This window comes from Rutilus rutilus, assembly GCF_951802725.1.
Source record: "Rutilus rutilus genome assembly, chromosome: 17".
In the NCBI taxonomy this organism is placed as follows: Eukaryota; Metazoa; Chordata; class Actinopteri; order Cypriniformes; family Leuciscidae; genus Rutilus; species Rutilus rutilus.
The window spans coordinates 544,501-596,716 of record NC_140230.1 but is presented as its reverse complement, the minus strand read 5'-3'; the positions used below and the strand labels follow the sequence as shown (position 1 = coordinate 596,716).

Genomic DNA, 52,216 nt, shown 5'->3' with positions numbered 1-52,216 from the left:
AGGAAATATAATATAAACTTTGCAGCAAAACTTAACTTAAAACCGAGACTTTCAATCGGAAAAGAAAGAATAACACAAAGAAAGAAAGAAAATGAGATACGGAAAATAGCTAGATGACTGGAAATGAATCTAACCCATCTGATCTTAATTTGGGTTGGTCTGCTCCTCAGTTACAGGGTTACGGTTCAGATCTTCATCTTTTTCTGCCCATCTCTCTTGAGAGTGATGGCAGAGCGTTTCTTGAGGGTGAACCCAGAGAGCGAGAGCACAGAGAGAAAGCTTCGAGAGCAGCGAGAGAGAGAACGATTTGTTTTTGGGTCTAAGGTTTTAAACTAAAATTTGTCCCCCCTTCTGAAGAGAGCGGGCCAATTAGACACTGGCTTTGTTTGTCTCATCGTAAATCATGCATTATCTGGGGTGTTGGTGTGTTCTCTAGCTCTTAAGCAGAGAGGACAGAGGCCACAGTTTAGACATGATTTCTAATTAAAAGAAGATCAAAACATATTACACCGATATCATTCAAGCCATCTTGCTAGTTGTGTTCGTAAGATAGCATTGATATGAAACAGTGAATTATATGGGATTAAAGCATATTAAATGGACACATATATCGTAGAAACACATAGACTGATGTATGATGTAAAGAGTCCATTGAAAATTGTTCTTGAATGAGTTTTACGTATACTGTAGTAAGAATCTCAGTTTTCTGGTTTAGAAGAGACAGAACTCTGTTTGTTTTGTTCAGAGGTCTTAAGGAGGAGGGGTTCAGGAATGTTGTGGTGCAATTTCTGAACCAATATGTCTTTTAACAACCCCACACATTGACAAGCTTTTCCGTTAGTTTGGTCATTAGAAGGGTCTTTTGCAGACTCTCTGGCACCAGGATGGGTGACTTATGGCTCTGGCCTTGGTGATTTGACTCTGGAATGTGCGGACACTGTCTTTATCTTAACCAGTCCGTAGTTGGCCACAAAGCTAGCCATTGACCAGTTATGTGTTAGTGCTGGGGGGAGGCTCTTTTAAATAGCCTGAATGATGACGATCATGAGACGTTCTGAACAAATCTTCTCTTTTGGTTCGGCCGGAAGTAGAGAGTTCGAATTAATTTTCTGGAAGAAAATTAGTCTGTGGTTGGTTTCTCCTCATTTTCGTTACAACATTGCAGATATGCTCACTGAATATAAACCCAACAGATCACTCATCACTAGGATCATATCAGCTAGAAATACCAAGGGTTCACTCTAAGCATGGCGAGTCCGCTTTTAGCTATTATGCTGGAACAGCTTCCAGAGGAGATCAGATGTGCTCCTACTGTAGTCACTTTCAAATCCAGACTCAAAACACTTCTGTTTAACTATGCATTTACTGAATGAGCACTGTGCCAATGTTCGTCCGACTGTTTGTACTGTACTGTACTGTATTTTATTTTTTATTTTTCTAAACTGTTTTAATTATTCTTATTTCTTTTTATTATTTTAATTTCTTCTATGTAAAGCACTTTGAATTGCCATTGTGTATGAAATGTGCTATATAAATAAACTTGCCTTGCCTTGCCTTGCCTAGGGTAAAGAAGATGAGTGGCCAGATGACAATCCTGAGGGAGAAACAAGAAGAGTCGGAGCGGTACAGTAGGAGAAGGAATCTTCGTCTTCTGAATCTTCCAGAAGCAGCAACGAGGATGTGAGGAATGAGGAGCTGGAGATTATTGCGGAGATCATTCCAGAGGAAAAGAGCAAGCTTGGATTCATGGTGGACATTGTGCACAGGGTCGGACGCCCGAGAGAGGATAAAATCATTCAGTTTACCATGCGCACCTTCAGATTCAAACTATGGAGAGCTTCCCTCAACGCTGAGGTCATGAAGAGAAGAAACCTCCGGATGACTGAGGATTTAACCCAACAGGAGAGACAGTGCAGAAATAAGCTGTGGCCTCTGTGAAGCAAGCGCGCGCTGACGGAAAGAAAACTAAACGGCAGGGTCCTGCTGTCATCATTAACAGTGTTTCATCCAGTGCTTTATAACATTTTCCTGCATGTTTAACTAGCCAACTAACTATTCAACTAAGTACTTAGGGCTTAATGTTTAATGCAGCTTTGATAATAACCAATTACTTAACTATGAATTACTTAACTAAGGCATTCCCAATAACGTTCAAAGAATATAACTCAGTTTTTAAATCTATACCTAATGGCATATTAGAACTAATGAAAAGTTATAAAAGACTAAATGAAGTTCCTGGTTTTAATTTTACTCTTTATATAAACGGTATGGATATTATGAGCAGCAATTGTACTAATAAGCATATCAGAAAATGCTTTCTAAATGTAAAGAAAATAACACCTCGTGGGAGATTTTTCTGGATTCTCATTTGGCTGAGATTAATTGGCAGGGGGCGTGGCTTGTTTCTTTTAGATTGTGTATCACGAACAAAGTTAGGGAGTTACACTTGAACATATTGCATAATATATATCCCACAAACTTGTTTATCTCAAAATTCACGCCTGTTGATAATTTTTGTAGTTTTTGTAAGTCAGAACAAGAATCGTTAACTCATCTCTTTTATGGTTGTTCATTTTGTATTACATTCTGGAAAAGTGTTGAAAATTATGTGGCATCCAAAACAAAACATACAATAACAATTGAAGGGAAACAGATTGTAAAGATAGAAATGTATGTAATATTGTAAACCTCTTTATTTTACTAGGTAAGTTCCATATTCATAAAGCAACATTTTCCAAGTCAAGACAATGTTTTAAATTATTCCAAATTGACACTGACATATATTTTGAGTCTCTTAAATTGGTAAAAAATAAGAAAGCTATGTTAATAACTGATATATACTCAAAACTTTTAAATAAAAAAGGGGAAAAAATCTTTTTATCCTTATAATTAATCAAGTTTGTAAGTCTGTTTTTTTTTTTTTTTTTTGTATTATTATTAATTTTATTAATTTAATTCCTGTTATTTGTATTTTGCTACTTGTAATTATTTGATGTATAATTTTTGTTTATGGACTGTGATGACCGAATATTTGTAAAGTGAAAAATAAAAATAAAATAAAAAAATAAACATCTTCTGACTGAAGGAGGAGATGGGAACCTCAAAACGGTTTATTCGGATCACGTGCCCCAATCGCTGTGCCCGAAATCTCCACCTCATTCACCGCAGAGACACGAAACTTTTCCAGAAACGATTCACTGTTTGGAAACACAACAGCTGGCGACATCTGCTGGTCACACTGGTGTATAACTGCAGCGGAAACTCAACACAAACACACCTTTACATTTGTTGCAAATGTTTTCAGTGGTGTTTGGTGTTTTATGCCCCCAACAGCGCCTTCCAGGCAGCGAGGAGATGGGTAGGTTTAAGGTTGAGGGTAGGGTTAGCTACCTCTAAGGAGCCATTGGGGGCTTAAAACACCATCGATCGTTTTGAGTGTAGGCTGATCTTTTAAATGTAATCTAGAACCTGTAAAATGTGTGTTCTTGTATTCATGTGTAGTGCATGTTTTGTGTGTTATTAGACTGGGCTTGGGAGACTTGACCAATCAGAAGTTAAATATCATTCTCATTTTTGTGTTCTATACAAAAATAAACTTGCATTAATAAAACTGACCCGAGATCAGGTAAATTATAAACTTACATTACAAAAACTGACCCAAGATCAGGTAAATAATAAACTTAGATTACAAAAACTGACCCGAGATCAGGTAATAAACTTACATTACAAAAACTGACCCGAGATCAACTTACATTACAAAAACTGACCCAAGATCAGGTATAAACTTACATTACAAAAACTGACCCGAGATCAAGTAAATAATAAACTTACATTACAAAAACTGACCTGAGATCAGGTAATAAACTTACATTACAAAAACTGACCCGAGATCAGGTAAATTACAAACTTACATTACAAAAACTGACCCGAGATCAGGTAATAACCTTACATTACAAAAACTGACCCGAGATCAGGTAAATTACAAACTTACATTACAAAAACTGACCCGAGATCAGGTAAATAATAAACTTAAATTACAAAAACTGACCCGAGATCAGGTAAATATTAACACCCTCTGGCGGTGAACCGTTAGGATTGTGAAATGTTCAGCAACAGTGTGACGTAGCGTAGGCGCGCGGCCCCGAGGGCTGAAATCACGTGACTTTACGAGTTTAGGCTCGTTTGAGATTCATGCAGTGAGATGAGAAGTGAGGATTAACTGTGCAGCAACAATAACTGTGGTCAATAAATGCGTTATTTTAAGCACCAAGTTTCTATCAATAGATGATTTCGATCGCTATCGTAGACATCAGTGTTCATATTTGAACTTTAAACTTTTATCCCAGTACTTCTATGATAATTATAACTATTGCATCACAGAAATAATGATTCTAAGAGGTTAAAAAGACTGTTTGTGAAGCTGTTTCATGACGACTCTCTCTGGGTCAGTGGCAGCGCCAACACAGCTATGAATGTTGCGATATGATTTAGTCAGAGGTTTAATAGACAGACGAATCTGAAGAAGATCGTGTGTGTGTTTGAATGGAGATCACAGTATTTTAAAGATGAATTGTGCAGCTCTACTGTCTTATCTCTCTCTCTCAGCATATGAGCAGCGCGAGGGTTTTCAGTGCTTTCAGTCTCACGTCTCTTCCACACGTCCACTTCAAATGGATATTACGACACTCAATACTCAAAGATAACGACACATTTCATTCTCTGTTGGAACGAAAGTCACGGTAAACCCGGCCCTGACACAAGCGGTTCTTACTTCTAGACCAGCAATGTATTGGTGCTGATTAAGAGCCACTTCTCCTAGTTCAGAGCTGGTGCTTTGGGTGTCGAAAGACACAGAACTGATTTGAAACTAGGCTCTGGCTCTGAACCAGCACTCAAACTGCCTTGGAGGAGAAGGGGTAATAGTGGCGCTCAGGGCGAATCAGTGGCGCTGCACAGCTCTCTGAACATGGCAGGACCACTTCAGCCCTCGTCCAGGAGGCGCAGGAGTCTGGCTTGAGAAAACTGTAGGGCCGTCGTGTTGTGAAGGCCTGAGCAGCCGAAGCTGAAGTCCTGCAGGGCTTGGATGGGGAGCGACCTTGGCCTTCCCTCCTGTCGCTGCACGGCCACGGCTTCGGCCAAGGGACGCATTTTCTCGTAGCCCTTTTGCTCAGCGCATCAATAGTGGTGAGCTTGTAGTGCGTAAGCGTGTCGAGGAGAGACCCGAGCCACGACCTGGTGAGTTTGGGTGCTTCTCAATTCTTATTTTTGCATCCTCGTTTCCTTTCCTCAGGTCTCTGTAGTCTCAGACCCCCTGTAGGCTGAAAGGCTGCGATGGAAGAAAATGAGGACGGAGGAATCGAATGAAAGCTTTTTTATACATTGGAATACTTGATCACTCGAGCGTCACTTCACAGCATCATCAGCAGCGCTCGAAGGATCTGCCCTTATGTTGTTCAAGTTTTTATTTTTTTTAGAAATTCACAATAAATAATAATAAAGCAAGACACCCTGTTGAAATATGAGATGTGTGGTTTATTTAAACTGCAAAGGTAAAGTATAAATTCAAATGATTGTGGCCGATGTGAAGGGGGAGATGAATTTATCCGTGACCCACGTTTAGTCGATAAAACACTTCCACACAAGATACACCTGTGTCTATGTCTAACCCGTGTATCCTCGCTCATGACTCCTCATGAAGCTCCTCACTCCTCGATCCTCACTCCTCGATCCTCACTCCTCATGAAGCTCCTCACTCCTCATGAAGCTCCTCACTCCTTGATCCTCGCCTCCTCCGGGTGCAATTAGAGAATTGAGATGTCCTTCAAGATGGCTGAGCTCGATCGGACTCCGGGTCATAGGATGAAGGACGGAGGACCGAGGAAACGAGGAGGATATTGAGAAGAACCCATAGTCGTGATGTTCCGGGAAGAACGGCGCTGCTCTCTGATGAGGGAACTAGTCGTCCAGGCGGCTGCGTGTGGGCTCCTCAGGAAAAGACCACTCAAACCCCAACGTGGATTAACTCGGCATCATCCCAGGCTGAGCTCACTCCAGCGGCACATGCGGCTGCGACATTTGAAACAACGCCGTGTGGAAATTTGCTCTTTTAGAGATCGCCGGAAAGATCAGTCAGTCTTGATCCGCTGCAAGGCTCTTCAACGAAACCAGTCGTCAGAAGCATTTCTTCTGTCTCAGAGTCCAGCGGAGATTATCTTCGTCGCTTGTGAGACAACAGATCTTTGCAGGCCCACTGTCTGGCGAAATTGGTAAGTATATAGTTAAGTATGTAAATGTTTCCAATATCCCATATATACACACATAAAATAATGAAATCAGGAACAAAATGCACACAAAGTATTTTTGAAATATTAAATTTGCTCAGAAATTTGCTCTTTTAGAGACCGCCGGAAAGATCAGTCAGTCTTGATCCGCTCAAGGCTCTTCAATGAAACCAGGCCAGTTGCATAAACTGTTAAGACTAGTCTTACAAGTTAGTCATCCAATTTAATTCTTTAAGACTGTTAATAACTTTTTAAAGTCAATAACATAAAAACGTAGATTGGTCTAATTTGACACCGAACAGTAAGACTGATTACTCCTAACTAACTTCTAGTTGATCATACTAGTTCTTAAGACACAGACTTAACATAATGGCTATGTTTATGCATAAAACATAAACGACGAAACCAGTCGTGAGAAGCATTTCTTCTGTCTCAGAGTCCATGAAGATTATCTTCGTCACTGAAGGAGAATTAATCTGAGATCCTGCGGTGATGTGCACTCTTATATAGACGGGTGGCTACCCCATTTCAGCAGGCTTCATCTCCATAGGTTCATGCAGTTTCAGGTTAGGTTAGATAGACTTTATTAATCCCACACCGTGGAAATTCACTTATTTCAGCTCCACTAAAACAAAAAACAAAAACAAGTATGGAAAAACACATTGAATAAAAATACTAGATAGAAGTAACAGATATAATAAGTGCTTCATAGTGTTGTTACTGCGATTAAAGAGTCATTGATCATGATTGTCGTCCCCTTAATGAAACAGTTCGGGCTCTTGTGAGTACTCACAGCTCAAGATTAATTCATCCCCGCTGTTATAAAGAGATCATTCCCTTCCGATACACGTCCAATGATGGCAGTATCATCAGAGAACTTCTGCAGGTGACCGCTGTTTGTATTGTATCTGAAGTCTGATGTGTACAGGGTGAAAAGAAAAGGAGGGAACACTGAGCCCTGTGGGACCCCGTGCTGCAAACCAACACATCACACACACAGTTCTGGAGCCTCACACACTGTGGTCTGTCAGTGAGAGAGTTGATGGCAGTCGACTCCAGCTCCTAATAGCTGATCCCTGAGCAGTGACGGCTGTCCTGAAAAAAAAAAGGTCAATTTGTAGAGAAAGACTACACGCCTGCTCATATATATATTAAAACGCTCATACATAAACTAAACACCTAATACGCATGTGCACGCCATCGGCGTTTTTACATATTGGCGCTGAAATAACATTTGTGACCGGTCACGAAAAGTCGGTTCTGGGGCATTTTGAGTTATACACAGGTTCTGAAAGTGTATTATCCAAGCTTTCCAACGATGTGTAACACATGGAAATCTGATAATATTTGGAGAAGTTGTGGCAATTTGAAGGTAGGCACTCAAAAAAGCTCAAAGGGAAGAAACCGGACTCTAAAGATTGTGCAGTTCTCACCTCTCTCTGCTGCTGGGAGTGACAATAGGGCTCATTTACATATCATTTAGATAAGCCATACCCCCTGTAAAGCTCCCCCCTGTAAAGCTATAAAGCAAAAAGGTCAGGAAAATGTGCCATCAAAGAAAAAAAAAAAAAAAGTTTGCAAACAGGTAATATATAAATAAATGTCTCTTAGCATCTACCGATAAAACTGTATAGGCAACTCTTATGTACACTGAATAAAAAATAAGATAAACTCTAGACAATGTTCAAATCAAAAACAGGATGTGCTATGTGATATAGGCTATATATATATATATATATATATATATATAAAATATAGTATGAGTATGAATCCAAGTATGAATCAGAATCAGAATAGATTTTATTGCCATTGTCAATGAAAGGTTTCACAGACTAGGAATTTTCTTCGGTGTACTCGTGCAACATGAAACAAACTTTTGCTAATGATAAATAATAAGCAATAAACTATGGAAATAGGCATAATTTGCGGATGGGACATGTTCCCACCACTTTTCGCCAGGGTCGATATTGTCCCCACCACTTTTTAAAACATCTCGCGGCACGAATGTACCAATTCTTCAACTAAATAAAACATCTCCAGTTAACTGGCAGAGCATTCATTTCGTTCGTTTTTTAAATAAGAGACTAGCGCTGAAATGTGTTTTTTAAATCAAGTGATCAAAGTGCTCGTTGCCGCTGCGATCAGTGGCGCGGATACAGTGTTTTCTCGCGCGCTTCAATCCGTTGCGTTGCAGATACTTTCTATTCGTTCTGGTGAAACCATAAAACATAATGCAAACGTTTGCATGTCCCTGCTTGATATACAACCACTGGTGAACATAATCGTTTTGATGAGAGAAAAAAACTCTACGAGAAAAAAAAAAACCTATACGAGGGCGGGTTAGAACCACAAACCTCTGACACCATTGGCGAAAGCACTACCACTGGACCATTAAAATACACGTTGTTTAAATAGGCAGATCTATGTATTGGCACTGACAACATGTATTAGGCTATATCTCATTAAACAACACATTAAAGGGATAGTTCACCCAAAAATGAAAATACTGTCATCATTTACTCACCCTCAAGTTGTTCCAAACCTGTATGAGTTTCTTTGTTCTGCTGAACACAAAGGAAGATATTTGGAAGAATGTTTGTAATCAACAGATCTCGGTCCCCATTGACTTCCATAGTAGGAAAAAAATATACTCCTATATTTCTCATACCCCTTCGTTTGAAGTGTGGTCTCGAAAAATCTTCGTTTCAAGGGCTATCTGGCCCTTCCCCTTCCCCCTACCCCTCCAACCAAAAGAGAATTGAGACAACCCTACCCCTTCACGGGAATGCGCAAAACAGAGGGGTAGGGCCAAGGGGTAGGGGCAAGGGGTGAATTGGGATTGAGCCTAAACCCCATGTAACCTACTATTTAAATCGATTGCTGGACATCGTAACGTTATTGGTGTCCATCTTCATTGAATTTTGAAATCAGATAGAGGCGGCCAGAGCGCTGCATAATAGCCTAAGTAGCCACGCTGGTCCCTTGGAGGGCGGGGGCAATAACAAAAGAAACAAAAGCCGGCTTATCCAGTATGGAAATACGCACCGACAATGACACGCCCCTACTGCGTGCTAGAATCTCCGAAAAACATGCAGATTTCAACCTCAAAATGTACGCTTTTAAATATACCAATACTGCTATCTCAAACATGGAGAGGCTTCTTCATGATCTCTAACAGATTCTGCAAAAAAACGAAAATCACCAATTTTGAAAAAAAAAAACGCTTCTTTCTCATTTTACTCGAAAGTTGTGCTGCCGACTTGTGTCACTGGTTTCTGTGACGGGTCACATTTTTTTAACTGGGAACTCGCACTGGATGCTGCTTTGGAGAACGCCTCAGGCATGACAGGTGTCTGAAATCACTATCAAAGCAAACGTCTTGTCAATGGGCGGCATCGACACATACCCATGCTCTCCGATCCCCTCAACATCAGTGAAACTAGCCCGCTAATTTTGGTGAATACGGGCAGAGTATGGGTTCTTCCACGCCCTCTCGATCTCTGTGTGAAGATCAGGAAGGAACAGAAGGCTGGTGCTCTCGTGAACACGCGCGTCGCTCTCTCTCTCTCTCTCGTCACACATAGAAAGTGAAAGTAAGTTCTCCTGTCGTGCAAAATACGATACGATAAAAACAGAGCATCAAACTGTTTATCAACCATTATAAAGGAATTTACGTGTAGTTTTATGATGTTAAAGCTGGAGGATTTGAGATCCTGTATCTTGTAAAAGTTCGATCAAGGTGAGTGTTCATTAGGGTTGCCAACTTCAGAAAAGAAAAATGCGGGACAATCGTGGTTCTTTACAGGAAAATAAGGGACACTCAAAATGTTTGTAGCTACTGTCACACAGTATATGTCATTTCAGGTTCGTATAACATTTTCTCAGATATAAACACATTTGTCAACCTTTTTATGTACAATTTCATTCTAAAACGAATTTTAAGGTCACACAAAAAAGTCACATTAGGCCTACACACAAAACTGTATAGTTCAAAATAATAGCATTTATCTGAAATAGAAAGCTTTTGTAACATTATACACTATTTTAAAGAAATTAAAGAAAGTAATAGCATACTTTTTCCTCAGGAAGATTTCATGTTTTCTTGCGTGGCTGGATGTTGGACTCATGAACAATAATCACGTTGTTTCAATTCACCAAAACTGATTTGCCGAAATCAAAACCCGGCCAGACAGTGAAAGGGATTTCCGGAAACTCCGGATCGAACCGGGAGCGACCAGACAGCCGATGATTCTGTTCGCAAATCAAACAATAATTTGTCCCAAAAGAATATTTAAATCTCAATTTAGAGTTTGTTATTCATATGGTCTGATGCGCGTGAGTGTGGGCTGTGATTGGATGATGCGGTGTCGTGATCATTCTCAAGTGTTGTGTTGCTGTTGTATCAGTCAGTGGTTAGATCAGCGTAGCAGTCTATTTAATCGGGACAAGGGAGGTCTCGTACGGGACAAATAAATTAGACCCAAAATACGGGACGTCCCGGCTAATTCGGGACAGTTGGCAACCCTAGTGTTCATGTGTGACTTTCTCATATTAATATGAATCTAAACATACATAGGACATTTCACACAAACAACAAACATGTTTTTTTTTTTTTTTTTATCGGATCATTGTGTGTCGATGTGTGTCGGGGTTTGTTTTCTTTTTCACCCGAACATGTTCAATCAGTGTTTCTCAGTGTCAGTTATTTTTCAGAAAATTCTAAATCTAATGGTCGACTTGTGTGTGTGTAAAGGCCCAATGACCTTGAGTTAATGCAGTCACATGATCCTTTTCTCCCACACTCCAGATATGCTCAGCTAAATTATGAAGGTTGTTTAATTAATCATTTAATTTAGTGTCTGGATGTTTCTTCATTCAGAGTCAGTGGAGGAGATCAAACTCATCAGATTCTCCTGCAGCTTCATCATGGCTGATTCACAAGGATCCAGAGATGGAGATTGTTCTCCAGGATGCAGGTACTTTCAACATTACATCACAGAAAAAGTTGTTTATGTGTGAAACGTTGCAATAATGTTACATTACCCCCTCCACACACACACACACACACACACACACAAAGAAAGTTTACAGAAAAAATATTATTTGTTTGCCTATTTTTGTTTTGAACTAGCATGAAATATTAAATAGAAAGATCATTGTTAATCCGTGTATCATTCGTTCAGTCGTTTTTTTTAAATTTAATATTAAAAGTAGAAAAATGAATAAACAGCTGGAACATTCGATTTCTACACGTGGGCGGGAATGAAACGGCCCTTTCCTCTGATTTGTCAGCCGAAGATCAAACTGTCCCGTCATCAGTTCTTCCTCAGTTCTGCACTGCAGAATAAGAGTCCTCCGTACTGCAGTTTCACTGTAAAACGTTGTACTGTAAATTTACAAATTTAAGTTATTTGTCCTTTCTTTGTTTTTTGTCCACGTTCAGGATTGATGTCAAGAAAGCGTCTAAAAGGCAGAAAAGAAAGAAAAAAAAAACAATGAAATATTATGGACTGAGTGTATATATTTTGACAGAGAGAAACAGCACAAAAGATGTGTAAATAGAAACCAGATATCGGTTTTAACGACTAGTTTGTTTGGATAAAACTGAACAACATGAAAAAAAAAAATGCAATGTGATGCATCATGTGTTATGATCAATAACTGACATTTGTTCTGCCCTGGTTAAAATACATCAACTCAATGTGTCTGTTTACATGCGCACTGTCATAATAAATACAACTAACTAAACTTTTGGAAGTGTGGCTGCCAGATTTAAAGTTTTATTCTACAACTTTAGTCTACTCATCACCCAGCTCATTAACAATATCATCCCCTCATCAGGTCCCATCAGAGTATCAGTGGAAAGGCAGCCATAGACTCTCAGTTTATATAGAGAACACATTGCCAGAATCCAGCCCGAACCTTTGACCGGTAAATAAAATACAAAATGAACATTATAAACACTATTAATAACATATAGGCTGTACTATGTGTATTTTACTTCCCCTACTGTAGCCTATGTCAAATCCTTAAATTAATGGTATTCAGAAAACGACAAGAATGAAAAATAAGTAGCTATGTATAATAAAAATATTCATAGTCGCCTATAAAAATAGCCTACTGTGCACTTTATTACAAACAACATTTAGCCTATTTTAAACGCCAAGCCTAAACGAATTTATTAGAATTTAAACTGTACCAACGTTGGTTTCGCGCATCTCTCATTCGGTCCAAAGTTTCCATATTTGCAATAACATTTGGATGTAAACTAATAATGTAAAGAAGGCTTTAATCTTCAGTCGAGTCCCAATATACACGTATAGGCTAAATCAGCATCTTCACAGCAAAGGGAAATGAGTTTGGAAGAACAGCAAGTAGGACTGTGCGGCACAGCCTTTATATTGTACAACAGAACAATTAAATTAAGCAGAATAACTTTTTATATGTTTGGGTGACTGCGTTTTATTTTAATAATGAACAGGCTGCGATGTTAGCAATGCCAGAAGTGAACTGATAATAGCCTAGATGTTGTGTGAGCGAGCGATGCGCCGGCGCCATCACTTGGATTTGTTGCTCAGCAGGAGAAATAACTTAATATTCTGTTGTTTAATACTGTGTCATTCGAAACAGTAACATTTATATTTTTATTTGTGTACATTCAAAATGACTACAAAATGCCATGCCTTTGAAAAATAAAGAAAACAACATGATGCGCTGCTTTAGCGCGTCTCAGTCTCCTTGAACATCTTTCTGGTGCACACCAAAAATGAACCAACATAGAGTGAATAGCCTTCAGACGTGCCTACTTTTCAAAGTCAACATTTAGATTATTTGAAGTAAAATGCATTATATAGTCACAGTTATGTAACAGTGACTTCACAGTTCGGAAAACAGGAAAATAGCAAACCCCTGGCACTTGAGAACTGCTGGTCTACACAGAAGAAAGCCCTGTCTAGTCTATTCCCCAGTACGGGTTGTGTCGAGCCATTCGTTAGACTGGTTGATGGAAAAAGTTGCAATAAATGCATTTAAAAACGTTAAAAACTACTGAACGAATGACACACGAATTATTGTTTCCTCCAAGTACTTTTTGATGCAGGATGAATGTAATCACAGTAATCTAAAGGATTAAACTGAATCTGTTCTCTGTTCCAGTTCAGTCCAGCAGAAGAGATCAAACCCAGATTCCAGCTGTGTGTCTATGAAGAGTAACCACTCTATGCAGGAGCCACTATGGTTTAAGAGTGGAGACAAACGGCCTGATCTCAGGTATATCACGTCTATAAAAGATGTGCTCATCAGGGGCGGCTGGCCAATAGAGGGCGCTAGGGCGCCGCCCCCCCATGAGCCAGACCACAGTTTATGATCCACACTCATTAAATAAATAAGTAAATACATACATAAATCATACATACAAATTGTCAGTATTTGTGTGTTTAAGATATTAAATACACCCAGTATATGTGAAAAATATGATAGAAATTTAAAATGTGAGCTTTTTCAACACGTCTCCTCCACCTGCGTGCACGTCGAACAGCTCTGGGGCGCTAGAGAAATCGCCCCAGAGAGGCGGGTCTGTGGAGCAGCTTAGCCAATTGCTGATTTAAGATATACATGTTTGACATAAACTGTAGCCAATCAGCGAGCTCAAATCTAGTCAGCTATGGGCGCTTCTGTTAGCGCCCCAAGCTGCGCGTGCCCGCCCGCGCCCGCGCTCGCGCTCATGCGCGCCTATCTCCATGACTCCATCAGACAGCTATCGGCCGGGCTAGCTGGATGCGGTCATGCTAATGCCTTGTTTTGCTTTCCGTGATTACTTTTTAAAACAACAGGGACAGATCCAACATGGACAGTTGCCGAAGTGAGGGACCTATCTGAGAAAGTAACTAAACTTTTTGAGTTAAATTTCAAATGCAAATGGAAAGTTTGTGCAATTTGTTTGTTTTTGTGTAAGAATGCTTCAGTCTTGTAATAGCCTATGGCATTAAACAATTACTGACTTTTTCACAGAGCACTGGTATCATGCAGTTTGTGTTAAATTGTGTTTGGGTGGTTAATACTAATAATTATTTGTAATATAATTATTATTATTCGTTTTACAAAGACTGGGTTTGTGGTGATTCTCAAGCCGTGAGGTGACAGAAGGGGGTGCGGGAACAAAATGCTAAATTTTGCCGTCCCTTTAACGTTAATACTTCCTCATCTTAAAATAAGATTTAAACTGAGCATGCATTTCTCTCAGGTTAAATTCTGTAAATACATGACATACGATCAAATTACCTCATCTTTTGCGGTCAAAACTTTCTGCATAAGCAGTGTGTCGGCTATATGACAGGTCTCGTACAGATGCTGCCTCAGCAAATCGCGCTATACTGCCGCTCTCGACAATGTAGCCTACGTTACCTTTGTAAAAGTAGGGATTTAAGTTAGCACTTACTAGCATGAAGAACATATAGACACAGGCTGTGCATGGAGATCGATAGAATTCAAACTCTCTTCGATACAAACCCTGTGTGAGTTCCTGTGTTTAATGTTGATCACATTATATGAAGATCCACACGATTGCGAATGTGACATTGATTTTTATATAACAGTTCAACAAACTAAATATTAATATTAAGTGATGTTCATTTTCAACACAGTTGTCAGTATTTTTACAATAAATTAATAGCTCCAATAAAAGCCACAGCAGAACTGCAGCACACAGCAATGATTGTGAACAAATCTTTAGAGTCAATGATTAATTCATAAATACAGCCACTTGCTTCGTTACTGAATGATGACTCGATGATCACTCGATGACTCATCACTTACTGGCGGTTTTTATTTAATATTTAAAAAAAGCATCACTTCGTTTTTACCATCATTGCATATTTATCTATTTAACATTTTTTTTAATTCAAAGCATTATTTATTTTATAAAGGTATTTGTAAAGGTAAAAATGCACTTGAAAAAAATCGATTTAAGGAGGCAAATATTGTCCCTTACTGAAAAAGGTGTGACTGAAGAGTGGGGGTATGCAGAAGGATATTAAAGCCTCTTGGGGTACAACTCTAAAAAGTTTGAGAACCACTGGGACTGGGTTAAGGAATAGAACAAAATAAACAACAAAACACAATACACATACCAAGGGCAGAAAGTAGGCCTAATACTCCCATGGTTACCAGACTATTGAAACTGGCTGAATATGACAGCCCCACCAAAGATATTTTTCACCAGCCGCCACTGGTGCTCATTGTATTTGATTTTTATGAAATTGTTATTAATATACAGCAGTTTAATGAGTTACAATCTTGCTGGTTTCAGTCTATTAATGATTATCATTGTGCTCTTGTGTAAAGCTCTATGTATTGTATTGTTAATGCATTCACACACTGTAAAAGCTGTTGGTCTGTTACTCAGTTAATGACACAATTACATCAATATCAGTGTGTCTGATTCTTTACCCTCTTCATTCTGATTTAAGGTCAAACCTTCTATCCAGACCAGTTAAAAACAAAACTGTGTTCAAGCCTGTGATTCAACCACAAGACTTTAATGAAAGCATGTATCCTGGTTTCAGGTAAAATGTAGGATTTTTTGTTGTTGTTGTTTAATTTTAGATGCTGCAATTCACATCACACATCACTCAAACACATGATTAATGATTAACACATTTCAGAAACCTAATGATATTCTGTGTCCCATAAATAGTTTTGTAATTTATGGCTATTTACTTCTCTGACTTGTGTAATAATGTGGTATTTTAATCTTACAGCAATGACTCTAATCCTGCTGAAGTCCTCAACACATTGAGATCAAATCTGAGACAGAAGTTTGAGTGTTTGTATGAGGGAATATCAAAGCAAGGAAACCCAAAACTCCTGAATGAGATCTACACAGAGCTCTACATCACAGATAGTGGAAGTGGAGAGATCAATAATGAGCATGAGGTGAGACAGATTGAGACACAGTCCAGGAGAGCAGAAACAGAGGACACACCGATCAAATGCAGTGACATCTTTAGACCTTTACCTGGACAAGACAAACCCATCAGAACTGTGCTGACAAAGGGAGTCGCTGGCATTGGGAAAACAGTCTCTGTGCAGAAGCTCATCCTGGACTGGGCTGAAGGGAAAGAGAATCAGGACGTCCAGCTCATATTTCCACTTGCTTTCAGAGAGCTCAACTTGATGAAGGACAAAACACTCAGTCTTTCAGATCTTCTTCATGTCTTTTTCCCTAAAACAAAAGAAATGGAAATATCCAGTGATGAGTATAAAGTGTTGTTCATCTTTGATGGTCTGGATGAGTGTCGTCTGACTCCGGATTTTCAGAGCGATGTGAGGTTGTGTGATGTGACTGAATCAGCCTCAGTGGACGAGCTGCTGACGAACCTCATTGTGGGGAATCTGCTTCCCTCTGCTCTCATCTGGATCACCTCCAGACCAGCAGCAGCGGATCTCATCCCTTCTGAGTGTGTCCATCGAGTGACAGAGGTACGAGGCTTCAGTGACACACAGAAGGAGGAATACTTCAGGAAGAGAATCAGTGATCAGAGTCTGGCCGACAGGATCATCTCACACCTGAAGTCCTCAAGGAGCCTCTTTATTATGTGCCACATCCCAGTGTTCTGCTGGATCTCAGCCACTGTTCTAGAGGAGATGTTGAGTGAAGCAGAGAGAGGAGAGATTCCCAAGACTCTCACTCAGATGTACACACACTTCCTGCTCATTCAGACCAACACCAAACATGAGAAGGACTATGAGAAGAAAGTGAAAGATGAAGACATGATTGTCAAACTGGGGAAACTGGCTTATCGGCAGCTTGTGAAAGGCAACCTGATCTTCTATGAGGAAGACCTGAGCGAGTGTGGCATTGATGAGACAGAAGCATCAGTTTACTCAGGATTGTGCACTCAGATCTTCAGAGAGGAGTTGGGCTTGTGTCAGGGGAAAGTCTTCTGCTTTGTTCATCTGAGCATTCAGGAACATCTAGCAGCTCTATATGTGCATCTGTCCTTTATCAACAATAACATCAATGTGTTTGACCAGATTACCAAACCAACTAATGGAGACAAAGGTTCACTATCTGATCTCCATCAGAGAGCTGTGGATGAGGCTTTACACAGTAAAAATGGGCATCTGGACCTTTTCCTTCGTTTCCTTCTGGGTCTGTCAGTGGAGTCTAATCAGAGTCTCTTACAAGAACTAAAGACACAGACAAACAGCTCTCACAACAATAAGAGAACAGTTGACTATATTAAAGAAAAGATCAGTGAGAATCCCTCTCCAGATAAATACATCAATCTGTTTCACTGTCTGAATGAACTGGGTGATCTTTCTCTAGTGAACGAAGCTGAACCTCATACGTATAGAGGATTACGTGATGTGGAACTCTCCTCGTCTCAGTGGTCAGCTTTAGTGTTTGTGTTGTTGTCCTCAGAGAAGACACTGCAGAAGTTTGACCTGAGGAGATTAATTGGATACGGAAATGATGAGTAAGTAACACTGAGTGCAATCATTACAGTCTAAAACATTATGAACAAAGAGAAACTAAGAGATCAGAGGTGTTTAAATCACGGGGCACAGACTGATTTCTGGGATATTGTACATCATTTGCGGGTGTTTCTCAAACCGTGGCTGTGTCCTAGTAAGGCTGCATATCTCGACTGCCACGTCATCAAGCGCCTCTGAAGGCCGTCTCAGTTTGAAGGATGTTTTGAAGACAGACTTCATTTTGTGTCTTTAATTCAGCTCATTTTGAAGGATGCATCAAGTAGATCCTTCGTGTTCTTCAAAACAGTTAATGGCCTTGATGCCATTCCTGGTGGCGTTTAGCTCTTCACAGTGGCGTAGCGGACGGGCACACAGGGCATATTACATTACTGTTGTTATTATTATTAGGCTACTTTTATCATTAATATTACAGTTCATTTGCCCCGCAATAATTTCATAGCGCATCACCGCATAACTGACGCGCTGTGAGGATAAAAGATTAGATTAGCTTACTTCTCATTTCAAAGACAACTTGTTGAACACAAAACACTTCTTGATTCATGAAAATACAAATTTTTTCACTAGGGGCCACAAGAGAAATATTAAGAAAATAAATTAGTTTAATGTCTCATCATCATTTTTCTTTCAAATTCACATTTTGTGCGCATCATTTCCTGTGACAATAAAACTAAGTAAATGATTAAATAAACAAGTAGGTACATAAACAAGTAACAAGAAAACAAACTTGTGTGCTTAATTTCTACGAATAATTTGCTGATGCAGGTACAAAAATACTTTTTGGGAGTTACCAACCAACTTGGGAGTTAAATGTCTCAATGGTGATAACCATAGCAACGGACAGGACAAACAAATCTGATATGTCAGAATAGTGTTGTAGTGTAAATGCAGAGTAATAGACCTGCCACAGCAACATTAACAAGAAGAAGAAAAAACAAATCTGTGACGCTGAATACGAGGCTTCTACAGTTACAGATATAAAACAACTTTTTCACATGTCCTTTCACATGTGTTTCATTAAAACAATTATTTGAGGGTATTTAGGAAGGTATATTGTATTATTTACTTATGATATGAATTATTATTATTATTATTATTATTATTATTGTTTGCATTAATAATTAACTTATTTATTTTTTATTTTCAATTAGCATCACAGATACCACTGGAGATGAAGTTCTCCAGAAGCTGATGCCTGTGGTTACAGCAACTAGATCAGCTGAGTAAGTAACACTGAGAACAAGCATCACTGTTAAAACATCATAACAGTTCTTACATAAACATTATAAATTAATGGTTTAACAAAAAATATGAGTCACACTTCAGCTTTTAAACCCTCCACCTATCTGACCTGATTTGTGATCTACTTGACTGTTTTTTATGATATTTGTGTGAGAAATTCATTTTCAAATATATATGCATTTATAATTTATGTATATAAAATTTTTATTTAATGTATGTAATATATTCTATTTTATCAGTTTTATATAATCTTTCTCCCTCACATAGAGACATAATCTCTTAGAATAACAGTTACTGATATATTGAATTAATTGTTTAAAAAAGAGATATTGCACAAATTATGAACACAATTAAGAAAATTAAGAAAAACAAAGATTTGTGTGTTGATCTGAGAGAGTGAAGAGTGTGTCATTGTTCTCTACAGGTTGTGTAAGTGTGGTGTCACAGATGAAGGTTGTGCCGCTGTAATAAAATTATTTTAATGGAATAAAATGCAGGGAAATAACTATTATTTCATTAATTACAAGCAAAGCTATTAAAACAGCATGATCAAATTTATCAAATTATTTTTACGTCTGTTCATATGATGTTAGAGGATTCATGTTTTAAAAGTGTTTGCTCTATTTCTCCTGCCGCTGTGAGTTCATGTGTTTGATCTGTAAATGATTGAACACAACAGTAATGTTATTAAATATTATGACAATTTAAAACAACAGTTTTTAATTTATGTATTTTAAAATGTAATTTATTCCTGTGATCAAAGCTGAATTTCAGCATCATTACTCCAGTCTTCAGTGTCACATGATCCTTCACAAATCATTATAATATGATAATTTGATGCTCAAGAAACATTTATGATTATTATCAATGTTGAAAACAGTCGTGTACAATTTTCTTTCAGGATTCTTTGATGAATAGAAATTTACACTTTACTATATATTCACGTAGAAAAGAGCTGTTTTACATTGGAATAATATTTCACAATATTACTGTTATTTTTTACTTTAAACAAATAAATGCAGCAGAAGAGACTTCTTTTAAAAACCTTAAAGATATTACCGATCCCGAACGTTTGACTGGTAGTGTATATGCATGTATTGCTCTGGAATCATCATTCGTCTCCACAACTGCATAATTACACCAGCAGTTGTCTGTAATATGATGGTGCAGATAAAAACAACTCAGACTTAATACATGAATCCATGAAGTACAGCAGACACCAGTCTAACTGGCCATAAGAAATACTTCATATCTTAATATACAAGATTGTAAGCACTTACCATTGTCATGTGACTCGATTACATAATTTCCAATCTGCTGTGTAAAGTCATTCAGAAAATGAGCGTGCGCACAAGAAGCAAGATGGGTGTTTATTACGTAATTTTGTGTGTATTTGACCATTAAAATGCCACGAAGCGGAACACACTGTCAGGCGGCACAAGAAGCCGTTGTGTGAGTGCCGATTTGAGTTCTTATGTGTTTTAAATCATCAAGCTCGTCCCTTCCTTATTGTTCATTTATCCGTGCTTCTTAATCACTCTAAAGTTTCAATAACTTTAAGCAATTCGCTCAAAATGTTTAAAAATACAGTAAGCTCACACATTTACACACACACACACACACACACACACACGAACACTAGGGCTGGGACGATGCACCTATCTCCTGATTCGATATTATCATGATACTTGGGTGCCGATACAATATGTATTGCGATTTTTAAAGAATTGCGATTTGCGATTGTTTCTATCAAAAGCTGATTTACTCTGTTGTGATCGCTACCGTAGACATCAGTGTTTATATCTGAACTTTAAACTTTTATCCCAGTACTTCTATTTAAACTGTTTCATGACGACTCTCTCTGGGTCAGCGGCAGCGCCAATACAGATTTAAAATATTGCGATATGATTTTGTCAAAGGTTTAATAGACAGACGAATCTGAAGAAGATCGTGTGTGTGTTTGAATGGAGATCACAGTATTTTAAAGATGAATCGTGCAGCTCTACTGTCTTATCTCTCTCTCAGTATATGAGCAGCGCGAGGGCTTTCAGTGCTTTCAGTCTCATGTCTCTTCCACACGTCCACTTGAAATGGATATTACGACACTCATAGATAACGACACATTTCATCCTCTGTTGGAACAAAAGTGGCTAACTTCTGTCAACCTCGTCTATAAGCAAGGACAAAACTAAAGCAATTTGAATTAGAATAAAATGTCTATGTTAAAATCATGAACCAAAAAATTGCAATAGTTTGGTGAGTCGATTTTTTTCTCCCAGTCCTAACACACAAGTTTCTTAAAATGTTTACAAATAAATTAATTACACACACACACACACACACACACACACACACACACACACACACACACACACACACACACACACACACGTTGGGTTTCCATGTTTTATGGGGATTTTCCATAGAAATAATGATTTTTATACTGTACAAACTGTGTATTGAATCCCCTAATCCTAACTGATGTAATTTAACATCTTGAACTAATGAATATTTGTATATATTTCATATTGACAGCATTATGTTATTTATTTTTTAAGCGTCATGTTTATCTCTGGATATAGGCTTAATGTGTGTCATTGTTCTCTACAGGTTGGAGGCTTGTGGTGTGACAGATGAAGGTTGTACTGCTCTGGCTTCAGCTCTGAGATCAAACCCCTCACACCTGAGAGAACTGGATCTGTCTGTGAATAATCTAGGAGACTCAGGAGTGAAGCTGCTCTCTGCTGTACTGGAGAATCCTCACTGTAAACTGGAGGAACTGTGGTAAGATCATAGGTGACTCTCACATGTCACTGTGAATTCATAAAGTATAATCAAAATGGAATAAAATGCAGGGAAATAACTATTATTTCCTTAATCACAAGCAAAGCTATTAAACCAACATGATCAAATTTATCAAATTATTTTTATGTCATATGATCATATGATGTTCATATAATGGCCGAGACTCGCTGCGGGCGTTTGGTTGGCCAGAAACTACCGACACAATCAAACTGTGTGTGTGTGTGTGTGTGTGTGTAACATGCGTTTTTCTGAGGAGAGCTACGAGAATTTCTGTCTTCTCTGTCACTATCCATCTTTATTGTCAGTGTCCTGAAGGGACGTAGATTTGTGATCTATGCAACCAGTTTTTATGACATTTGTATGAGAAAATTATTATCATATATATGCATTTATAGTGAATGTATAAACATTTATACTGTTAAAGGGAAAATACAGATTGTGTTCAATGATCCGGTAGGAATTTCACTGTCCGCTGTAAAATCCTCCAGTTTCCCCCTGATATGTAGTGATAGCCGGCATGGGCCGCTGACAGATGACAGTCGCTCGTCCCTCTCTCTCTCTCCTCTGTCTTGCTCTGCCACACACACTCCCTCTCTTCTTCTCACAGCCGCACACATACATTAGAGAAGATTTTTCAGAATGATTGTGAGGTAGACTTGAGCTGAAAGAGGGGGTTTTTCATGGCTCTTTATTGTTCATTACATTAACCTCTTCTTTTACAATTTTTCTATATTTTTATGTGATATATAGTTTTAATTTATTATATCAGCTTTTTTATAATCACTGAAAAAAATGTGTCGGATCAAAGTAAAAAAAATGACTTCAACTTATTACAAGTAATCGATTTACTTTTACTCAAGTGAGTTTGAACAAATCAAATTTCTATGGTCAGTTGAAACTAAAAATACTCTTTGAACCAAAGATGTTTTTTACATGATTAAATCACAATTCTTTTTTTAATCAATAACTACAAACAATGCTGTGTCACTGTGGTTTCCCCAGGAACAGACTGAAGACTCAAATTATAGGCATAAACTCAAGCTTTAATAATAGTACTCTGGAACAAGCTGACAGGGAGAACACACATAAACGCAACAGAGATCGGACAAAGACTGAAGGAAAGGGTGCATCTTATATAGCAAACAGAAATGAGATAATTAATCATACACCGCTGGGACAAATGAACTCAATGATAGTAACCACAGAAACAAAGGAGTGGCGGAAAAAGAAAAGGAAAACAGGAACCAATCAAAACACAAATTGAAAGTCCAAACATGAACGGACACGTTATCTACAACTACACGTGACAGTACCCCCCCTCCCGAAGACGCTTAACGTGTAATTAAACGCAATGCGTTCGTAATCTGGGCTCATCTGCTATAAAATATATAGATTTAACGACATATCATCTCGTTATCATGAGAAAAGTTGTCGTTAACATGTCATAACATCTCGTTATTACGAGAAAAGATGTCTTTAAAAATTACATAACATCTCGTTATTACGACATAATTGAGTGGATAAAATAATATGTATGTGTCAGCAATGCACCACCGTACAAACTGCCTTGAGATCAGGCTGAACTATTAGACTATTAACTATTAGACTTCTGAATACATAATACAAATACAAACACATGAATAGGCTGTTTAAAGTTCTTCCAGTTGTGGTTCAGAATCAGGGTGGACACACTGGAATGTAGAAGCTAAAAACTGCAGTGTAATGCCACAAAACACACACACAAAAACCTGTAGTGTAAATGTATGACCACTTTAAAAAAATAAAAGCTCTGACATGACCATTTTGTCGTATTTTTGTGTTAATTGAATTAAACTAATCGGAACGGAATGGAGTGGTTACGCAATGAGAACCGTTCGGCCCGACAGTGGAAAAGCAGCTAATGTCGTAAATACGAATGGGAAGATCTGGATTTTCTATAAACCCTTATCTCATCTTTTTGCCACATATAACAACAATCATTATCTATAAGCATAGCAATTATTATTCAATAAGAGACAATAAAGAACTAAAGTCCAGTTCTGCTGGACCCTTCATCAGAATCATCCCAAGCCTCCCCTGCTAACACACACACACACACACACACACACACACACACACACACACACACACACACACACACACACACACACACACACATTCCTTAAAATGTTTACAAATATTTTAAGCACACTCTCTCTCTCTTTCTCTCTCTCTCTCTCACACACACACACACACACACACACACACACACAAACACATATATATGTTCCTTAAAATGTTTACAAATACATTAAGCACACTCTCTCTCTCTCTCTCTCTCTCTCTCTCTCTCACACACACACACACACACACACACGCACGCACGCACGCACGCACACACACACACACACACACACACACACGCACACACACATACTCACACACACACACACACACATTCCTTAAAATGTTTACAAATACACTGAGCATTAAAGCACATTCACACACATTGGGTTTCCATGTTTTATGGGGACTTGCCATAGAAATAATAATCTCTATAAGAACATTAAACTCTATAGTCAATCCCCTAATCCTAACTGATGTATTTTCACAATGTGAACTAATGAGTATTTGTATACATTTCATATTGACAGCATTATGTTATTTATTTTTTAAGTGTCATGTTTATCTCTGGATATAGGCTTAATGTGTGTCATTGTTCTCTACAGGTTAGAGGACTGTGGTGTGAGAGATGAAGGTTGTGCTGCTCTGGCTTCAGCTCTGAGATCAAACCCCTCACACCTGAGAACACTGGGTCTGTCATATAATAATCTAGGAGACTCAGGAGTGAAGCTGCTGAAGGATCTGAGGGATGATCCACATTATAAACTGGAGACACTAGTGTAAGAATAGTTTTTAACAATTTTCATCATCATATTTTCATTTCAAGTTCAAATGTCTGATTTACTCACTAGAAATACAAGTAAATTGTACCAGGTTCAGTAACACCACATGTGTGTGTGTGTGTGTGTGTGTGTGTGTGTGTGTGTGTGTGTGTGTGTGAATATGAGTCTTAAATTTAGCTTCAGTTTCTGTATGTCTCTGAACTTTAAACTGTGTTTAATATGAGTTTAATTCTGCTCATGTTGTTGTGACTGATTGTGAAAATAATATTAATGTTATTTTCAGCTTTCTCCCTTTAACTTTCTCTATGGGCATCTTTACACAGCCGAGTTAAAGGATTACATTTACATTTATGCATTTAGCAGACGCTTTTATCCAAAGCAACTTAAATTTGATTTCAAGGTTCACATTTACATTCTTCTCAGTTCTTGCTTTCCCTGGGAATCGAACCCATGACCTTGGTGTTGCAAGCACCAACGCTCTACTGTTTGAGCTACAGGAAAGGATTAAACTTTAGTTAGTGTGTAATGTTGCTGTTAGAGCATAAATAATACCTGTAAAATTATAAAGCTCAAAGTTCAATGCCAAGTGAGATATTTTATTTAACAGAAGTCTCCTTTCAAAGCCTACAGCGAACGGCCGGTTTGGACTACATCCCTCTACTTCCTGCTTTAATGACATCACTAGAACAGTTTTTTGACTAACCTTCGCCCACAGGAATACACAATAAAGAGGGCGTGGTCTTGTTGCGCTCCCACGGAGATGAGGAAGAGTTGCGTTTGTAGAGTGTGTTTGTCGCTATGTCGTTGAGACGCTGTTATTTAAATATTATTTATGTTTTGTAAGGTATATGGGTTTAAGCAGTTTGCTTCAAAGCACGGGTGATGAACCATACATGTAGGAGGGTCTGCAATTTGCATCATTCGTCGATAAACCTATACATTGATGTGAGGCAGTAATAATTTAATGTGCAGTCACGTAACATTCAACTTTTAATAAATAAATTATTGTAATGCATGGCAACGCTTTATTTATATAAAGTTGTTTGGATGAAAACAATTTCAAAAGAACTATACACAACAAAAAATTATTTAATTAGGAGGTGTTACAGTACTTTTTGTATTTCAATTCAATTCAATTCAAATTTATTTGTATAGCGCTTTTCACAATACATATTGTTTCAAAGCAGCTTTACAGAAAGTGCATTTCAGAAATGTACATAGAGAAATACAGTTAGTTAATCATGTATTGATTTAGGGCATAAACATATCGCCAGCGTCGAGTCGTCTCTTCACGGGCGTCGAGTCGTCTCTTCACGGGCGTCGAGTCGTCTCTTCACGGGCGTCGAGTCGTCTCTTCACGGGTGTTGGGGCATCTGTAGTTTCCATGGGAGGCTGGATACAAACTGGAGCTGACGATCTGTATTTATCTCGGGACTAGCGTCCCGAGATAACAACAGAAAAGCAGATGGGAAATAATTAGCGTAGCTGCTGTTCATAATATTAATGCATTCAATCTGATTCAACTGTAGTATAAAAGGTAATTATTATGTGAATGCTTGGCTAAAGAGATGCGTCTTTAATCTAGTTTTAAACTGGGACAGCGAATCTGAGACTCGAACAATATCAGGAAGACTATTCCAGAGTTTAGGAGCTAAATGTGAAAACGCCCTCCCTCCTTTAGTGGACTTAGATATCCTAGGAATGACCAGAAGCCTCGAATTTAGTGATCTTAAAGAGTGCGATGGATTGTAGGGCGATAGAAGTTCCGTTAAATACAGGGGAGCTAAACCATTTAGGGCTTTATAGGTCAGTAGTAATACTTTGTAATTGATACGGAACTTTATAGGTAACCAGTGTAGAGATGATAGAATTGGTGTTATATGATCATATTTTCTTGATCTAGTAAGAACTCTAGCGGCTGCATTTTGGACTAACTGTAGCTTGTTTATTGAGGATGCAGGACAACCAGCTAATAAGGCATTACAGTAATCTAGTCTCGAGGTCATGAATGCATGAACTAATTTTTCTGCATCAGAAACAGATAGCATTTTACGTAGCTTAGCAATGTTTCTAAGGTGGAAAAAGGCTGTTCTTGTAACATATGAAATATGATTTTCAAAAGACAAGTTGCGGTCTAATATAACACCCAGGTCTTTTACTGTAGAGGATAAAGTAACAGGACACCCTTCTTTGTTTGTAAGACCCTTTAAGTTGTATTGTAAGAGGTTTTGTGGGCAGTTTTTTGGACTAATAAGTAATACCTCCGTTTTATCTGAATTTAATAGCAGAAAATTACACGTCATCCAGTATTTTATATCTTTAACACACTCTGTCAATTTAGATAATTTATTGTTTTCATCTGGTCGTGATGAAATATATAATTGAGTGTCATCAGCATAACAGTGGAAATTAATTCCATGTTTTCTTATAATATTACCAAGTGGCAGCATGTATATTGAGAATAGCAGAGGGCCTAACACAGATCCCTGCGGCACTCCATAGTTTACTGGAGTTATGATCGATTTTTCCCCATTTAAACAGACAAAATGGTAACGGTCTGATAAGTACGATCTGAACCAGTTTAATGCCTGTCCCTGAACACCAGTGTAGTTTTGTAGTTTATCTAAGAGTATTTTGTGATCTACAGTGTCGAACGCAGCACTAAGATCGAGTAAAACTAGTATTGAGATACAGCCTTGGTCAGAAGCTAGAAGTAAATCATTTGTAATTTTTACGAGCGCAGTTTCAGTGCTATTGTGCGGCCTGAATCCTGACTGAAATTTTTCATAGATATCATTTTCTTGCAAGAAAGAGCCCAGTTGAGCGGACACAACTTTTTCTAGTATTTTAGACATAAATGGAAGATTTGAAATCGGTCTGTAATTTGCTAGATTATTATGATCTAATTGTGGTTTCTTAATAAGAGGTTTTATAACTGCCAACTTGAATATTCTTGGAACATGACCTAAAGATAAAGACGAGTTAATAATATTGAGGAGAGGCTCTTCCACTACAGGTAACACTTCTTTCAGTAGTTTAGTGGGTATTGGATCTAATAAACATGTTGTTGTTTTAGATGAAGTGATAAGTTTATTTAGCTCTTCCTGTCCTATAGTAGTAAAGCGGTGTAGTTGTTCTTGAGGGATAATTGAGGCTGAATCATAAGACACCATTAAAGATTGTACATTTACAATTGTGTTTCTGATGCTTTCTATTTTCTCAGTGAAGAAATTCATAAAATCATTACTACTAAACTGTAACGGAATATTTTGCTCAGGTAATGTCTGTTTATTTGTTAGTCTAGCCACGGTGTTAAATAAAAACCTTGGATTATTTTGGTTATTTTCTATTAGTTTGCGGAGGTGCTCAGCCCTGGCTGCTTTTAGGGCCTTTTTATAACGTGACATACTGTCTTTCCACGCGATTCTAAAGACCTCTAAATTAGTTAGTTTCCATTTACGCTCTAAATTACGAGTTTCTCTCTTGATAACATGCGTAGCACTGTTGTACCATGGTGCTTTCGTTTTCTCTCTAACCTTTTTTAATCTAATTGGTGCAACGATGTCTAATGTACTAGAGAAAATGGTGCTCGTAGTGCTAGTCATTTCCTCTAGTTCATCTGTTTGTTTGGGTTCACTGAGCAACTGAGATAGATCAGGTAAGCTATTTGAGAATCTATCTATAGTGGTTGGAAGGATTGTTCTGCCTGGTCGATAACGTGGCGCAACATGACAAATTTCAGCAGTACGTAGTATGCAAGTGACCATGTAATGGTCAGTGACTTCATCACTTTGCGGTATAATATCTATATCGGTTGGATTGGTTCCATGTGATATAATTAAATCTAGCGTATGATTAAGACGATGAGTGGGACCAGTGACGTTTTGCTTGACCCCAAAGGAGTTTAATAAATCTGTAAACGCAGCCCCTAACGCATCATTTGTGTTATCTATGTGTATGTTAAAATCTCCAACAATTAATGCTTTATCGACATTGACCAATAGATCTGAGAGAAAGTCTGCAAACTCTTTTAGGAAATCAGCGTAAGGCCCTGGCGGTCTATATACAGTAGCCAAGGCTAGAGATAATAGGGATTTCTTTCTTACATCTAAGAGAGTAACATTTAGCACAAGTACTTCAAACGAATTAAACCTGTGACCTGTTTTCTGGGTAACATTAAGAATATCTTTATAGATTGTTGCAACACCACCGCCACGACCAATCAGACGGGGCTCATGCTTATAACAGTATCCAGGAGGAGTAGACTCATTAAGACCGAAATAATCATTTGGTTTAAGCCAGGTTTCAGTAAGGCAAAGTACATCGAAACTATTATCTGTGACCATTTCATTCACAATAACCGCCTTAGGTGTGAGTGATCTAATGTTTAGAAGACCTAGCTTTAGAAATTGTTTTTGTACACTAATATTGAGATTTTCTGGTTTAATCACAATTAGATTTTTCCTAGATTCTACAGTAGATTTAATGTTTGACCTCACTAAACGAGGAATAGACACAGTTTCAATATAATGTTCTACATTGGTACTTATATCAATTAAGTTTGGACAGCAAAGAGTGTGATTTGGACTTTGACTTACTAGTCATATGGTGTGTAGCGTCTTGGAGATGTTGTCCGACAGAAGAGCCGCTCCGATTCTGCTGGGGTGAAGGCCATCAGCGCGGAAGAGCCTAGGTCGCTCCCAGAACAGATTCCAATTATTTACAAAGAGCAGTTTCTGTTCATTACACCATGACATTAACCATTCATTTAGAGCAAATAATCTACTGAACCTTTCATGTCCTAGTCGGTACGTGGGAAGCGGTCCAGACACGATGATCGTTGTTTCAGGCGATGTGCTGCGTACCGTCTCGATCAGGCTCCTGTAGTCCTTCTTCAGAACCTCCGTCTGCCTCAGCCTGATGTCGTTCGTTCCCGCGTGCAGTACGACAGCTCCGATGCGCTCGTCACCGTTCAGGATCTCGGGGACCTGCGCAGCGACATCAAGAACATGAGCACCAGGAAAGCAGTGAGTGCGCACCTTACCTTTACCTATGGTGGCGTGGACATGCCGGACGATGGAACTGCCGATGATCACAGCGTCGCGTTCCGTCTCGCGTAGAGGGGAGAAGCGGTTCCGTGTGGAGATCTCGAAGGCCGGGAGGGGCGGAGAGGTCCCTGCTCTGGTCCGGGCTCGCGTCTTCCGCTGTGGAATCACCCAGGGTCCATGGTGTTGTGTCGGTACCGGAGTGAATGAAACTAGGGATGATCGCGTCCTGGGCAGAGAAACACACGGAGTAGACGAGTTCGGAGTAAAAAGGTTAACGTTACTAACCACTGACTTGTGAGCATCGGCGCGTGATGTTTCAAGCGCGGATCGCCGATCTCGCAGTTCGGCCTGTCTCTCTAGTAGGTCGCGGATCTGCTTCTCCACGGATTCCAGCTCTAACTGCACAGAATGCAGCTCGAACGTGTCCTCACCTGCACTCAAAGGTAATGTTAGACACACATCCGTTATATTCGCCATTATAGCAGATGTGCTATGATGGCGAATTATAGCTTTCAGTGATACGGGTGTAAATAAGACGATCGATTGGCGCGACCACGCGTGCAATGCTAGCGGGCTGAGGCTAGTAGCGGAAGTTTGGATATAAGTAGCGATATCAAGGCAATCCGATTGTTTTTTTTTTTTTAAAGAGAATAGTATTCCAGAAATGTTCACACGCTATAAAAATGAAAAAGTTCGTTTGTAAAAGAGTGTAAAGAAGAAAATCAAGGTTTCTGAATTAATTCGACGGAGCCCCAAACACAACAACGCACTCAGTCGCGACGCATGCGCAGCGTGCGTATTTCTTTGCAGCAGATGTTTTCAACCTCTGTTGGCATTTTGTCACAGTTACCACATGTACACCTATAAAACATATATTACTAATCAAAACTCGTGCTCACGTGTAACTAAGGTAGGAATAAACAATGCACTTATTTTAAAAATTCAACAACACTATCGTTAATTCGACAGACGGACAAAACCATACACCACAAGCTTTTATAACAGTTTGTAACATTTAACATTACAATTTAACCAATTCAAGGTAACAGCCAAACGTAAAAGTATGACAACTACTAAATAAACAGCTTACCATTGTGAAACATCCTGCAAAATTCGTGCTTGAACAGGTTCTAATACAGCGGTTCCCAAACTTTTTTTCCTGCGCACCCCCTACTATGTCCCGACCGGGTTGGCGCACCCCCAATCCCCACTTCAAAAAAATAACGCAACAAAGGTTTGTTTTATCGCCATATAAAGACTCATGTTTAATCATGCGCAAATAACCAGAACACGCATGACAATAACAACATCAACAAAGTTTCAATATAATGCAACAAAGCTACGCACAAGCTTCCACTTTTAAGAGGACGAGTGACAGACACAGGCTCAGTAACAGAAAGCACGGTTATTTTCAGCCGCGTAATTTAGTTTTATTTAAAAACGAAATATTTTGTAACATTACACATGTGACATGTTTTAAGGTCACTTTTGATCACTTTAATGCATCCTTACTGAAAAAAAAATCGGACTAACCAACACATTTTTGAACGGCAGTGTACATTCAGTTGGTCATTATTGCAATATAAACACTATCAGACTGATCAACAAGGTATATCTTCATTTACCAGTTGAAGACGGAGCAACTTTCTGCTTTTATGTTTACTCCGTGCACTGTCCGTGGTACCGGTCTTTGCAGCAATTATTTTACCGCACAGAGACCTACTGCATCGCGCGCTGTTGACATCGAGCCTGTAGAGATGTAGCCACACTTTTGATCGACTTTTCCACATCTTTATGGTATTGTGTGTGTGTGCTCGCGTCTCATATGAGTATGTGCGCGGAGAGTTTGTGTGTGCTCGGGTCACACTGAGTATGTGTATGTGCGCGAGTTTGTGTGTGTGTGTGTGCTCGTGTTTCATATAAGTATGTGCGTGGAGAGTTTGTGTGTGCGCGCGCGTCTCATATGAGTATGTGCGCGGAGAGTTCCGCGCGTCTCGTGTGTAGAGCATAGACGGTATATAAACGGTGTAGAGTTTGCTTGTATGTGCGTGAGCGACTTTAGGTGTGTCGTTGTGCATTTCATATGTATTTGTTTTATCAAAAACTAATAAATTATAGTTTTTTTTATTTAAAATAAAGGAAAAGGAATTTACAAAGGAAATGTTTACTTTTTTATTGTGTGGAAAAATCCCACTTAAAAAAACAGACTGCCATTACATTTTTCCTCTCGCGCACCCCCTGGTGGTAGCTCGCGTACCCCTGGGGGTGCGCGTACCACACTTTGGGAATCCCTGTTCTAATAGATCCTCTTCATCTATGTTCTCCAGGTCTGATTCCGGCTCAAATTTATAAGGTAATATTAAAGACATGTTTACAATAACACTGAGCGCATGCATCTCCACTGTTATGGTAAGAGGCGTGACCTTTCCGGGCAACGTGCGCTAAGCTGCTGTCGAATCACAACACAGGAACCGCTGGCACAATCAGAACTCGTTACGTATTTCTGAAGGAGGGACTTCATAGAACAAGGAAGTCATCAGCCCGTTCTTAGGACAGTGAAAACAGCGGTATACAGATAAGTAAATTGTGTGAAAAATACTGTGTTTTTTTACACGCGAAACATGAACACATGTTATATTGCACACTGTAAACACAATCAAAGCTTCAAAAACACAGGAAAATACCGGTCCTTTAAAAAAAACGTTGCTGATAATTCACTCACCCCGATGTCATCCAAGATATCCATGTCTTTCTTTCTTTAGTCGAAAAGAAATGAAGGTTTTTGAGGAAAACATTCCAGGATTTTTCTCCATATAATGAACTTCAATGGCAACCAACGGTTTGAAGGTTCAAATGTCCGTCTCAATGCAGCTTCAAAGAAGTGCCACGCATTGCGTCATCACGTTGGAAAGGTCACAAAAAAAATAAAAATAATAATAATAATAAATTAAAACAAAGATGTTGGACGATTTTGAATTTCGAGGAGAAAATGAGATGGAATTTTTCGCCCTTCCCTAACATTTTGAACCGGAGTATACAGACAAATAACTTTAACAGATGACGTGACGCGTGACCTTTCCAACGTGATGACGCAATGCGTGGCGCATCTCAGAGATGGTACAAGACGAGCATTTGTGGTTAAAAAGTATATATAAAGTGTCCTGTACTCACATCGTGAAGCAAATAATTCATAATTTCTTTGTAGCATTTGATCCATCTGGAACTATTTTATTAAGAAACAGAAAATAGCTATCATTACCACAGAATTATGACAAACATCAGAGCGTGAGATCGCTATATCACACAGAGGAAATCTAAAATTATGAATTTTTATTTATCTCGAGTTTTATTTCTTTGTTTACTATTTAATTACTTTTAAATTCATTTTTTAACACTTTGTTAAAACTGTAGTTTTAAAGTCCAACTGAAATCAAAATTGACCCTATTTACTTTGTTAGCGCATATTACTAGTCTTGTGGTGAAAAATTGATCCGTGCAAGTTAATACACAGAAAAAATTTGTTTGCAGTGGTAATCTTTAATCAAAATCTGAAAAGTTACTTCCGGTCTGGAATGGCGTTCCCTCTCTGATGATGTAGGTTTGATGGCTTGGGTTGGGAAACGCTTAACCACTCCCCTCAAACCGTTAGTCTGCTATGAGCAGAGATGGAGAGGAGGAGCACTAAAGTAAAACCCTGCCCTCTGTCCAATATTCTGTTTCACTGGGAAATACGTCACAACACTGGAGAAAAGTTGTTTGCAACTTCCGGTTCACGCAGACTTTATAATAGTAATGTTCAAAGTATTATTTCCCGCGATTTTAATTCCTGTGTAAATGCATTTATGTTCTCCGCGTCAGAGAAGCAATAAACATTCTGTGTAAATGCACATTTTGTGATTTTATGCCGCTTCAGATTTGGTTTCTGTGTAAAGACACCTTATGTGTGTGATAATCTGAGATTTGGGTTGTTATTAACTGATATTAAATGTGTAGTGAGTGTAATGATCATTTCTGCTGGTTCTGGATCAGCTGTCCATTGTGTGAAAGTGACCTTTCATGTGCTTTTGATTTTGTAAAGTGACTTTGAGCATCAGATAGAAGCTATATAATCATGTTTGAGAATGAATTAATATAGATTATCTAGTTAGTTTTCTTATGAAAAGATGTGACAGATGTAATATCTCATACTGCATATGTGACTGTTTTAGTTATTAGATGACAGTGTGATCTTCTGATGATCATCTGATGGTGAATAAGGATCCACTACAGAGACTCACAGTCAACAGAATCAACAGAGACTGAAGATACAGTGACTTCACTGTTATAAATTAAGACTTCATTTAGATTTCAGCGATCCTCTGACAGACCTGATGAGGCGGCAGTGAAACATCTTTTATTTCACAGCAAATTACAGTTCCCTTTCGTAGTCACTCCGAGTTACGTCGGATGACGACGAATGAGATTTCGCTTAGAAAGCCTATCACCTTCGAGTATATAAAACGAGCCAATGGCAATGAAATGCCATGGGTCTGCGGAATTTGCATAGCGTAACTCTGCCCCTCCCTGGGGGTATATAAGGAAGTACGCTGGCAACATGCAGATATGTTTTCGCTTCGGAGCCAAGTTGATGTACTTCACTCCACAGCCAATCCTGAGTTTCATCTCTCTTTCTCTTCGAGACGAGCCTCTCTCCAGGTGTTGGTGTGACAGCGAGTTCCAGCGAGTGCACATTCCCTGCTTATCTGTGCAGTGATTTGCCAGTGTTTGTGTGTTCATCTCCCTGGTCGCTTCAACACTTGCGGAGAAATCTCCTTTCTAAAAGAGCTTGCATGCGGCACGTCTTTTTAAAGATGCCTCGCCCGTGCACTTCTGGTTGTGGTCGACACATTTCTGACTCTGATGGGCACAATCGTTGTCTTCTGTGTCTGGGCGTTGATCACGCTAAGGCAGCGTTTGTGGATGAGTCATGTTCCCATTGCGGGAACATGACCATCGCACGGTTGCGGTCGAGACTCAGTGACCTTCGTGGTAGAGTCCCCTCACCCGCACCCCGATCTACGAGCTCCGCGAGAGCTGGTACTTCGGCTGGCGGCCAGGGTGACCTGAGGGTTACGGTGTGGAATAAAGCGCCGACTATTCCACGCTCCACACCTCCCTCTAGCACTGTGCAACCCGTGAGTGTTCCGAATGAGCCCGCTTCAGGGGAGTCCGCTTCACGATGGTCGGTGGCAATGCCCCTGTCATGAGAGCAGAGGTCGCCACCCTACTGGCGAAGGGTGCGATCGAGACTGTCCCTCCAGCCGAAATGAAGTCCGGGTTTTACAGCCCCTACTTTATTGTACCGAAGAAATCTGGTGGGTTACGACCGATCCTGGACCTGCGCGTCTTGAACCGCTCCCTTCACAGGATGCCGTTCAAGATGCTCACGGCCAAACGCATTTTCGAATGCGTGCGGCCGCAGGATTGGATTGCAGCGATCGACCTGAAGGACGCCTACTTCCATGTCTCCATTCTTCCTCGACACAGACCGTTCCTACGGTTTGCTTTCGAGGGGCAGGCATACCAGTACGCGGTTCTCCCTTTCGGGCTTGCCCTGTCTCCTCGCGTCTTCACGAAGGTCGTCGAGGCAGCCCTTGTTCCTCTACGGGAACACGGGGTTCGCATCCTGAACTATCTCGACGACTGGCTGATCCTAGCCCACTCTCGAGACCAGGTTTGCGAACACAGGGACTTAGTGCTCCGGCACCTTGCTCGTCTGGGCCTTCGGGTCAACTGGGAGAAGAGCAAACTCTGCCCCGTGCAGAGGATCTCTTTTCTCGGTATGGAGATCGACTCTGTCGCCATGTGCGCGCAACTTACGAGCGAGCGCGCGCAGTCACTGCTGACTTGCCTTCGTCAGTTGGAGGGCAAGAGTGCGGTTCCACTGAAACTATTTCAGAGGCTCCTGGGGCATATGGCATCCGCAGCCGCAGTAATGCCGCTCGGATTGCTTCATATGAGACCGCTTCAGCTTTGGCTTCGCGATCGAGTCCCGAGGTGGGCATGGCAACACGGCACGCTCCGAGTCCCAGTGACTCCGACCTGCCGTCAGACCTTCACCCCGTGGTCGAACCTCAGTTTTCTACGGGCCGGAGTTCCCTTAGAACGAGTTTCCAGGCATGTTGTTGTATCGACAGATGCCTCCACCACGGGTTGGGGCGCCATGTGCAATGGACATGCGGCCGCGGGCTCCTGGACAGGACCCCAGTGCCTTTAGCATGTCAATTGCCTCGAGTTGCTGGCTGTACGTCTCGCCCTGCACCGTTTCCGTGCGTTGCTCAAGGGTCAACACGTACTAGTCCGATCAGACAATACTGCGACAGTAGCGTACATCAACCGTCAGGGTGGTCTATGCTCCCGCTGTATGTCGCAACTCGCCCGCCACCTCCTCATATGGAGTCAGAAGCATCTGAGGTCGCTTCGAGCCATTTACTGTATATCCCGGGAGACCTGAACCAGGCGGCCGACGAGCTGTCCCGGCTTCGGCCTCTCGCAGTCCGTGCGCAGACTTTGCGCAAGATCAGGGAGGACGAGGAGCAGGTAATTTTGGTTGCCCCGTATTGGCACAACCGCACCTGGTTCCCAGAACTAGTACTCCTCACGACAGCACCTCCCTGGCCAATTCCTCTGAGGAAGGACCTGCTTTCTCAGGGACGGGGCACCCTATGGCACCCTCGTCCCGATCTTTGGAACCGCCACGTGTGGCTCCTGGACGGGACGAGGCAGGTTTGAGTACCCTACCACCAGCGGTGGTGGCTACCATCACGTCCGCTAGAGCATCGTCCACGAGACATGCCTATGCGTTGAAGTGGAACCTCTTCGTCAACTGGTGTTCTTCTAAACGTCTAGAACCCACGAAATGCCCGATCAGTGTCGTGCTTTCCTTTCTGCAAGAAGGGTTGGAGTGAAGGCTGTCTCCCTCCACCCTGAAAGTGTATGTTGCCGCACATCACGACGCAGTCGATGGTAAGTCTCTGGGAAAGCACGACCTGATCATCAGGTTCCTGAGGGGAGCGAGGAGACTGAATCCTCCTCGTCCTCCCCTCGTACCCTCTTGGGACCTCTCAGTGGTTTTAACTGCCCTGCAGAGTGCTCCCTTTGAGCCTCTGCAATCAGTGGAGCTTAAGTTCCTGTCTATTAAGACAGCGCTCCTGGTTGCATTGGCCTCCATCAAGAGGGTAGGGGACCTGCAGGCATTTTCGGTTGACGAAGCGTCCCTGGAATTCGGGCCGGCTAACTCTCACGTGATCCTGAGACCCCGGCCTGGATATGTGCCCAAGGTTCCTACCACTCCCTTTCGAGACCAGGTAGTGAACCTGCAAGCGCTGCCCTTGGAGGAGGCAGACCCAGCCTTGGCACTGCTCTGTCCAGTACGCGCCCTCCGTGCTTACGTAGACAGAAGGCGGTGTTTCAGGACCTCAGACCAGCTCTTTGTCTGTTATGGTGGGAAGCTGAAGGGAAAGGCTCTCTCCAAGCAACGGTTGTCCCACTGGATAGTGGACGCCATTGCTTTGGCTTACCAGCAGCAAGGTTGACCATGCCCCCTTGGTGTGACGGCCCACTCCACTCGGAGTGTGGCATCCTCTTGGGCTCTAGCGCATGGCGCCTCGCTAACAGACATCTGTAGAGCTGCAGGCTGGGCGACACTTAACACATTCGCGAGATTCTATAATCTCCGAGTGGAGCCAGTTTCTTCTCATGTACTCGCTTCAACTAGCCGGTACTAGATTCTGCTCAGGTGTCTTCTCTTGCTCGCCATTCCTCTCCACGGACGGGATACATGCGATATCTTCCTCAGGTGAGCCTAATAAGCCCTGAGTCTCCTCCAGCACTGTCGACGTCAACGCCAGAGTTATGCCACCGGCAGCTTTCGCGCTTGGCTAGGTGCCTCCATGTGCATGGTTCCCCCTCTGGGTGACCCCCACATGTGTATTTCCACTGTAAGCCTCTCTGAGCATGTGTCTTTCCCTCGGCAAGCCACCTTGCCACCCCTGGGGTTGAAATATTCCACCTGCGGCTGGACACCCCAGTGATTCTCCATATGCAGCCCCTCGGGATCATATGTGTATTCCAAGTCCCCCCCTTCGGGTTGGGCATGATTGCATATTTCCTCTGGGATATGCTTCCCAGTGTACCTTGGTATTCCTGTGTTAAGTAGGAGTCCTTCGTCCGTGCCAGTCTCACGACAGGGAGCTCAGACTTACGCAGGGCACTGGAAGACAGCCGAGGTGGCGTGATTAGACTGGGAACCCCATTCGTCGTCATCCGACGTAACTCGGAGTGACTACGAAAGGGAACGTCTCGGTTACGTATGTAACCCTCGTTCCCTGAGTAGGGAACGGAGACGTTACGTCTCCCTGCCACTTCCGCTGTACCGCTGGAATGCCTGAGTTCAGTCTCGGCTCCTCAGCGAAGAAACATATCTGCATGTTGCCAGCGTACTTCCTTATATACCCCCAGGGTGGGGCGGAGTTATGCTATGCAAATTCCACAGACCCATGGCATTTCATTGCCATTGGCTCGTTTTATATACTCGAAGGTGATAGGCTTTCTAAGCGAAACCCCATTCGTCGTCATCCGACGTAACGTCTCCGTTCTCTACTCAGGGAACGAGGGTTACATAAGTAACCGAGACGTTTCTCATTCATAGATTAATCATTTTATGTGTACAAACGCACAGTAACTCAAAAAGCTCTGAGTTTTGTCACAGAGTAAATAAAGAGCCTGAATATCTCTGTGTTTGTGTTGTACCAGCAGAGGGAGACAAAGACTAATGAAATATAAATTTTTCATAATTATGAGAAGAAAAAACAGTTCAAGCTCACTTTTGGAAAACAATGGGTGTTTCTCAAAACCAAGAATGCAAAGAACGGACTTGTGTTCTTGGGGAGAACGTTCTTGCTAGTTGTTCTTGGAAGAATGAACTCACAAGGTGACGAGCACACAGAACGCTGCTGACAGTTTGAGACGATGTGTTCTTGCTGGTATTGCGCAATAATACCCCCGCACAGACGCCGTCTGCAGTTCCCAAACATAACGAGAATTATTGACGATAACAGCTAGGCTTTATCGCCCAAGCCTAGCCTCAGCTCAAGGGATTACTCAACAACTGTACACTACAATGTAATCTATATTCATAACAATAAAGCAACGCTTATGTAGATTCTCACTTCCGAAAACGTTTGAGCACATTTTCGATTCGCCATAAATTTTCGCAAAAATGCCAATATTTGAAATCTACACAGTTGATTTCTCGCATCAAATGTTCTCAAAAGTGAATTTAGTGATGAAATAGCGTACAAAATTGTAGAAAAACGACTTGTATTGACCTGCCTCTCTTTCCTCGAATGCCAAAATGAATGCTGGGATATTTCTGCCGTCAAGTTCACACAAGTTACCAACCGATGCATCCTTGGTAAAATAGGCGTGTCAAGAACACTTCCGGGATTTTTAACCGTTCTTGCCAAAATGCAAACTTGTGTATTGGGACAGTACTTGGGCCACAAAAGATGACGTTTCACAAGAACACAAGTACAGACAAGAACACAGATTGAGAAAGGCCCAATGAAAAGCTTGAGTTTATGCATGATGTTTTTAATAATAGTTGCATTACATTTGTATTAATGTATTAAAGGGGTCATATGATGCGTTTTCTTGTTTTCTTTTTCTTTAGTGTGTTATGTAGATGTTTTTGCATGTATAAGATCTACAAACTTACAAAGCTCAAAGTCTCCTACAAAAAGATTTTGGTGCTCAAGCCCCTTTTTCAAAATGAATCAAAAGTGCCCCTCTCAAACAAATATCAATGATAATATTGTGGTCAATAAAACAAAATGCATTCGATTATAATTAACATGACAATGTGAACAAAACTAAAGTAGCCTATTTTTACGTATCTGTCAGTCTGAGGTGTTGTTGCCGTAACGCGCTGCTATGGGTTGCGTCACTTGCGTGTGTCTTGCTTCGGGCTTGACTGACGTGACCATACACATAATAAATACTTATATTATTTGTGTCAATGGGTGTGACGGGGTCAGTCTGCATTTTTTTCCCCCCAAACCAGTTAAGCACAAACCCACGCCCCTTACGCACAAACCACGCCCCGCAGCGATGACTCGCGTCTATGGCTCAATTTCACTGGTCAACTCTATCAAAGTGTTGATTGGCCTCACATCATCGCTGAAACAAGTGTGTATACAAAATTAAAAGTTACACAGAATATACAACTTGTATAATAAAAAGGGCTCATATGATGAATAAAAAACATTTAGCATTTGTTCCATCTGGAACAATTTTATTAAGAAATAGAAAATAGCTAATCAGTACCACAGAATTATGACAAACATCAGAGCGTGAGATCGCTATATCACACAGAGGAAATCTAAAATTATCTATTTTTATTTATCTTGAGTTTTATTTCTTTGTTTACTATTTAATTACTTTTAAATTCATTTTGTAACACTTTGTTAAAACTGCAGTTTTAAAATAGTAATGTTCAAAGTATTATTTCCCGTGATTTTAATTCCTGTGTAAATAATTCTCTGCATTTATGTTCTCCTTGTCAGAGAAACAATAAACATTCTGTGTAAATGCACATTTTGTGAGTTTATGGCGCTTCAGATTTGGTTTCTGTGTAAAGACGCCTTATGTGTGTGATAATCTGAGATTTGGGTTGTTAATAACTGATATTAAATGTGTAGTGACTGTAATGATCATTTATGCTGGTTCTGGATCAGCTGTCCGTTGTGTGAAAGTGACCTTTCATGTGCTTTTGATTTTGTAAAGTGACTTTGAGCATCAGATAGAAGCTATATGATCATGTTTGAGAATGAATTAATATAGATTATCTAGTTAGTTTTCTTATGAAAAGATGTGACAGATGTAATATCTCATACTGCATATGTGACTGTGTGTGTGTTTTATTTTAGGTTATAGATGACAGTGTGATCTTCTGATGATCATCTGATGGTGAATAAGGATCCACTACAGAGACTCACAGTCAACAGAATCAACAGAGACTGAAGATACAGTGACTTCACTGTTATAAATTAAGACTTCATTTAGATTTCAGCGATCCTCTGACAGACCTGATGAGGCGGCAGTGAAACATCTTTTATTTCACAGCAAATTACAGTTTCTCATTCATAGATTAATCATTTTATGTGTATAAACGCACAGTAACTCAAAAAGCTTGGAGTTTTGTTACAGAGTAAATAAAGAGCCTGAATATCTCTGTGTTTGTGTTGTACCAGCAGAGGGAGACAAAGACTGATGAAATATTCATTTTTCATAATTATGAGAAGAAAAAACAGTTCAAGCTCACTTTTAGAAAACAGTGGAAGCTTGAGTTTATACATCATGTTTTTAATAATAGTTGCATTGCATTTGTATTAATGTATTAAAGGGGTCATATGATGCGTTTTCATGTTTTCTTTTTCTTTAGGGTGTTATGTAGATGTTTTTGCATGTATAAGATCTGCAAACTTACTGTCACGGTGCGCTCAACGACACCTCCTCCTGGTTTCTCTAGATCACTCTCCCCTGAATTCTAGGACTCAATACACTCATCATCACCTTCCATCCCTGTCTTATCCTCATTATCACTGCCACCTGTTCTCACTCAACTTCCCTTTATCAGGACCTCGCTCCCCTCTGTTCCCTGCGAAGTCTTGTTTCTGCCACGGCGTACAACTCTGAGCATTCTACTGTTATTTCCTAGAATTCCCTGTTTCTCGATCCTAGCCCGTTTCCAAGGACATTTGTATGAACGTTTGCTGCCTGCCCCGACCCTTGCCTGATATCGACTACGAGTTCTGGACTTCCCCTGAGTGCCTCTGCATTACCGTGTCTGCTCTACTCTGTTTACTTGTGTGTGTTCCAATAAAGCATCTGCTCATGGATCCGAACGCCTCTGCCTCGTCATCACACTTACAAAGCTCAAAGTCTCCTACAAAAGATTTTGGTGCTCGAGCCCCTTTTTCAAAATGAATCAAAAGTGCCCCTCTCAAACAAATATCAATGATAATATTGTGGTCAATAAAACAAAATGCATTCGATTATAATTAACATGACAATGTGAACAAAACTGAAGTAGCCTATTTTTACGTATCTGTCAGTCTGAGGTGTCGTTGCCGTAACGTGTTGCTATGGGTCACTTGCGCATGTCTTGCTTCGCAACTTATACAACTTATAAAACATTAAAAAGGGCCCATAAGATGAATAAAAACCATGTCATAAAACTATGTAAATAAAAAGAGGTGCATTTTTTCCCTGTGCAGTGGCTAGTGTTAACGAGTGTCCAAAATAAATATGATTTTAAACGCATACGCACACACACACAAACAAACACACACACAAACACACACACACACACACACACACACACACACACACACACACAAAGCAAAAAAGAGCTTAACACTGAGAAAACTACATGCATTACTGTATGGAACAAATCTACAAACACAAGAAAACGGTTTGTCAAAAACAAAAAACAATATTTGATTCTTTAATATAGTTTTGCAAACAATATGAATCCATAACCTGCAGTCCTCCTGCATAACATTTAAAAGTATTTGTTTGCATAAAGTTAATGATTACCAATGATCACAGAGCTGATTGGCCACACAAGGCTGAACGATTCTGACAGCCCTTTTCCCTCCTTTTCCTGAATGTCTACTGTAGTCATGCTCTAAACCAGAAGTGCTGTTTCTGGGGCGTCCCGCTGTCAAACGCCGCCTCAAACCAGTCTCGGATGATCTTCGGGACACTGCTGTTGGCTGACAGCCAATAATGGACCTGGTCGTCTAGCAGCTCGTCTGAACGTCTTAACATCCCTAAACAGTAAAATGCAGAGTCCAGTTGTGTTAGGTTGTGCTTCATCTTTTCAAGCTGCTTGGCCGTAGTCCTGGCATCACTGTAGTTGCAGTTTTCAGCCGGTTCACTGAGTAGTCCAAGCATCCTCCTCACAGGAGACTGAGGTAGAGATGCGGTTTAACAAGAACACAAGAAAAACTGGTAACACTTTACAATACGGGTGCACTAATAAGCATTAATTCATGCTTAACTAATGCACAGATAATCATGTGTTAATGTATGACTCATGAAGAACTAAACCATTAATTAATGATTACTGCATCAGCAACTAATAAAGATTCTAAATGATTCATAGATTAAGTAATATATGAATTGTTATTAATTAAATGTGTCATAATGTATTAATTCCTTAATAACTTATTTTATTAACTAAAAGTGTAAATTAATGTGTTAATTACCACAGTTGGTCAAAGTCATGTACTTCAACTTCCAGTTGTCTGCTTTAATTAATCATTAACTAATGATTTGCAAATGTATCATTATGTTATGACTTTACTTGTTGAGGCACATGACTATTAACTAATTGTTAAGTAATATGCTATTTTGGTGCCATGTAAACCTCATCGCTTCGCCTCAGAATGCCTTTATTAACCCACTAGAGTCGTATGGATAACTTTTATGAAGGATCGATGCGCTTTTTGGAGCTTCAAAAACTCGGACACTATTCAGTGCCATTACAGAGCTGGGAAGAGTCAGGATATTTTTTATAGGAACTCTGATTGTGTTTGGCTGAAAGAAGACAGTCAGATACATCTAGGATGGCTTGAGGAGGAGTAAATTATGGGATAATTTTTGGTTGAACTGTTCCTTTAACTCTTCTTAGCTTCATGAACTCTACAGGGTTGGTTGGATTTTGAGGTCTAGAGTAGATGAGCTGGGGAAGACCGGTCCAGCTGATGCAGGTCTACTGTTCACAACACACACATACACCATGAATATACTTCTACTACTACTACTACTACTACTACTACTACGATGGAACCTCAACGTTTGTTGTTGAACACAAATGTGTTCCCACATTAAGTCCTTGAATTTGAGGGTATTGGACCTGGAAAGTCCTTGAAAGTTCCTTGAATTTGAAGTTATCCAAGGTGTGGGAACCCTGAATTAAGACATATTTTAAATGTATAGCGCAGCTGTTTAATGAAGCAGCAACATATGATAGATAGGACAGAACAAGAAAGGCTATTAATAATCTTTCATTGTGCAAAAGTATTATGATATGAAAGGCTCCAATACAGTGCGGCACACAGCGCTTATGCGCATCCCGAGTGAATGATGCTCTCGAACCAACACGGAGTCACAGCGCTTCACATTGAAAAGTTCAAAGCACACAGGAAAGACATATTGATGCGTAGTGTATTATACAGTATCTATGCAATAATTTATTCAGCCTTTTCTTTTAACAGTTTTAAATGTCAGTTACTGTGCGCATGAAGAACAATTATAGTGCTCTCTACTCCAGTGTTGTGATCTAACAGACACCCGGGAGAAAGTAACATGATTAAGGTACAGCAATAAAGTCCAGCAAGATAAAGTTGTTTTATGCGAAACCATAGACCTTTATCTACAGATCAAGTGTAATAATAGGAACATTGAATCATCTTGGAGAGTTTGATCGTGTTGACTGTCGTGACACGTATAATATAGTGCACAAAAACTTTATGGTGCTTTATAATGTTTTTGTGCCTTTTGTGGGGCTTAACAATAACACAGAATAGTATATACGCACAATATCGGATTTGGATCGGTCTCGTCTGACCAATACCTGATCCGGCCCAGAATGGCAGTGTCAGAGCCGATACCGATACTAAGTGTCAGATCGGTGCATCCCTAATATCATGTTCTATCAATGAAGTATGAGAAGGAACATCAGAAAACAAATAACTGTACGTCTGGAAAATATGAGTCATGTTCATTTTGGCTCCTTTTGTCATTAAGATTGCTGTGACTACCATCTGTTTATTATTTAGCTCATACATGAATACACATTCTGAGTCAGTAAAGCTGTAAAGCAGCTCTAAAAGAAAATAGGGTCTGTGCAGAGGACAGGTCTGGTTCTTGTGTCTCTGTTAACCCCGTCTCTGCTGACTACATCATGAGTGTTCATCAGTGTTAGTGTTTCAGTTCCTTCAGTTCAGTCAGTCATTGTCTGTTCTTAGTCTTGTTTAGTGTGTGTGTGTACGTGTGTGTGTGTACGTATGTGTACATCCAGCCTGTCTGTGCCTGTGTGGAAATATATAAAGTAAAAGTGTGTATTGGAGCCTTTTGCCTGTTCGCTTCTTCAACCTTCACCACACCGTGACAATTACAAGATTGCTGCTAAAACTATCCCAGTTTGATCAACAAGCTCTTCTGGCCTGGAAGCTATGGCATTCTCACAACTTTTCTCCACACAAGTCCATCTTATGGAATAATGAATGCATCACTAAAGGGAACAAGTCACTCTATTTGCAGGAATGGATCGATAGAGATATTATCTTTATAAAAGACCTTTTTGATTGTAATAACCAATTACTGAACTATAAACTCTTTCTCAGAGAGAAGGCATTCCCAATAACGTTCAAAGAATATAACTCAGTTTTCAAATCTATACCTAATGGCATATTAGAACTAATGAAAAGTTATAAAAAACTAAATGAAGTTCCTGGTTTTAATTTTACTCTTTATATAAACGCTATGGATATTATGAGCAGCAATTGTACTAATAAGCATATCAGAAAATGCTTTCTAAATGTAAAGAAAATAACACCTCGTGGGAAATTTTTCTGGATTCTCATTTGACAGATTAATTGGCAGGGGGTGTGGCTTGTTTCTTTTAGATTGTGTATCACGAACAAAGTTAGGGAATTACACTTGAACATATTGCATAATATATATATCCCACAAACTTGTTTATCTCAAAATTTACGCCTGTTGATAATGTTTGTAGTTTGTGTAAGTCAGAACAAGAATCGTTAACTCATCTCTTTTATGGTTGTTCATTTTGTATTACATTCTGGAAAAGTGTTGAAATTTATGTTTTAAATTATTCCAAATTGAAACTGACATATATTTTTAGTCTCTTAAATTGGTAAAAAATAAGAAAGCTATGTTAATAACTGATATATAAACTTTTAAATAAAAAAAGGGGGAAGTTTGTAAGTCTGTTTTTTTTATTTACTATTATTATTATTATTTTTTTTATTAATTTCATTCCTGTTATTTGTATTTTGCTACTTGTAATTATTTGATGTATAATTTTTGTTTATGGACTGTGATGACTGAATGTTTGTAAAGTGATTTCTAAAAATAAATAAATAAAATAAATAAACATCTTCTGACTGAAGGAGGAGATGGGAACCTCAAAGCGGTTTATTCGGATCACGTGAGCCAATCGCTGAGCCCGAAATCTCCAGCTCATTCACCGCAGAGACACGAAGCTTTTCCAGAAATGATTCACTGTTTGGAAACACAACAGGCTGGCGACATCTGCTGGCCACACTGGTGTATAACTGCAGCGGAAACTCTACACAAACACACCTTTCCATTTGTTGCAGATGTTTTCAGTGTAGGCTGATCTTTTAGATGCAATCTAGAACCTGTAAAATGTGTGTTCTTGTATTAATGTGTAGCGCATGTGTTAAATATTATTTATGTAATTATCATACCCTAAATCAATCACAGGTACAATTTTAGTTCATCTATTATTATTACGCAGAGTTTAAATGAATACATATATAAAGGTCATATAAATACGCTTTGGAAGCTATAAAATGACAACATGTTCAATTCTCTCTATACCTTTATCAACTGTATAAACTAACTTCACAAATTTTACTTGCACTGATATACAGTAGCGAGACTTTTACTTTTAGTTGTCCTCTTATAGACAGCTATTTTCTTCTTGCTGTGTAAATTTGTTTAAATTCTTAATATTTTAATTATTTTTTTATTTTTTTATTTTTTTTCACAATATTTTTATTTGACTTTTAGAGTAACATACAACAGAACCCGCTCTCAAACACAAAATACAATGTTACCATATATAACATATCCAATATGCCCTTGACATAGTAAACAGAGACTAGCCATCTCCCAACGGGCAGAACCCTGACTGTGAAACTATTCATGAGTGTCATCCTCCTCTTGATCTTCGGTTAAGTCTGTGCTTTCTGCAAAGAGCATGAAAGGTCTCCAAATACTTTCAAACAAGTCCTTTTTTCCTTTTAGCAAGTATGTGATGCGTTCCAATGGAAGAGTAGCCAACATCTGCTTAACCCACTGTCCAATACTTGGTCTACTTGTGCTTTTCCAGTGCAATGCAATCAACATTTTAGCTTGTAATAAACATATATCAATGAACAGCTTCTCGCTTTTTGTATATCCTATGTGCTTGGGGTACAAGCCTAAAATGATTAAAGAAGGTTCCAGAGGAAGATCTTTAGAAATAATATCATTCACAGTTTGCTTTATTACTCCCCAAAATGTTCTAATTTCTCTACAATCCCAAATACAATGGAACAATGTTCCCTTTTCCTCTCCACACTTTGCACATATGTCTGGGATATTTGGATTGAATTGGTTTAATTTAACAGGAGTGACATAAACACGCATAAGCCACTTGTATTGTAATAATCTCAACCTAGAATTTATAGTTTTCTTATGTGCTTTACTACAAGCCATTTCCCACTCATCTGGTGATACATTTATTTGCAGATCTTTCTTCCAGGCTTCTAATTTTAGGATTGAATTATCTGGGGAGTGTGATAACAGTAGTTTATAAAGTTGGGAGATTGCTCCCCTTTTAAAACTTTTTTCACTTATCATTTCTTCTAACTCAGATTTGGGTGGTTTCCGTAAATTGTTTTGATTGGTTCCTATATAACTTCTGAGTTGGAGATATTTGAAAAAATATTTCCTTTGAATGTTAAATTTGTGTCTAAGCATGTCAAATGACATCAAGTTGTCTGAGTCTGTTGGATATAAATCTTGAATTTTCTCCAATCCATTTAAAGCCCATTGCTTAAACACTGCATCGGCTCTCCCTGGGGACAAGTTCTGATTTCCCCAAATTGGGGTTAGCCGTGATAAAATAACTGGTTCTTTAATGTATCTTTTAACATTATACCACACCTTGACCATGTTTTTAACTATTGGATTTTTAGTTTTCTTCAACAAATTAGCTTCTGTATCAGAAAAAAGGTACAAAGGTAACGGAGGACTCAAAATGTTACTCTCCATTTCTGTCCATTGGGGAGTGTCATTTTTGCTAAAATAGTACCCTATAGATCTAAGCTGAGCTGCCCAGTAGTACCATACTAAGTTTGGGCACATCAAGCCTCCTTCATGATAGGGCAAATGAAGTAACGACAGTCTTATTCTAGCATGTTTGTTTGACCATAAAAAATCAAGAAGTAGTTTCTTAAATGTTTTAAACCAGTCTGCAGGGGGTGGCAAAGGAATATTCTGAAACACATACAACAATTTAGGAAGTATATTCATTTTGTAAATATTAATTCGACCAATAAGAGACATGGGAAGAAGAATCCATCTATTGACACTATCTCTAATTTCGTTAGTTATCGATTCATAATTATGCTGAACAATTAAATCTAAATTTGGAAGGATATGTATTCCTAAGTAAGTAAATTTAGAAACTGATTTGAATTGTGAAACTACTATAGGTGGATTCTCTCTCTCTCCTTTATCTAGCAACAAGATAGATGATTTTAATCTGTTAATTACATATCCTGAAATGTGACCAAACTCCTCAATTAGTTTTAACAAAGCAGGAATAGAAGAATTAAGTTTTGAAAGGAATACAATTACATCATCTGCATATAACGACAGTCTGTGTTCTACCCGACCAATTGTGATTCCGGTTATATGTAAATGTGACCGTACTGCTATAGCCAAGGGCTCCATTGCTAAAGTAAAGAGCAACGGAGATAACGGACAACCCTGTCGACATCCGCGTTTAATTGAAATTGGTTTAGACACGTTTTTATTTGTTAAAATCTCAGCAATAGGATTTAAATATAATAACTGTATCCATTTTCGAATTTTCAGTCCAAATCCAAAGCGTCTTAACACATCAAAAAGATAGGCCCACTCTACCCTGTCAAACGCTTTTTCGGCGTCCAGGGAGAGGAGGGCCGTATCCTTAGTGTCGTCTAATGCTTGAATGACATTGAGAACCCTCCTAACATTATGCAGACCTTGCCGACCCAAAACAAAGCCATTTTGATCCCTGTGGATGATCAATGGAAGGGTTTCCTGTAAACGAATTGCTAGTAATTTACTGATTATCTTAAGATCTGAGTTAAGCAGACTTATTGGCCTCATATTCTCACATCTATCCCTAGATTTTCCAGGCTTAGGTAATAAGATAATTAATGCACTGACCATTGAGTTGGGGAGGTCCCCATCTATAAAAGCTTCCTGCAACATTTCCAATATTGGCTTTACCAACTTTCCCTTAAACTTTTTATAAAAGTCAATTGGAAACCCATCAGGTCCAGCTTTTTTACCTGTGCTCATGTTATCAATTACTTTGACTATTTCATCTTCACTAATGTCACAGTCTAATTGATGGCTAAGGTCTTCTGCAATAGTTGGTATGTTTAACTTGTTTAAGAATTTTTTTTGTGCATTTAGATCGGTCTGACCCTAGGAATCATAAAGTTTTTCATAATAATTTCTAAATTCTTTATTTATCTCTATTGGATCCACAATTGTTTCTCCTTTTGTATTTATTATTGTTGTTATATTTTTTTGTGCTTCTAATTGTTTTATTTGCCATGCTAAAATCTTACCGGGCTTCTCTCCCTGTTCATAGAAAGACTGATTTAATCTTAATATGTTGGAGGCTGCCCTGTCCGCTGTAGCTTTATTATACTGTGCTTTTAACAGCAACAGCTCTTTTTCTACTTGTAAATTCTTATGTCTAAATAACTGCTTCTCCAAATTCTTTATTTTTTCCTCTAGTTGTTGTCTTTTCTTGCGCAACTCTTTAGATTTTGAAGAAGTATAAGAAATGATATAACCCCTTATACAGGCCTTAAAAGCATCCCATTTGATACGAGCAGTGGTTTGTGTTGTGTTTATACTAAAATGTTCATAAATTTTATTCCCCACATATCCTACAAAAGATTCATCTTTGAGCCATTTTTGATGTAAGCACCATCTAGGAGGGTCTATCAATAAATCTTTATGAGTGTATTTTATGTTACATGAAGCATGGTCAGATATTGTAATACTATCATAGGAACATTCTCCCATATTGGGCAACAAGTCTGCCGAAATTAGAAAGTAATCTAAGCGAGAATATGTATTAAATGTTTTAGAGTGACAAGAATATGTAATATCAATTGGATTATAATGTCGCCAAATATCTACCAACTGCAATTCCTTCATAAAGTTCTGGATGATTTCTCTGCTTTTATGATGAGTCTGGTCAATTCCGGTGCATCGGTCAAGGATTGGATTCAAAACGCAGTTCCAATCTCCACCAATAATATTTTTTCCTGAGAGAGAAGAAATGGTTAGAAATAAATTTATAAAGAATCGATCATCATCTATATTAGGTCCATATACATTTACTAAGTTGAAATTTTCATGTAAAATAGATCCTTGAATAATCAAGTATCTTCCAAATTTGTCTTTTATAACGTTTGTGACATGCAATGGTACCGATTTATGAATTAGTGTAATTACACCTCGAGCTCTAGATGTAAATGAGGATGCATACAGCGATCCCTGCCACCTCCTGCTTATTCTGATATTTTCCTCCTCAAGAGTGTGGGTCTCCTGCAGGAAAACTATTTTAGAGCCTAGATCTTTTATTTTATTCATAACTTGCTTGATCTTTTTAGGTTTATTTAAGCCCCTGCAATTCCAGGAAGTATATTTAATTTCAAATTTTTGTGTCATCCGAACAAAACATACAATAACATTATTTTAGCACCATATAAATGTGTCTGAGAGCTAACATACAGTAGAACACTGAAACATAAACTAAAAGCTGCGAACAGCACGAACATCAAAAAAAAAAGAAAAAAGAAAAAAAAACACCCTTCCCAGCTAAGTTAACTGGGTAAACCCCTAAAGTACTCTACTTCCAACCGCTAACACCGTCAGATTCCTGAGATCTGAACTGTTGTCAGTATAAAAACATCTCAACGTTCACCTGCTACTGTATTCAAATAATGTATCCTTTGTGAACAGTACTTGCATTTACAACTTCAAAAATGCCTTATCAAAAATACCTACAATATGTGGTTGTTACGGCAGTGGCAGTACCTATAAACACAAGTCATTCTGTTCCTTCTGTATCCATTTGGATCTTCTGGACAAAGATCTTGGCCTCCGCTGATGAAGTAAACTTGTGGACTTTCTCCTTGTATGTCAGCACCAACGTAGAAGGGGAAAGAATGCCATGCCGCACCCCTAGTTTACGCAGCTGGTCGCGAACAACATCGAATTGCTTCCGCTGCCTGTGCACCTCCGTAGCGACATCAGCAAACAACTTCACACGTTGGTTCTTGTAGAGGATATCCTTCTTTGTTTTGGCAGCTCTCAGTACGGTTTCTTTCTGCTTGTAATTAAGAAATCTCATGATTACCGTTCTTGGCGAGGCATCGGTGTCTTTCTTTGGCCCGACGCGGTGAGCCCTTTCCAGGACTAAAGGATGGCGCGTTGGGGTTAACTCCAGCGCGTCTGGCAACCAACTCTCCAAAAACCCGCACATGTCGGAGCCCTCACAATTTTCAGGGAGACCCACCAGTCTAAGATTGTTCAAACGTGATCTTGTTTCCATATCGACCATTTTGTCCTCAAGATGCTTATTTCTTTTCTGTAAACTCTCGACCACCGCTTTCAATTCGCCCTGCTCGTCTTCCACGCTAGACAGACGCACCTCTGCCTCGGTCATCCGCTCTGTGCATTCAGACATCTCCTTTTTTGTTTCTTCTATAGCTTTCATTACTCCATCAAATCTTCCCGCGAACTCTGTTTTCAAATTGCGTATCTCTCCCAATATCTCATCTTTAACCATACTTAGCAGCTGTTGATCATTGACGGCCGGAATCGTCGCGTTATTGTTCACATCCCCTTCGTTAGTTTCTTTGCTAGCAGCGCTAACGTCAGCCTCGTTCGTAACGTTAGCATCTTTGCTAGCTGGCTGCTCTATACCGTGCGATCCAAAGCCTGTTAACTTTGATTGCGTAGTTGATTTGGGTCTATCTCTGCTCCCTCTTCCAGTGCTAGGCATTTCTGCACCAGTTTCACAGCTTCGAAAAGTTTTTGGCTCAATTAAAAGGATTAATCAGGATTGTTGTAGAGAGCAGGTTTGAACGTGACCTTCTAGTTTGCGGCCATAACCGGAAGTGATTTTAATTATTTTATTTAATAAGTGAATTTCGCTGCTTCTCTCGTGAGAAATGAATTGCAGTTTCACTCTTTCTCAGCCTGTGATTGGCTGTTCGCTACTGATGTCACACCTAAACTCCTGAACTCAGGATCAAAGCCTGAGTTGGCAGAGAGAGTTGATGATCAGCATCAT

The 52,216-nt window shown here is 39.5% G+C and overlaps 2 protein-coding genes and 1 long non-coding RNA gene across 7 annotated transcripts; 1 reads left to right on the top strand and 2 right to left on the bottom strand.

Annotated features, from left to right (window-relative positions):
* Positions 1-5,513: 5,513 nt before the first annotated feature.
* On the bottom strand, positions 5,514-10,443 carry LOC311306986. The gene is made up of 4 exons (XR_014630245.1): positions 10,356-10,443; positions 9,688-9,884; positions 7,075-7,376; positions 5,514-6,906 (listed from the first exon to the last, which is right to left on the bottom strand). It is a non-coding gene; the product is annotated as an uncharacterized lncRNA (long non-coding RNA).
* LOC311306983 (NLR family CARD domain-containing protein 3-like) lies at positions 9,797-41,700 on the top strand. Of its 5 annotated transcripts, none has more exons than XR_014630240.1 (11): positions 9,797-9,874; positions 11,161-11,257; positions 13,437-13,550; positions 15,749-15,844; positions 16,040-17,761; positions 18,929-19,000; positions 21,630-21,803; positions 24,533-24,706; positions 33,966-34,170; positions 38,430-38,507; positions 41,005-41,213. XR_014630240.1 is itself a non-coding variant. In XM_084435662.1 (9 exons), exons 2-9 carry the CDS (start codon positions 11,208-11,210, stop codon positions 40,729-40,731), a joined length of 2,409 nt encoding a protein of 802 aa, XP_084291788.1. In that variant the 5' UTR covers positions 9,797-9,874; positions 11,161-11,207; the 3' UTR covers positions 40,732-41,700. The 5 variants fall into 5 exon arrangements, 2 of the variants coding, with proteins under 2 accessions (XP_084291788.1, XP_084291789.1); XR_014630241.1 differs by having other exon boundaries at positions 9,858-10,020; XR_014630242.1 differs by lacking the exon at positions 38,430-38,507 and having other exon boundaries at positions 9,848-10,020; positions 33,966-34,138; positions 40,899-41,059.
* LOC311306985 (uncharacterized protein) lies at positions 28,072-30,965 on the bottom strand. The gene is made up of 2 exons (XM_084435664.1): positions 29,501-30,965; positions 28,072-29,398 (listed from the first exon to the last, which is right to left on the bottom strand). Exons 1-2 carry the CDS (start codon positions 30,232-30,234, stop codon positions 29,311-29,313), a joined length of 822 nt encoding a protein of 273 aa, XP_084291790.1. The 5' UTR covers positions 30,235-30,965; the 3' UTR covers positions 28,072-29,310.
* Positions 41,701-52,216: the final 10,516 nt, after the last annotated feature.

What these genes read in the sequence shown, in the direction of transcription:
- LOC311306983 (XM_084435662.1), top strand. Translation starts at nt 11,208, where the DNA reads ATGGCTGATTCACAAGGATCCAGAGATGGAGATTGTTCTCCAGGATGC. An exon ending in GATTGTTCTCCAGGATGCAG is followed by an intron (nt 11,258 to 13,436) that starts GTACTTTCAACA and finishes TCTCTGTTCCAG; the next exon opens with TTCAGTCCAGCAGAAGAGAT. An exon ending in ATTGGATACGGAAATGATGA is followed by an intron (nt 17,762 to 18,928) that starts GTAAGTAACACT and finishes ATTTTCAATTAG; the next exon opens with CATCACAGATACCACTGGAG.
- LOC311306985 (XM_084435664.1), bottom strand. Translation starts at nt 30,234, where the DNA reads ATGGCGAATATAACGGATGTGTGTCTAACATTACCTTTGAGTGCAGGT. An exon ending in TACCGACTAGGACATGAAAG is followed by an intron (nt 29,399 to 29,500) that starts GTTCAGTAGATT and finishes GGAGCGACCTAG; the next exon opens with GCTCTTCCGCGCTGATGGCC.